The sequence below is a fragment of the Bufo bufo genome, chromosome 2, assembly GCF_905171765.1.
Source record: "Bufo bufo chromosome 2, aBufBuf1.1, whole genome shotgun sequence".
Classification (NCBI taxonomy): domain Eukaryota; kingdom Metazoa; phylum Chordata; class Amphibia; order Anura; family Bufonidae; genus Bufo; species Bufo bufo.
Window position 1 is genome coordinate 249,887,863 of NC_053390.1, and position 72,089 is coordinate 249,959,951.

Below are 72,089 nucleotides of genomic sequence, written 5' to 3' on the forward strand. Positions count from 1 at the left end.
CTTGGGAAGAAACCCCTGCTGCCACGCCCCCTTACTCTGCTGCGACCTCTGCCTGCGCCAGAATCATTTACGCCTCTGACACTCCCCTGTGCAGGGCCTGGCACTTCTCTGTCTGACATACTTTAAGCTGAACTAAATAAAAAGCTAATTAAAACACCCCTAAAAGCGCCAAATATATTTTTCTTTTTTTACTGAGATAGGCAACTAAAGGATTTGAAATTGGCAACGAAACGATTTCAGCGTAAATAACAGCAAAAGTGAACTGCGTATATATTTCTCGTATTGGACTAAAATAGGGCACTAAACGATTTCTAAGTAAATTACAGAAAAAGTGAACTGTGAATATTTTTCTCTTTTTCGCTGGAAATATGACAATAAACACTTTTAGCGCAAATAACACAAAATGTGAACTGCGTCTATTTTTCTCATATTGTAGTGAAAAATTACAATAAACGCTTTTAGGGCAAATAACAGCAAATATGAACTTAGTCTCTTTTTCTCTAGAAATATGGCAATAAACGCCTTTACCGCAAATAACACCAAATGTGAACTGCATCTATTTTTATTGTATTGTAGTGAAATATGACAATAAACTAGCATCTGCACACGTCTCTCCCTGCCTGTGAAATGATTCCTCTCACTATCCTTTCCCTGCACTAGTAAATCGCTTCTTTCCTTTTTTTTTTAACAATTCGTTTTTCTTTCACTCTCCCTAGCGCCTGCATACACATCTGTCCCTGAATAAAGTACGATAGTGAATGGCAGACTCTAAGATGGCTGCCGTATTTATAGGGCTGTGACATCACCGGGCTGGCTGGCTGCTGAATGGCTGCATGCATGGCATTATGGGTCATCCCTCCTTCCCAGAGTTCCTTGCCCCATGTCCTCACACGTGTAGCCGCCATTTCAGCCACCATTGTAGACAGCTAGCTGCCATGTTAGGAAAAAATTGAGATTCGTTACCATGAAGCGCGAGGAAATTTGCATTCGTTCAGAATCAAATTTTTCCTAAAATTCGGAATAAATTCGACTTCGTCAGCTCCGATTCGCTCATCTCTAGTCATAAGGCCTCTCTTTTAGCATGAGACCCATAATAGTCTATGGTATCGTTATAGTATACAATTAAGAACCTTTCAGATATAGTTGGCAAAAGTGGTGTAAATGTTGCAGAAATTGCTACAAATATCTCCCATGTCTGAAGATACTCTTAAAGGGTTTCTATCACTTTGTTTCACCTATTTAGCTTTCAGACACTAGCGATCCGCTAGTGTCTGCTTTATCTAACCATCCTAATATAAGAGCTTATTGTCCTGCCGTTTAGCTAAAAAAATAACTTATATAGATATGCAAATGAGCCTCTAGGTGCTATGGGGGCGTGATTAGCACCTAGAGGCTCCGTCTACCTTAACAAACTGCCGCCGCCCAGCGCGTCCCTCCAGCCCGCCCATCTCCAGCTGAAGCGATCCTCTCCGTGCGCGTCTCTGTTCTGCGCATGCGCAGTGAATGTCTGATCGCTTCCCTGCTCAGACATCTCCACTGCGCCTGTTCCTCGGAGCACTATGACGTCATCGGCGCAGGCGCAGTGGAGATGTCTGAGCAGGGAAGCGATCAGACATTCACTGCGCATGCGCCGAATACGAGGAGCATCGCATTCCGGAGGAGATGGGCGGGCTGGAGGGACGCGCTGGGCGGCGGCAGTTTGTTAAGGTAGACGGAGCCTCTAGGTGCTAATCACGCCCCCATAGCACCTAGAGGCTCATTTGCATATCTATATGTTATTTTTTTAGCTAAACGGCAGGACAATAAGCTCTTATATTAGGATGGTTAGATAAAGCAGACACTAGCGGATCGCTAGTGTCTGAAAGCTAAATAGGTGAAACGAAGTGATAGAAACCCTTTAATATATGTAGAGATTTCAGAATTATTGATTAATGGTAATCAGATGACAGCAATGAAAATGTTCAAGGCTTATGAATATTTCTGTGCCTGTAATGACACATGTTTGTGTGACACTAAATCTGAAAATGGAAAAATAAAGAAAAACATGAGTCTAATAAACTTTATTATAAAAAAAAAACATACGTATGAAAACAAAAAACACATAAAATCAATTGCCATATTGAGAGAGAAAAATAACTGTGTGATTTGTATATTATGTTAAAGTATCTTTAGCTCTGAATACATATATTTACAATCTGCTTATAGTAAGCATAATAAATTCACTTATTTATAAATGATAAATCTGGGACTCCGTCGCCATCGTTTTATAGCTGTTTATAAAAACGGTTTCAATTTGTTTTATACAAAAGTCTTTATGTGGTTATATGTAATCAACATCAGGAAACAATATACCTTTTGGATTGCATAACATAATACATTTGTGTTATAACATTACATTGCTGGTGTTCTGATAAAGGATAATGCAAGTTTAGATTTCAGCTCATTTTCTGTTAGCACAGTTGAAATAATTTATAATACAATAATAAAATGCTGGTTTATTTTAGATTACATTTTGTGGATGCAAATGTGAGAACATGAATATATATATATATATATATATATATATATATATACTGTATAAAAGACACCGGGTTTTACCTGCTTCCTAAGTCAACAGAATATGGAATCCATTTTGATATGTTTTTGCTGCTATGAATTAATAATAGTTGTAAAGTGTTATTGTAAGAAGTGTTCTATATTTCAAAGTACTGTAGTAGAAAAAGGATTGATATTAAATGTACATATACTTTGAATTTTATTCATATAGGTGATTAATGAATTCCTCTACTAGGTTGTTAAGATCTATCTAGAAAGTCTCTTGTTCTGTATGTACAGGTTCATTAAATGACAGCAGAAGACCACATGGTCCATCATGTCTGCCCTTATATTGCTTCCATTTAATTTTTTACTTAGGATAAATATATGTATATCCCAGGCATGTTTAATTTCACTTACCCTAGATTTTCTAACTACTTCTAGTACTTTTAGTAAAATAGATATTTCTCACAGTGCTTCTTATCTTCCACCCACCAACTGATTTCATATGGTGCTGCTTGCTTTCCTGTTTGGTTTATTATTGAAAACACTTTTCTGAACCGTATTGAAATTTTTTACATATTAAAATGTTTCAGTCATGGCCCTCCTTTCCAATTTTTCCTCCAGGATCCAGGCTTAAAGAACAAATGAAGCTCCTTAAAGGGAATGTGTCATTAGAAAATGACCTTTTGCTTAAATCATGTTTTTATATTAAACATATTTTTATTTTAAAAAAATTGTGGTTATTTTTTAATTTTTCATGTCAATATCTATATAAAAACAACTAAAATACTGCAGTTGTTGCACTGGCAACTAAGCCTAATAATAGGTGCCACTTCTTGATCTGTAAAGATCACTTAACTGCAGTTATCTGCTTATCACCGCAGGCAGTACTAGAATGACAGACACCACCTACATATAGATAACACCAGATCTACCATTAATAATAGGTGATTGCCAAAGCTTATCTATTCTTTCCTTGTAAAATGACCTCTGCCCAGGTGACAGAGTGTGCCTAAAAGACTCTCTTATGTAAGACAATGAGGTTCCCTCCTGTCCAATGTGTTTAGTGCCCATGTAGATGCTCTAAAGCAATTTTCTAAAAGCTTCCTAAATGCTGTTAAGAACAGCGCAGACAATAGGGCAGCCCCATAATCATGTTCGGGAAATAGGATTCAAAATATCTAGAAATAAAAGCAGATTAGAAAAAAAGTGTCGCTATCTGGTTTTAACTGGCAGAAAAAATTTCAGTCACACATTCCCTTTCTTGATAAGACCTCCTGCCATTTTTGTAGCATTTATCCCATTCTATTTAGTCAATATCTTTACGCAGATAAAGACTCAACACAGTAAAGCAGTCAAGATATGGTGGCACTAGAGCTCTGTAAACTAAATACTGAATGTCGGTGTGGCGCATAATGTAGAACACAGGATCTGCCCTACATTGCACCCCTGCAATACTAAACATGCGTGTAATAGTTATTGTACTGTTTTTCAGCCTGTGCTGCTTCACAGTATGCATGTTTGTGTTCTGACAACTGAATAAAGCGATTTTAAATCAATAAATTATACAATCTGATTTCTAGAAAAAAATTCTGCACTTCATAAGGCAAATTAGACAATACATCAATGCAAAGCATTCTACATGTTCCCATATTATTTTAAGGAATGTTCTACAGTTTCAAAAATACTCCATTGCACCATTTCTTTTACTAGTCTTGCACCAAGTATATTATTTTTTAGTCTAAAATAAAATGCAAACATAAGCAGCATTTAAAAATCCCTCAATGTAGGATTCCAATATCTAAACTATTGGATTAGTTCTGAGCTACACACCTTTCTTTCGTGTATCTCTGCGCAACAAAGTAACTTTTATGCTTTCTGTGGAACTGTACAGGTTTACACAAAATGATGTGACACATTAAATTGTAGTTAACACCATGTTTGCAGAAAAATACTTTTGACTACAATAAAAGGTTTTGGATGAAAGCTGTCCTTTCACCTATTGTCAACGGTGTCATCTTATGTCCTCTGCCTCCAGCTTTATAATAGAGGTATCATTATAATTCTGTCTGTGATAATAATGAGAGGACTGCTAAAAGAGTAATATTTACAGAACCTGAAGTGTCAGCCTGTTCTGAATGTTCAGTGGTCAGTGCTGAAACAACAGTTTTTAGGAGTTTTGACATGGAAAACATGGAAAGAATATTGTTTTACATACATTATCAACAATACAATATGCTTAAAGAAAAGCCAAACATATTCCAGTCAGAAGCAATTATCCGATATCCACTGGTTTCCTATTCTAGTGATTGATGGGGGTTCCAGCCAGAGAAGGAGGTGGGGGAAGGGGGGGGGGTCCATTGAATAGGTAATAATTGCTTCTAATCCAACTGACACTTTAATTATAAAGTAAACAGGTAAAATGTTCTCCTAAAGCCTCATTCACACGTCAATGTTTCACGGACGTGTGCTGTACGTGTTCTGCACGGACAGCACACGTCCCCATTCATTTTAATGTGTGTATTCACACATCAGTGTTTTAGCACGGTCCGGGGGTCACTGTTTTTAGCACGGATGCATGCCCTATTTTGTTCACGGATCCATCATGTCCATTATAGTCTATGGGTCTATGAAAACCACGGATGTCATTCGTGTTTCACGGATTATTAGGAAGAGAAGCTTTGAAAATTATTTTTCAGCTGTTCAGTGTCAGTGAAACACGGTTGCAACACGGACAGCAAAAAACGGACACACAGACCCAACACGGATGCATCACTGACAGCCTGCTCACAGATTTGAGCACAGACACGGATGTGTGAATAAGGCTTAAGGGCACATGCCCATGAACGTAAGGGCTCCGTGCCCATGCTGCGGACTGCAATTCACTTGAATGGGGTCCACGATCCGCATCCGAGGGTCAGCACTGCAAAAAAGTAGTGCATGCACTACTTTTTTGAGGTGCGGAGGCACAGCCAGAAACACCACAGAAGCACACCGTAGTGCTTCCGTGGGCTTCCGATCCGTGCTTCCGCACCGCATCTCCCGTAATTGCGGACCCATTGAAGTGAATAGGTCCGTAATCCGTGATGTGACTGCACAGGGTCGGTGCCCTGTGTTTTGAGGACCTGCCGTATGTGGGCCGCAATACGGCCACGGGCAGCACATGGTCGTGTGCATGAGCCCTAAAGCAGTCTTGTAGAAAACTTGCTGAGGGAAGAGCCTAGCCAAAGAAGTGCAGCTTAGAGTACTTGATCTCCTTTTGCAGACACGATTGTGAGAAGATGAAAGTAACGGGGAAAATGGCAGATCTCCTGGCACACATACCCCATATATTTTTTATGGAAAGAAGGATATTAAGGGAGGAGTTATTGGAAATTGTGGTAGTTCCCACATTTATTTTCAGCAATAAAAGTGATTATCAGTAATAATAAGTATCAGAACCATAGGAAGAGGGCAATCATTTAGCACTTAGGGCTAAGCATGTGGATGACTGCATCCAGTGCCAGGATGAAGAGTATTCAGTAAATGCTTTCACCTAAGCTGTCTAGTCCACAGACATTGGCAGGAGTGTTCACAAAGCACTCTCAAGTTTCTGATATCTAGAACCTGAATCGTTATAAAAACCTTTGGCTAAAGCAGACTGGGGACACTAATCCACCAGATACCAAAAAATAGGGTACTAAAGTACTTCATATTAGAGAGTGAGCCAATACCTCACTTGACCCGTAGGAATAAGCCACTAGATCCTAAACATTCCTACATGAATGACTAAGGCTCTGTTCACATCTCTGTTGTGCTTTCCATTTCTAAAGTAAGCCAAAATGATTGCTAGATCTGTCAAATATGAGGAAATCAGAGATGGAGGTTTCAAACAAGGAATTGAGAGAGGTTGTATGAGATCTGAAAAAAATTTGCTTTTTTTTTCTTTCAAAAAGAGTGCCGCTCTGTTGCAGCAGCTTAGCACCATTCATTGAAGTGGTTCTAAGCTCCAATATCAGATACAGCTCATGGACAACAGAGGTGATATGTCTGTAAAAATAAAAAAAATTGGCCATCTTTGTCCTAGCATTGGAAAAATGTTTGTGCCACCATTTAAAGCATAGTTTTGTCAGAAGGTTACCAACCTTGGTTATTTAAAGGGGTTCTCCAATAATGGGAACCCCTTTTCATATTGCCAGACAGGCTGCAGGGACTAAAAATAAAGTCACCTCATCTGTTTTAAGTCCCCGCTGGAACGAAAATGTGACAGTCTGTCTACACTCACATCAACTCTGCCAGCCAGTCATCGACCTCAGCAGTGGCAGTGGTCACTTGCTATGCCTGCACGTCTTAGATTGGACACCCCACCATGTTTGCATGTGATACTACATTTCCCCTGTAGCAGGGGAAATAAGCAGCTTACAGCACCTCCCACATGGCAAAATTCGCTCACCACTGACCCCTTTAACATGACAGCTGCTGTGTTAAAGGGTTTGTCTGTTGCTTTCCTCTATGCCAAGCATTTTCAGTCAGGATGGAATCAGTTTACCATCCGGAATATGTGACAGCTCTTGCTCACTAGGTTTCAAGGATTGAGGATCAAAAAGTACCATATAAATGTCAATTCTTCAATAGCATTTACAGAAAAATCACCGATCCTGCTATACTAATGGGTGATAGCTTTTATTTTACATATAATGTTCAGCATGATGAAACCTATACATGGCTGTGGTATCACTAATTAGTTTTTAGTGCTAGGAATTCTTTTTTTGTTAATACTCAAGAGTCTGGGCTGGCTATTTCATTAGGTAACACCACATGTTGTGTTTTCATGAGGTAAGTGGAGATTAAAGACTTTTATATAGAAACATAATGACGCAATCCAAGATTTATAACTCATTTTGCACTTGCATAAATTTGCACTTTCACTTTGTATTTAGAAAAAGCGCCCTGTCAATATCAGTGAGACAGTCGTTATGCTATATAAATGGATAGAAAGTTATGTAATGGTCATATGAATTTTGATTCCCACATATCAAACATCATTGGTAAACTGTGACATCATAAAGGTTATATACCCTAGTATCACAATATTCATATACACTATGGAGTGATAGGAGCAAACCCGGAGGCTATGTTCACATCTGCATCAGGGTCTCTGTTAGGGGTCTCCGTCAGAGATTCTGTTAAAGATTCCAGACAAAATAGCACATTGTGCTGCTCTTTTTTATCTAGTAAAAAGACGCCCCCCTGACAAACTCAAAGGATCCCATTATAGTCAATGTGGTCTGTCGGGTGCCATTAATTTTTATCAATTGACAATAAAAGTACTTCTGTTATTTTTGTTGCTCTGCTCCTGTAAGTGAATAGAACAATGGAAATAAAAAGCAAAAATTGGAACAAAGCATTAACCCCTTCCTGACATATGATGTAATAGTATGTCATAGCGGGAAGTGACTTTCCGCAATTTGACGTACTGCTACGTCATGCTGATCGGGCATTGGAGTGGTGTACACTCGATCAGTGCAGGGGCCCGGCAGTCACTGACAGCCGGGCCCCTGCTGTATCGGCCAGCATCGCTGTAAAAGTCAATGCCGGCAGATTAACCCTTTCTATTCCGCGGTCAGCGCTGACCGCGGCATAGAAAGTGCTTGCGGTCAGTCAGGGTTCCTATCGGGTTCCGACTCTGTGTTGACGGGTACGCGATAGGTGAGAAGACAGCCCCATGCCTTGCATCGGGACCTGCCTTCTACGGAAGCCTAGGAGATCCAGCCCCAGGCTGGGTCTCCTAGGCAACTGTTAGTGTATTACAGTGTGTAATACACTAACAGGCAATGCATTACAATACAGATGTATTGTAATGCAGTGCAGAGGGGATCAGACCCCCAAAAGTTGAAGTCCTAGAGTGGGACAAAAATAAAGTAAAAAAAAGTGTTTTTAATAATAAAAAAATAAAGTTTCAAGTAAAAAAAACAACAACGTGCCTTTCCCCTAAAAAAATAGAAAAAAAAGAAAAAACACACATATTAGGTATTGCCACATCCATAACGACCGGCTTTATAAAAAAAAATAAAAAAAAAGCGTGGCATCACAAAAAGTACAATACCAAGCGATCAAAAAGTTATATGTACCCCAAAATAGTGCCAATCAAGCCATCACCTCATCCCGCAAAAATTAGCCCATACATAAGACAATCGGCCCCAAAAAAATATGGCTCTCAGAAAGTGGAGACACTAAAACATGATTTTTTTGTTTCAAAAATGCTTTTATTGTGTTAAAGTGAAATAAATAAAAGAAAGTAGACATATTAGATTTTGCTGCCTCCATAACTACCTGCTCTATAAAAACATCACATGATCTACTTCGTCAGGTAAACGCTGTTAAAAATAAAAAATTTAAACCGTGCTAAAACAACCAATTTTCTGGTCACCTTGCCACATAAAGTGCAATATTGAATGATCAAAAAAATCATATGTACCCAAAAATGGTACCAATAAAAACTTCAACTCTTCTTGCAAAAAATGAGCCCCTGCACAAGACAATCGGCAGAAGAATAAAATAAAAATCTGGCTTTCAGAAAAAACAGACACAAAAATGCTTTATTATGTAAAACTGAAACAAACAACAAAAAAAGTAGACATATTTAATATTGTCGCGTCCATAACAACCTGCTCTATAAAAATAGCACATGATGTAACCTGTCAGCTGAACATTGTAAAAAATAAAAACTGTGCCAGAACAGCCATTTTCTGATTACTTTGCCTCATAAAAAGCATAAAATAGAGTGATCAAAAATCATATATACCCCAAAATAGTATCAATAAAACTGTCACCTTATCACATAGTTTACAAAATGGGGTCACTTTTTGCAAGTTTCTACTGTATGGTGCATGAGGGGGACTTTAAATGGCACATGATGCCTAAAAATCAATCCAGCAAAATCTGCCTTCCAAAAACCATATGGCGTTCCTTTCCTTCTACGCCCTGCCGTGTGCCCGTACAGCAGTTTACGACCACATATCAGGTTTTTGTGTAAACTGCAGAATCAGGGTAATAAATATTGAGTTTTGTTTGGCTGTTAACCCTTGATGTGTTACAGAAAAAATGTATTAAAATGGAAAATCTACAGAAAAAGTTAAATTTTTAAATTTCATCTCTATTTTCAGTTAATTCTTGTAGAACTCCTAAAGGGTTAACAAAGTTTGTAAAATCAGTTTTGAATAACTTGAGGGTTGTCATTTCTAAAATAGAGTCATTTATGGGTGGTTCCTATTATGTAAGCCCCACAAAGCAATTTCATAACTGAACTAGTTCTTAAAAAGTGGATTTTGGAAATTTTCTTAAAAGTTTTAAGAATTGCTTCTAAAATTCTAGTTCTTCTAACGTCCTAAAAAATAAAATGATATTTTCAAAATGATGCCAACATAAGACATATGGGGAATGTTAAGTATAACTTTCTGTTTTAAAAGCAGAGAAATTAAAATGTTGGAAATTGCTATTTTTTTTTAGAAATTAGGCCTCATGCACACGACCGTATGTATTTTGCAGGGCGCAAAAAATGGATCTACAGAAAATACAGATGACATCTGTATGCATTCTGTATTTTGAGGCATGGAACAGCTGGCCCCTAAAAGAACAGTACTATCCTTATCCGTAATACAATAATGGGGAATGAAGTGCGCAGGCACGGCGAATTAGTTGAACGGAGCTGGCGCTGGATTTCTCACTAAGAGGAGGACGTAATAAGAAGAACCTAGGGCGGTCCAGAGGGGTTTCGTTTGAAATGCGACGAGGAGCCTGGGCAACGGCCGCATGAACGCTGCCCCTGGGTACCTTCAGAAGCTAATTAACATATTGAATAAAAGTGTTTTTCTGAGAAAATTGGCGATGGACAGCAATATGGAAGGTAGCATTCTAATATGGGGAATGTAATGGAGATCCTGATGTTAGTATTCTATAATGGTGATTTTAGGTGAAAGACTCCATTTAGCCCTGCAAAATTAAGAAAGTAGATTATTTGGTGACCACTATATTCCCTCCATGTTATTGTGATGGTCAAACCTGTCTGTTTCCTGGTTCCCACTGTATATCATGAAAGGGGAAATAAAATAATTGACCAATGAAACTCACATTTTCAGATTTTCAGCAGAGAGCGGCTTTAACAATTGGTTTATTATCCTCAGTCAGTAATACTTATCTTTTATTACAATAGATCTAAATGTAACCCAGACACGTTTAACCACTGATGAGCATATCCATCATGAAGTAGTTGTGAGGCACAGCCAGACTACCTCTGCAACTGCCCTTAGATGCCACAGTCAATAGCCAATGAAAGACAACGGGACAGAATGCTCTGAGCATTGCTCCTGCACCATTATTTTTTTTCTCACAAAGGTTTAGGCAACTATTAATCTATGTATTTCTAAAAGTTTATGGACAACATTAGACCTCAGATGATAATTTTGGAAAGATGTTGGCTTATTTTAACTGTTTTGAGTTGAAAATAATGTTTCTCCTAACACAAACTGACTGAAAACTTTAGTCTGGACTATCCCTTTTGGTCTGCATTGACCTAAACATATATTGTTCGGCAATATGATGTTGCATATTTCTGGAAAGATCTTTAAAATGGTTCTATAATTGGAAATTTTCAGTGTTTTCCTGTGTGTGGCATATACCCCTAATTTAAGTAGATTATGGCCTCGAAAATTATATTAAAAAAAACAATTTTTTTTTTATTATCATGAACTAGATTGCAAGTGTATGTAATATTATTCAATTGTTTAGTAATTTGAATAAATAAAAAATAAAAACGAATTTTAACCACAAATGAAGATCTTAATTTTTGTCAGTGGTGAGCATTACACACAGACTGAACATATCTAACAAAGTTGACCATCAGTTAATAAAACATAACTGTTATTAACAATTTCATATCTTATGACAGAATAGATCTGGATACTTTTTCTCAGTAAAACATCACAGACGTATTGTTTCCTCACAGTCTATGGTAGTGTCCTATTTTTCAGAATCGCAAGGTTTACTGTGTAAACACAAAAAGGCGCAGCATGGGGTAAATACGTCCAGGTGGTGGCCAGGGTATAATGAACTCCAAAATAGAGACTCACCTTGTTTGGTTGTGCTATGATAAGCACAACACTATTGTTGATATTGTGGATATGTTGATCCAAATGTGTGAGGTCTGCAGCCAGCAGGTATGGTGCCTCCAAATGGAACGCCTGACCCCCAGGAGGATGACAATGATGGTTTTCCCTTTAGGCGCAAAGAACTTGAATAGGTAAGTGAATTCCTCTGGATTTTATTCAGCAAAAGACATACAACGCGTTTCGGGAAGCTAGGTCCCCTTCCTCAGGTAAAAACTTTGCATCTGTATAGGAACAAGCAAAGGCATTAATATAAGCCCTCTCTATACTGTGGAGGAGATTGCTTCATGTAAATACAGCGGTCTCCTTCACTGACAAGCAGGTGCTTACCAGGAAGGAAACCCTTCCTTCCTGACAATCGCTTGCTGTATCATCCCATCTAAAGGGACCTTAAGGAACATGATCCAAACAAACCAGTATTCTGCGCTGTACTGGTGAAACAGCTATCTACAGATGGGTCCCAGTTTTGGAGGAGTATCACTCTTCTTCCATTGAGTGTTGGCTGGCAATAAGTTTCCCATTTCCCGTTTGCCTGAAGACATCTGGCATCACAACTGATGTATCAGATACCAAAACTGCTCCCACTAGAATGCATGATCAGGTTTGGAATCAGTTTTCCTCCAGTGTTTCTATATAATGCAGAGAGAAATAAAGCTCTATTGCAGGACATATGCAAAGGGGCTTAACATACAAAAGATATTTGTTGGCAGATAGTGTCAGTTTGGGGGAGCTCTAGATAGATACCACCAATTGAAGCTAGTATTTTTATTAAACACTAAATTAAGATTAGGCTACTTTCACACTCGTGTTTGGTGCAGATCCGTTATGGATCTGCACAGACGGATCCGTTCAGATAATACAACCATCTGCATCTGTTATGAACGGATCCGTTTGTATTATCTTTAACATAGCCAAGACGGATCCGTCTTGAACACCATTGAAAGTCAATGGAGGACGGATCCATTTTCTATTGTGCCAGATTGTGTCATATGAAAAGGTCTCTACAATAATAATTGCAGGAAAAACGCAAGATTAACATTGATGTATTTTATAGTTTTAATTTTCATGGTTTTAATCTTTATGGTTCTAATTTTTAGAGCAAGTAAACACATATGTATAATCAAGTATGCGTACCTTTAGTAAAGGAAGTCTGTCCTATCTCATCCTTTATTGTATTTTCATTTCAAATAGAAAAAACAAAAAAACAAAAAAAAACTCTATCTTTGAGATGCAGGGGTGAAAAGCCTCCTGGTTATATGGGATGGTAGAACACACTTCCTTTGACTTGTAGACAAAAAAACGCACAAGTTTGTGAAAAACCACATGGATACCGCAAGTAAAACACATATGCGTTTTTTGTTTTATTTGTGTTATATTTTGGTCTTTCACCTTTCTAACCATTTTTGGACCACATGTGCAATGTGTATGTGATTTAATCAACCCAATTTGAAGGGAGCTATGATCCATGGAGTAAAATCCAAACCGGAGATTATTACAAATCCGAGAGGCAGAGTTTTTGGGATATATAAGAGGTATTTTTGGCAGTAACATCATACCACTGGTGAAGGAGCAAGTCTAATAAAGCCCCGAAACGCGTCTGGTTACCATTGGAAAATACTTCATCATCTATAAGAAGATTGACTACAATATGCCGGCATAGATAATCTTTTCCATCAATCTTTGAAGCGATTATAACAACAAACCAACAAGAGCCTTCCACTCTATAGCAAATAGTGGAGAAAACAGAGGAAATTCGATGCAATGACGCTGTGATTGTAAAACCTTCAACCGAGCCATACACCTGCGGTAATCTCACGAGACATACTGGGATCTCAGAGGTAAGCGTACACCGGCTGCTTTACATGTGGGACGCCACCCAGTACGGATAAACACCCGGAGAAACCCATCTACTAGTGAGTACCGCATATATATACGAAAGTTTAAAGTGGTAAAATCGAAATCCGCAGAGATCCTGAAAACACATGTTGGGATAATCCACGAAAATCTCACGAAAAATCGTAGATATAATAATGTTCAATTCGTGCGATTATTAATAGGACGAACATTGCAAATAATCGGATGTGACTTTTGTCGAGTAACCATCATTTAAGTCCAATACAGTATTCAAGTCCATCCTCAATACAGGAATAGGTTGCATCGATATAAATATGTATTGAGTAAAAATCGCAAACAATCACTGCAAAATAATCGCAACAAAATCTGATGAACAGCAATACCATCTTGGTGCGATTTTTACAGATTATCTGCACTGACATTCGAATAGTTTTATGCAGGACTCTGGTCTTTATACAAGCATAAACTAGGTCAACTCTACGTATTTTTTGGATTTTTGTGTATCTTGCTTTTAGAGTGTACAATTTTGTTTTTAGTGTGAACAATTGGCAATTGCATTTTTACTATTTTATTGTTTATTATTAAAATGCTATCAGCGTGGAGCAGATACTGAGTGCCGATCGATCTTTTTTAATATATAATTTTTACACGTGATTGGAGGTATCATACCAATCAGAGCACCTACCATTATTTTTGGGTTAGTTGTGCAACTCTTAATATATCCAGACTTACTTACTATATACCTCCATTTGGGAGTGTGCACACTTCCCAGACAGAATGGATATCTGGAGCCATGCTGAGAGTAAAAGGATGACATTAGAGACCTTTACATTTGATACATCCAGTGAAGATACAATGAAACAGGTAGAAACTATGACAGAGCCATTTAGAGAAATTGAAACTTTGCTGTTAAAACAATTAAGACAAAGATGGGTAGTTAAATCCCTTCAACAATATCTGACATATAATTAAATACCAAAGGGGCTATTATTATATAAAACTCCAGCACAGGATTTATGTAGTAAAGAGTTTGACATACAGTGGAACAAAACACTGCATGATCAATCAATAATCTTGATACAGTTGATAATAAAGCGGAGATCAGAAATCTTAGAGGAAGTCACTACAAGATTGGACCTCCTGAAGGCAAAATTTGATAAATTCCCAATTAATGAGGAATTTAACAACTGGCAATCAAGATTATGCAAAAGCCTAGATAAAACAGAATATGAATTGATGAATAAGAAGAAGAAAAAATTAAATAATGGGGGCAAACCCAGACAAGACGAGGAAAAGGTCGTGGAATCTAAAGGAAAGGGACAATTTAGAGAGGTAGATCCACACAATACCTATACTGTACCCGTTAATAATAGATTTGAAACCTTGTCAGAGGAACCTTTTTTAGACACAACTCTCCCTCATCACAAACCACGGACACGAGGACGGATACACAAGTCACCGATACATATAGATCAACCACAATCACCAGAGAGACACCAGTACAACCTCAGAGACAGGTATCCCAACCAAGAACACGAACACAGAACCAATTTATATTTTCAGACCCCTCAACCACAGAGAGCCCACAAGTACCAAACACAGAGAAAATATCACGAGTCAAACCAACACGAAAGAAGAAAACAACAAGAAGAGGAAAGAGATGTAAGACCAAGATACAACAAGTATTAGAAGAAACACAAAGCACTATAGTGAATTTAAGTAGTATTACACTAACTAATGCACAGATTTCTTTATTGAATAAAGGTTTGAAATTTGCCCCCACTAACAAACTTAACAAATTCGACACATATATAGTAGCTGAAAAGTTTATACGACAATTATGCCTTAAAAAATATTTTATTAAGAACCCCATCAAAGAAGAATTTAAAAAAGATACAGTAAATAAATATCAACACACGAGCCTAAAACCCAAATCAACTAAGTACCCTAGACAGGAACTAAGTCAGGAGATAACAACTTTTCACAAATGTATTGAATATGACATACGTAAATTAAAGATAGATACTACCAGAGGGAATAATTTAACAAGACAAGAAAGAGAAGCCATTAGACAATTGCAATCTCAAAATAATATTGTCATCCGTCCCGCTGACAAGGGAGGTGCATCTGTCATTTTAGATGTGGATAAGTATAATGGAGAGTGTAAAAAACAACTTGAAGACCCCAAGACATATATGAAATTGAGATCAGATCCCACACAGGTGTTTCAAGAGATATTAGTAGCAATATGCGAAGAAGGCCTGAAAAGTTATATTCTGTTAGAACAAGAATATTAATTCATCATCACAATTCAACAAAGAATTCCGGTCTTCTATTGCATACCGAAACTCCACAAAGATCCAAAAAAAAAAACGGGATGGCCAATTGTATGGGGAATTGGATCCCTGATGTCCAATTTATCCCAGTATATAGACACATTGTTACAACCGACAGTGAAAAAAATAAGATCCTATTTAAAAGATACCACTCAAATTATTGAAATTCTAGAATCATTAGAGGTTGATCCTGAATGGATAATAGGGACATTGGACGCCCAATCGTTATATACGATCATCAGCATTGATCATCAACAAGGCATAAAAGCAATGGAAGATCAATTGAAGAAGGAGGGTAGACTTACAAACCAACAGATAGGATTTATGGTAAATGGAGTTCATTTCATACTAAACCATAATTATTTCTGGTTTGAATCTCAATATTACCAACAAATACAAGGTACCGCCATGGGCACCAGGTTTGCCCCCAGTTACGCCAATTTATTCATGGCACAATGGGAGGACCACCACATTGCTCCCATACTGGGGACAAGCTTGGTGCTCTGGCAACGGTACATCGACGATGTCATATTCATTTGGAAAAAAGATAGAGAGGCCCTCAACCAATTTCTGGTAGATATAAATACTAATGAGGTCAATTTACACTTTACTTCTAATATTTGTGAAACTTCTATAGAATACCTGGACATACAAATAACCACACAGGACAATAGAGTTATATGCAATACTTATCACAAACCCACTGCTAAAAATAGTTTTATTTTGTTTACTAGCTGTCACCTGCCCAGGTGGCTATTGAATGTACCTTATGGTCAATTTCGCAGATTAAAAAGAAATTGCACTTCAGATGTGAAGTTTGAAGAAGAAGCATTAACTATGCAAAACCAATTCATTGAGAAACAATATCCTTTAAAATTGGTGGAGATCTCATTGAAGAGAGTTAGAGAGTTAGAAAGAACTAGTTTCTTCACTAAACAAAAAAAAAATTAAAGTCCCAAATATGGATATGGTTGAAAATATGCGAATTATAATACCGTTCAATAACCAATACAAGAAAATAAAGCATATTGTGCAAGAACATTGGCACTATTTACAAAAAGATAAGGTAATAGGTACACTTATTCCACCCATACCCCAGGTGACTTTTACCAAGGCCCCCAATTTTGGGTTGCAAGTAGCACCCACTGTAAAAAATGATATAAAAAAGGTGGGAACCATACAAAATTGGATACAATTGAAAGGGTTTTTTAGATGTGGGCCATGCAGAAATTGTACCAGTACCTCTTTTCCTAGGAAAAACCACTGAAATCATTGCCACAAGTAACCAGCATAAACATACAATCAAAGAGTTCCTCACATGTACCTCTACAGGTGTTATATATGTTATTACATGCCCATGTGCAAAACAGTACGTGGGCAGAACAAAAATAACTCTCAAAAAGCGTATCTCGGAACATATGTCTAATATCAAAAGTGGTTATATGAAACATCCATTATCTAATTATTTTAGGGATCATCATAACCAAGATCCGAGTGGTCTTACATTTGTGGCAATAGATAAGGTGGAACAACATTGGAGGGGAGGGGACTATATTAAACAAATGTCAAGAATGGAATCAAGAAGAATTTTTGAGTTTAATACATTGATGCCGGTGGGTCTCAATGCAGATATGGAGTTGTTCGGGTTTTTGAGAGTTTCAGGGCGGGGTCCCTTCACCGATGAAGAACCCTGGCAATTTTAAAACTGGGGTTCTGTCCTTAGTGAAGGGAACCCGCCCCATACCATCTTCTTCCATCCCTGACAATTTCCATATATTCAATTCTACTATCAATATGAAAAGGTCTCTACAATAATAATTGCAGGAAAAATGCAAGATTAACATCGATGTATTTTATAGTTTTAATTTTCATGGTTTTAATCTTTATGGTTCTAATTTTTAGAGCAAGTAAACACATATCTATAATCAAGTATGCGTACCTTTAGTAAAGGAAGTCTGTCCTATCTCATCCTTTATTGTATTTTCATTTCAAATAGAAAAAACAAAAAAAAAAAAAAACTCTATCTTTGAGATGCAGGGGTGAAAAGGCTCCTGGTTATATGGGATGGTAGAACACACTTCCTTTGACGTGTAGACAAAAAAACGCACAAGTTTGTGAAAAACCGCATGGATACGCAAGTAAAACGCATATGCGTTTTTTGTTTTATTTGTGTTATATTTTGGTCTTTCACCTTTCTAACCATTTTTGGACCACATATGCAATGTGTATGTGATTTTATGAACCCAATTTGAAGGGACCTATGATCCATGGAGTAAAATCCAAACCGGAGATTATTACAAATCCGAGAGGCAGAGTTTTTGGGATATATAAGAGGTATTTTTGGCAGTAACATCATACCACTGATGAAGGAGCAAGTCTAATAAAGCTCCGAAACGCGTCTGGTTACCATTGGAAAATACCTCATCATCTATAAGAAGATTGACTACAATATGCCGGCATAGATAATCTTTTCCATCAATCTTTGAAGCGATTATAACAACAAACCAACAAGAGCCTTCCACTCTATAGCAAATAGTGGAGAAAACAGAGGAAATTCGATGCGATGACGCTGTGATTGCAAAACCTTTAACCGAGCCATACACCTGCGGTAATCTCACGAGACATACTGCGATCTCAGAGGTAAGCGTACACCGGCTGCTTTACATGTGGGACGCCACACAGCACGGATAAACACCCGGAGAAACCCATCTACTAGTGAGTACCGCATATATATACGAAAGTTTAAAGTGGTAAAATCGAAATCCGCAGAGATCCTGAAAACACATGTTGGGATAATCCACGAAAAATCTCACGAAAAATCGTAGATATAATAATGTTCAATTCGTGCGATTATTAATAGGACGAACATTGCAAATAATCGGATGTGACTTTTGTCGAGTAACCATCATTTAAGTCCAATATAGGATTCAAGTCCATCCTCAATACAGGAATAGGTTGCATCGATATAAATATGTATTGAGTAAAAATCGCAAACAATAATTGCAAAATAATCGCAACAAAATCGGATGAACAGCAATACCATCTTGGTGCGATTTTTACAGATTATCTGCACTGACATTCGAATAGTTTTATGCAGGACTTTGGTGTTTATACAAGCATAAACTAGGTCAACTCTACGTATTTTGGGGATTTTTGTGTATCTTGCTTTTAGAGTGTACAATTTCGTTTTTAGTGTGAACAATTGGCAATTGCATTTTTACTATTTTATTGTTTATTATTAAAATGCTATCAGCGTGTAGCAGATATTGAGTGCCGATCGATCTTTTTTAATATATAATTTTTACACGTGATTGGAGGTATCATACCGATCAGAGCACCTACCATTATTTCTGGGTTAGTTGTGCAACTCTTAATATATCCAACATTATTCAATTGTTTAGCAATTTGAATAAATAAAAAATAAAAACGAATTTTAACCACAAATGAAGATCTTAATTTTTGTCAGTGGTGAGCATTACACAGACTGAACATATTTAACTAAGTTGACCATCAGTTAATAAAACATAACTGTTATTAACAATTTCATATCTTATGACAGAATAGATCTGGATACTTTTTCTCAGTAAAACATCACAGACGTATTGTTCCCTCACAGTCTTTGGTAGTGTCCTATTTTTCCGAATCGCAAGGTTTACTGTGTAAACACAAAAAGGCGCAGCATGGGGTAAATACGTCCAGGTGGTGGCCAGGGTATAATGAACTCCAAAATAGAGACTCACCTTGTTTGGTTGTGCTATGATAAGCACAACACTATTAAAAATAGAATATGTTGATCCAAATGTGTGAGGTCTGCAGCCAGCAGGTATGGTGCCTCCAAATGGAACGCCTGACCCCCAGGAGGATGACAATGATGGTTTTCCCTTTAGGCGCAAAGAACTTGAATAGGTAAGTGAATTCCTCTGGATTTTATTCAGCAAAAGACATACAACGCGTTTCGGGAAGCTAGGTCCCCTTCCTCAGGTAAAAACTTTGCATCTGTATAGGAACAAGCAAAGGCATTAATATAAGCCCTCTCTATACTGTGGAGGAGATTGCTTCATGTAAATACAGCGGTCTCCTTCACTGACAAGCAGGTGCTTACCAGGAAGAAACACTTCCTTCCTGACAATCACTTGCTGTATCATCCCATCTAAAGGGACCTTAAGGAACATGATCCAAACAAACCAGTATTCTACGCTGTACTGGTGAAACAGCTATCTACAGATGGGTCCCAGTTTTGGAGGAGTATCACTCTTCTTCCATTGAGTGTTGGCTGACAATAAGTTTCCCATTTCCCGTTTGCCTGAAGACATCTGGCATCACAACTGATGTATCAGATACCAAAACTGCTCCCACTAGAATGCATGATCAGGTTTGGAATCAGTTTTCCTCCAGTGTTTCTATATAATGAAGAGAGAAATAAAGCTCTATTGCAGGACATATGCAAAGGGGCTTAACATACAAAAGATATTTGTTGGCAGATAGTGTCAGTTTGGGGGAGCTCTAGATAGATACCACCAATTGAAGCTAGTATTTTTTTATTAAACACTAAATTAAGATTAGGCTACTTTTACACTCGTGTTTGGTGCAGATCCGTTATGGATCTGCACAGATGGATCCGTTCAGATAATACAACCATCTGCATCCGTTATGAACGGATCCGTTTGTATTATCTTTAACATAGCCAAGACGGATCCGTCTTAAACACCATTGAAAGTCAATGGAGGACGGATCCATTTTCTATTGTGCCAGATTGTGTCATAGAAAACGCATCCGTCCCCATTGACTAACATATAAACATTTAAACCTCTGCTCTTTGTGAACTTAAGACCATACCATGCCTAACCATCTGTGACTCACAGCTATCTATGTATACACACTTACACAGGGAATACTATCAATCACTGATAACACCTCTCCCATGTACAACTGAGGTCAGAAATAGTAGAGACTTAAATGCATAAATTATAAGGATTACTGAATCTTTACCCACAAAACTATTTGAAGATAAAAATTACAAGGAAGACGGAAAACACAGATGATGTAATTATAGCTTTTTACCATTTTTGACAGATCTATGCTGATTTTTATATAATTCCTTTAATAAAATATACTTCAACATACAAAGCAGTAAAAGACAAATTCATTTTCTCAGCTCATGTCCCAGTAGAAATTAAGAACAGAAATACTAATCCAAAAGTGCTGGACTCTAAAGCCAAGCTTTGATAAATAAAGTTTCTGTAATACAGTCAATGGTAGAAAATGTACATACAATATAGTAAAGTGACTAAACCTTACCATAATATGCTTCTAGTGTGTCATAAGCACTCTCATCCACATATATAAAAGACATTAGATATTTTAAAGTGAATAAAAAAAATATTGTCATAAATATAATGTGACTTTTGAGTTGTCCAATTTGTTAAAATAATTGGGGGAAAAAAATCATACAGTTTGGTTTCAGTGAAGTACTTCTAAAATTTCAGCTAAATTCAACCTATAAATCATGTTTTTTTGTTCCTGCTACTGGCACAATGACTCTGATAACTGGGGGTTTCTGTTACCTATTGACTTGTATACAAGTTAAGTTCAGAAAAAAGTTCATATAATTATTACTTGAAGTACAAGACATTCAATTAGCTGGTTGGCTCTTAAATCCAAATTGATATCAGCTATTTACATGAAAAAATGTTTACCCAGGAGTAATACATCTATAAAAGAACAAAGCCTTCTAATTGTGAAGTGTAGCAGCATCAGGCAACAGTTTCAATAAACTAGAGTAAAGCAAGTAAAACAAGAACATATTTATTACTTAATCTTTAAACATGAGGTGACACTTATAAAGCTTTTATATTTAGCATTTTATGACATTATTTTAGTTTTAGAATTTCAGAATTCTCAAGTCACAGTGTCAATTTAACTAAAAAAAGAAGGAAGAAGACATTATATTTTAGTAAAAGTTTCCCTTTAAGTTGGCATACTATTATTGTTGTTATTATTATCATTATTATTATTATTATTACTATTATTATGTGCTTGAGTTGTTCTCTTTTGTCAAATTGTTTAAAAGTCCTATTCGGCCATTATTTAGTTATATCTGTTTTTGGGAAACCTTGGCGACAACCAATATACCTGCAAATACAGCTCCCAAGGGAGTTGTCATCTGTGTAACTAGACGGATTGTTGCATAGAAGTTTATCTATATTTATTCTAGTAGTTGAATTAGGCTGTTTGATTGCATATCCCATTATTTTACAATATATTTTTTTATTTGTAATATGATTATGAAACATTTCTGGACATAAAAATAGAGTTATATGGATATACAGAGGGATGCGAAAGTTTGGGCAACCTTGTTTATCGTCATGATTTTCCTGTATAAATCGTTGGTTGTTATGATAAAAAATGTCAGTTAAATATATCATATAGGAGACACACACAGTGATATTTGAGAAGTGAAATGAAGTTTATTGGATTTACAGAAAGTGTGCTATAATTGTTTAAACAAGATTTGGCAGGTGCAAAAATTTGGGCACTGTTGTCATTTTATTGATTCCAAAACCTTTAGAACTAATTATTGGAACTCAAATTGGCTTGGTAAGCTCAGTGACCCCTGACCTACATACACAGGTGAATCCAATTATGAGAAAGAGTATTTAAGGGGGTCAATTGTAAGTTTCCCTCCTCTTTTCATTTTCTCTGAAGAGTAGCAACATGGGGGTCTCAAAACAACTCTCAAATGACCTGAAGACAAAGATTGTTCACCATCATGGTTTAGGGGAAGGATACAGAAAGCTGTCTCAGAGATTTCAGCTGTCTGTTTCCACAGTTAGGAACATATTGAGGAAATGGAAGACCATAGGCTCAATTCAAGTTAAGGCTCGAAGTGGCAGACCAAGAAAAATCTCGGATAGACAGAAGCGACGAATGGTGAGAACAGTCAGAGTCAACCCACAGACCAGCACCAAAGACCTACAACATCATCTTGCTGCAGATGGAGTCACTGTGCATCGTTCAACCATTCGGCGCACTTCACACAAGGAGATGCTGTATGCGAGAGTGATGCAGAGGAAGCCTTTTCTCCACCCCACAGCACAAAAAGTGCCGCTTGAGGTGGGCTAAAGCACATTTGGACAAGCCAGCTTCATTTTGGAATAAGGTGCTGTGGACTGATGAAACTAAAATTGAGTTATTTGGCCATAACAAGGGGGGTTATGCATGGAGGAAAAAGAACACAGCATTCCAAGAAAAACACCTGCTACCTACAGTAAAATATGGTGGTGGTTCCATCATGCTGTGGGGCTGTGTGGCCAGTGCAGGGACTGGGAATCTTGTCATAGTTGAGGGACGCATGGATTCCACTCAGTATCAGCAGATTCTGGAGACCAATGTCCAGGAATCAGTGACAAAGCTGAAGCTGCGCCGGGGCTGGATCTTTCAACAAGACAACAACCCTAAACACTGCTCAAAATCCACTAAGGCATTTATGCAGAGGAACAAGTACCACGTTCTGGAATGGCCATCTCAGTCCCCAGACCTGAATAGAATTGAAAATCTGTGGTGTGACTTAAAGAGAGCTGTCCATGCTCGGAAGCCATCAAACCTGAATGAACTAAAGATGTTTTGTAAAGAGGAATGGTCCAAAATACCTTCAACTAGAATCCAGACTCTCATTGGAACCTACAGGAAGCGTTTAGAGGCTGGAATTTCTGCAAATCTACTAAATATTGATTTCATTTCTTTTTTGTGGTGCCCAAATTTATGCACCTGCCTAATTTTGTTTAAACAATTATAGCACACTTTCTGTAAATCCAATAAACTTCATTTCACTTCTCAAATATCACTGTGTGTGTCTCCTATATGATACATTTAACTGACATTTTTTATCGTAACAACCAACAATTTATACAGGAAAATCATGACGATTAACAAGGTTGCCCAAACTTTCGCATCCCACTGTATTCCCTTAAAAGTTTCCTTTAGTTGTGCAATGGACATTAAACATATCATTTATACATTTATTTAGTAAAATGCATCCTTTTCTGTAAGCAGCCATTTCATATTTGGATGGGGCTAATTGTAGTGTTTTTTTTTTATATGGAATTACTGACAAGTCCAGGAAATATCAGATCCCATGATTACTACTTTATCCCACATATCACTAGTTCTGTGACCTCTAAAAAGTTTTAATTTCCTCTCACTATAAAAGAGTGGCCCCTCATAAAACTGCGCTTCTCTGGTTAAGATTTGGAGGATTATAAAGCAGAAAATATTCTGAGCATGGTTTTGGAACCACCTTAAAATTGCAGATTAAATGGTAGATTGTTTTGGTAGCTGTAAGAAATCCAGTAATGGCGGATATAGACAAGTAGATAATCATTTAGGTGATTAACGACATGATCGCATTTAGCAATTCAAAGCCGATGACAAACCTGCATTTTTATGTAAATATTATTGTGCACAAATTCATTCGCATGCGATTGTATACTCACATAATCGAGGAATGTTCACTGTATTTAGACAGCAATGATATACTTAAAGGGCTTCTGTCACCCCACTAAAGTCATTTTTATTTTTTTTGGCTACTTAAATTCCTTATACTGCGATATATCAATATATAATGCTCTTACTGATTTTGGTTCTGTAGTTTCTTCAAAAAACAGACTTTTATAATATGTAAATTACCTCTCTATCAGCAAGTAGGGCGGCTACTTGCTGGTAGCAGCTGCATCCTCCTTTCATAATGACGCCCCCTCCTCATGTTGATTGACAGGGCCAGCGAACGCACTCGTCCTCGTTTTAAATCTCGTGCCTTCGCCGTACCGGTCAGGCGCACTGATAGGAGGACGCTCGCTTGGCCGCTCCTTCCTCAGTGCGCCTGCGCCGGATGTAGATGTGATGTCATCGGCGCAGGCGCATTGAGGATGGAGCGGCCGAGCGAGCGTCCTCCTCTCAGTGCGCCTGCGCCGACTGAAGACCGGTACGGTGCAGGCGCGAAATTTTGAACGCAGACAGGGCCAGTCAGAGGACGAGCGCGTTCGCTGGCCCTGTCAATTAGCATGAGGAGGGGGCGTCATTATGAAAGGAGGATGCGGCTGCTACCAGCAAGTAGCCGCCCTACTTGCTGGTAGAGAGGTAATTTACATATTATAAAAGTCAGTTTTTTGAAGAAACTACAGAACGAAAATCAGTAAGAGCATTATATATTGATATATCGCAGTATAAGGAATTTAAGTAGCCCAAAAAAAAAATAATGACTTTAGTGGGGTGACAGAAGCCCTTTAAAACATGCCTATTTTTACATTGTTCACATCGCTAAAAGATCACACAATGTCCCTTTATATTACCATAATTCAGTAACGATAAATGATAATTCATTCGTTCGCATGAACAATTTTACAAGCGTTGAATGAGCATTTTAAGTTCAATCATTAAGTTACTACATAAACTTACACTACACGATTATCGTTTAACACAGGCATGGCCAACCTACGGCTCTCCAGCTGTTGCAAAACTAAAACTCCCAGCATGCCCAGTCTGCCTACAGCTATCAGCCTACAGCAGGGCATGGTGGGAGTTGTAGCTTTATAACAGCTCGAGAGCCGCAGGTTGGCCATCCCTGGTCTAACATGAAATGTTGGGGTTCAAATTATTTGCTTAACGATTATCTGCTCACCTAAATCCACCATTAGGCAGATTTTACATTGCATTTGTAAGCATTTGTCATCATAGGACTCCACTGACCTGCCATATGCCAAAAGAGTGTCTTTTTGTGGGTATTAAGGAAGTATTCTTCGTTAAAAAAAACTATATTGTAAAACATGGTCAACTATGTTATTTAAATCAGAGGCAACCTGCAAAAAATTGTACTATAAGGTATACACAGGGGTGCACCACCAATGAGGCCAAGTGGGGCAGCACCAGGTAGGGGCAAGAGGGGGGCAGCAGAAGGGACATGGGCAATGAGCGCTTTCATTGTGGCAAAGGGGTTAGGTTAAGAAATTGGCATTGGGGAAGTTTTTTTCCTCAGGCAGCAGAAAGGCTAGGTGCACCCCTGGGTATACAGTTTTTTTTATAATGGGAATATATGGATAAAATATGCCACTGAATGCTTATACTGTATATAGATCAATATCAGAGGCTGGTGTGGAGGTATGCCTTGGGAATATTTCCTGAAGTATACCTCCAGCATACACCGCACCATGAGCACAGCTTGAATAGTGCTTGCACTATCATAGAACTCTGTTATTTTATAGAGACAAGTCAGAAATTTTGATTGGTAGAGCTCCAGGTGTTGGGATCCCTACCGATTGCTGAAATAAGGGACAGAAATACTCAGTTTATGGGATGTGATTGACTCTTATTAGCTGGAGATGGGCTCATATATTACAGGTTTGGTTTAAGGCAAAAGTGGGTCAAACATAGTGTTTTATTTAATGAACTCGTTTCTAGAACTGTTTCAGTAGAGAACTGCATTTGTAGTACTGCATGTAAAGTATTTGTGAATGGGTTTTTAATATTACAGAGGAATGCCTGTGGTTTAAGAACAATGTAGCATTCCCAAATCAATGCATAACAGCAGGTAAATAAATGAAAAGTATTATATATCTTCATTCACTGATGTTGTACATATATACCACAGCCCAAAAAGCATGCCTTTCTTAAACCTAGAATTAGTATACTTGAGTAATCTGCATACGTTGCTTTTTTTAGCTTCACAGAAATAGTCTGAACCATTTTTAAATGATTTAATAATGATGATCTATCTGAAAATAAAAGTTGACGAGCTATTCAATATGTTATCCAAATATACTCACCATATACCATTAAATGGGTTATCCCATGAATAATGTAAAAAATTAAAAACAGACATCATATAGTACATGACAATCTCTTTCTAACACAGCTAGAACCAGCCCTGTACCTCACATGGATCCAGAGATCTCCCCATTCATTGCTCCGCTAGATTTATATCAAGCTGAAAGCTCAGGAGGAGTGTCTTTTCTACTGCAGGTCAGGGGGCGTGTCCATGCTCTCCCAATCACAACTCAGGAGGCAGTTGAAAGATGAAACTGAGCATGTGCGGCCATCTGAGTGATCAGGACAAAGAAATGATAAAAAGAAAAAACAGCAGGCGGCACTGTACATATACATTGTATTGAATAACTCAGTGGCTATACAAAAAATTTAATTACATGCAATTACAAAAGTATTCAGATCCAGGAGCTGGTTTGAAAACTGTATTATATTTTTCGTGGGACAACCACTTAAGTAAAGATTTCCAGCTACCTATATTCACATTTTTTAATTACTGCGCAGTGTTTCATTGAATCCTATTCTTCAATCTACTGTACACTGACAATAGTATCTTAATGTCAAAATAGCTGCAAGGTGCGTATGATTGTCTTTCCGTCTATATCAGTAATTCAATTTCTGGTGATCCTTGTTTTGTGAGGTGGCCCAGGCCATTCTTTATCTTCGTCAACCACGCATTGAGGGCAGGAAACTTGGATGGTTTAATCTTGGCAGTAGGAATGCCCCTTCATTTTACTATGCTAAGGAAGAGTGAAACCTCATTTAGACACGTCCTTTTATAGAATTATATTTGTGGTCTTGTAAAGACAGAAAAAAACGCCTTTTATGATCTATATCTTTAAAGGGAACCTGTCACCATGAAAATAAAATGTAAGCTAGGGGCACCATGTTATAGAGCAGGAAGAGTTGAGCAGATTGGTATATAGTTTTGTAGTTAAAGATTCTGTAAAATTTGTATTTCATTCATTTAAATTCCTGATCATTCTAGGCTTTGAAGTCAAGGAGACAATGCTATCTGTGATTGACATCTATCTGTGTATACACAGTCATAGAGGGAAGGTTGTCAATCACTGATAGGACCGCCTTCTTGACTTCAAAGCCCAGAATGAGTATAGATATAAATGAGTAAATTCCAAGTTATACTGAATCATTTCCTCTAAAACTATATATTAATCTGCTCATTTCCTTTTGCTCTATACCATGCTGCCTTTATCTCAGATACCATGTTGAACGTGACAGGTTCCTTTCACTATCAAATGGAATGCAATCTGAAAGCACCATGTTGTAGAGCAGGAGAAGTTGAGCTGAGTAATATATATATATATATATATATATATATATATATATATATATTTTTTTTTTTTTTTTTGGGGGTGTTTTTTTACCCCTCCTCTGAATACCTATTGGTACAGGAGGGAGGTGGTATCAGTGATTGATAGCATCGCGTGTAGAAGTGTGCATAAGAGAGAACTCTGTCATGGATAACACCTCCCTCTTGTACCGATAGGTATTCATAGGAGGTGAAAATAAGCAAAGATAGAAATGTATAAATTACATGTTTTACAGCCTTTTCCCTGCATAAAATATATATGAATCTGCTCAGCTCCTCCTGCTCTATAACATAGTGCTTTCAGATTGCATTGCATTTTGTGGTAACGGTCCTCTTTAAGTCTTTTACTGGAAAAGAAGTTGTGAATGGATGCAGAGCATCCACTGTCAATTTTTAAAAAAACTTTTGTATGCCTTCTATAGACTATAGTGGAGGTGACTGTCCACACAGATATTGATTTTTAATTATTAAACAGATAATAAACAATGCAAAATGAATTCTACCAAAATATCTGTGTTTTTGGTGTATCTATCCAGTTATTAGGTGCTGATATATACTGTGCTGTCTGCCCTCTTTTGGAGTCCTTACAACCGCTGACCCCATGTATGTTTCACTGTTCCCTGGATCAGATTAGAATTCTCTGAATTCTAGTGTCTGTCCTATAAAGTGTTTGCATGTGCTTGGCAGTATATAAATACAAATGTACATTACCTAAAAAGGACACTGCTATAAATCACTGTAAGCAGACTGAATGTGAACATACATTTCCAATACAATGTTAACTCTATTAAAAACCATTTAATATTTTTGCTTTTCACCATACGCGGTGACTAAGGCTTTGTCTCCTGATCATCACAAGAGGATTCGTCACTTTAAAAATATATATATTTGGAAAATATGGAGCCAATGTGAGAAAAAATTGTAAATAGAAATAAATCTGTTTTTATTCTCAGTAACTGGAGTTACATCTTCTCTTTACTAATTTCATGATCATATGTGGACCTACTACTACTGTATATGATTATAGACTGTTGTTTGATTTATCCATAATATATATGAATGTAGTGAACAGTTTCTCTACACAAAGTGTTATATAATATATTCCATAATAATCCTGCATTTTCTCAGCTGTTAATCTGAAAGCATGGTGGTGGCTCAGTGATTAGCACTGGTGATTTACAACACGGGGGTCCTAGGTTCCAATCCAAGGACGATGTTTGTATGATTCTCCCCATGTTTGTGTGGGTTTGCTCCGGGTACACTGGTTTCTGCCCACATTCCAAAAACAAACTGATAGGGAACTTAGATTGTGAGCCCTGCTGGGTACAGCAAGTGATGGCAACGTCTGTAAAGCGCTGAGGAATATGTCAGCGCTATATAAGTCAGTAAAATCAATAAAGCAATTGATAAACTAATATGAATTTAATGATGAAGTTGTATGTGATTTTTATGTTGTCTACTGGCAGTAGACAAAAAATATAGTCCTATCCTCTTTAGATATTTATGGATATTATGTCATCTATTGCTTCAGCCATATTAAACTTCTGTACAAGTGTTCTCTAGCTGGAAAAAATATATACTGCCCGCAAGTATTTGTTGCAGAAACTTCTGCATCTGTCCCATACATCCAAATGGGGCCTGCACAAATCCATGCAAAGGTAGCAGAAACAGCTCCCATTCAGATGTAGGGAATAGAGTTTTCATTTGCAGAAATGTCTGCAACAAATCTGCTGTGTCTGAATATACCCTTCAGCTGCTCAGGAAAAGACAGAGAATGACAGCGCATTCTCTGTACAGCATTGTATGATATGGCAATGCTATATAAATAATGAGATCTATCTAGATGGATCTATCTGTAGAAAATTAAAATATTTGTTTTGCATTGTATAAAAATCCCAGAACGTGAACAGAACTGTTTCTTAAATGTAGCTCTACAGTACTGATGTCAGGGACTATTACTGCAGAGGGGTGTGTATGTGCAGGGTGTTTACAAGGTGAGCTGCATTTCTATATAAGATGCTTAATCAATAAACCCATCCATAAAAGCTGCCTTCATGGGAAAGGCATACGCAAAGACAGACACAAGTCCTATGCAATGGCAATAACCAAAGTCAGCGTATTAGGAAGGGAGAACACTATGCAACATGAGTCAAGCCTTGAATACAAAAAGGTAAAGCACCGAGGCTATCCCCTTAAAAAGCATTGCTCTGAGGCTTTTATTGCACTGAGGGAGCTCTGTAATTTCTCATTATTGCTACATTTTACACGTTAGAATACATAGATGTGAACACAAAAGACAATGAATGTCCTTAGCAAAACAGGATTAAGAGGTTGGGAAATATTGAGTTAAAACTATTATCCAGAAAGTCTTGAGCAGTATATATTTAGATATATACTCTATATACAAATATGTATATCTCTATACCTATATATCTATATAGCTAGGTCATGCAGTGAATGTGTGTGAATCTAAGTTACCCTGGGTGTGTGGCAGACAACTAATTAGAGATCCTAATGTTCCCTGGCCAGGCAGGCAGGTCCCCTTTTCTTGTGCTGGAACAAAGCTTGTGTGGGGCAGGAGTAATGTGCTGCTCAGAGCATCCTCTGCCTGGGAGGAGGGGGAGGAGTGATGGGAAGGGAGGGGGGGCCGAGGGGGGGTAGACTGGTCCTGCAGGAGGAATTCCTTTCCCAGGAGCTTTATGTTGGGGGAAGGGGTCCCTGAGCAGGGAACTCTGGGAAATCCCACTCTCCAGTCATATGATATGTGATGGACGGACTGCACAGCCAATGTATATGTTAACATTCCACATGCAATACATAACTGCTTGTTATGTTCCCTCTAGTGTTTGCATCGCTTGTTTCATGGTAAAGACACGCAGATAGAATTTAATCGTGAGCCCAAAGGCACATGCTGCATCAATAATTATTACACAAGGTGCTCATTGCTACAAAGTCCATAGCAGGATAGCATAGCAACGACAGAACAAGTGGTCCATGCAGTACGCCCTTTTTGTTGTTTTAGATATTAAATGTACATCATTTTTATTTGTAAGATTTATAACACTGCGGTTTGTGAGGCTTCATGTTGACAAAATACTAAATGTTTTATTTTAGTATATTTATCTTACTGTGAAAGTTCACTGAAGAAAAATTGTTCAGTTTACGGGACGATATCCCAGAAGGGGTGTAACATGTGACAGTATTTGTAGCAGTCATATGCTGAAAATAAAATATAAAATATGCATAAAAAATAAAAAAAAAGATAGAGAAAATGGAATCCTGGGAGAATTGCGAAATATTGGAAACACAGCTACAACCTGAAATCAAGGTATGTATGAGAAGCAGATACAGTCTCCTGTAGTATCATTGAGTATCTGCATGTGTTCTTTAAAATGTAGAGTCAGAGGTATAGAGATATGGAAACAAAATATTCAAATAAAAAGCCATATGAATAAGAAACAGCAAACGCTCCAATTACTTAGGTCTCTTCAAAAAGGCATTGTTTAACACAGTATCTGATGATTTGCACACTAAGGGGTCATGCATACAACCGTTGTTGTTTTGCGGTCCGCAAATTGCAGATAAGCAAAACACGGATACCTGCCGTGTACATTCCACATTTTGCGGGACGGAAGGGCCAGCCCGTAATGTTCTATTTTTTTGAGGAACAGACATATGGATACGGAATGCACACAGAGTCCTTTCCCCATTGAAGTGGACATTGATGGGCAAGGACAAAAAATACGTTTGTATGCATGAGCCCTGAGGATATGTCCCCATGGTTAGGTTTTTTCTGATGCAGGTTTGGAAGCCAAAATCAAGAGTGGATCATAAAATGAGAGACAGATACGACTTCTCCTCTTTTTATGAATTCATTCCCGGTTTTGGCTTCCAAAGCTGCATCAGGAAAAATGACCGCGTGGCCGTGCCCAAATGACAAATTGGTTGTTGTGACACCACAAGTTCCAGAACGTCCTCTCAGTTTCTACCGATTTGGGTACAGCTAAAGAGATGAAGAGGTACAGTCTGGTCTTGCGTTTGACACAAGCACTCTACAGCCAGCGTGCTCCCCAGACAGGACGGGAACTTTTCAGGACACGCAGGTGTGACAGACATACTATGCGGTGACTATTTACAATCATATAGCACCGGCTAGTGGAGAAGAATGGTACTATAGCAGTATGCTTGACAGCAGCACAGAAATTGCTGCAAAAGGGAGAGCACCAGAGAGCTTTTCAGTGGATTACTAGTATCTTGGGCCGGGTTCACATCTGTGTTCAGCTTTCCGAAAGAGGAAATAAAAAAACATTAATTATTTTGAGTATCAGTTGTGCTCAGTTAGCATCAGTCTACACTAAAATAGCTGACTCGTCTTGTTTTGTGCATCAGAGATCAGTTATTTTTGATGTAAGAAAAAGTCTTTCATGCAAGACTTGTTCTCCTATCAAAAATAACTGATCTATGACGGAATAAATTGATCATAATTAATGTTCAAAGTAACAGATCCGTTATTTTGTGTGTTTTTTTTTACTATTCATCTGATGGATCAGAAAAATGGAAATCTAAATACAGATATGAACCTGGCCTTATTTGTTATGATGCTATTAGAAATGAGCTGAGTTAGACTTTTTTAAACAGCCTATAGTAAAGGTTTGATGAAGTGGAAGATACAGATATGAAAATTGGGTTACAGTCAACTGCATATAAATGTATTTCCCTGCAATCAGTGTGATTTCCTCTTGTAAAAATCTAATTTATTTTTTATTGATGTTTTGTAATTTTTACATGCTGTATAATGTTATCTTTTCCAAGCTAATGATCTGTTTCCCTGGGGTATAAACACCTGGGGGAATTTATCAAGCCCTGCACACCAGAAATCTGGCTTTAAAAAGTCTCTAGTACGGACTTTACAACTTTTTGGGGTCACTTGTGCAAACATTTTACGACTTTTCTGAGCACTGCACCTTCCAGCCCCACCTAAAAATTTGGTATGAATATTTGATCAGAATTTTTAGAGTAGATGCTGAACTCCACAGAAGGTATGCCCTCAGGTGAACCCAGGTATGCATAACAACTCCAATCTGACAACAAATCTCAAAAACACCTACAACGATACATTCCCCACATACTGTATGAGGATATGAACATGTGAAATCCCTTTGTTACCCATCCAACAGAAGTTTGTACACCTGTACCGATTAGCAAACCATTGTGAAAAAAAACCCCAGTAGAATTTGAAATTACCATTAACCACAATTAGGGCAATTAAAAGAGAAGAAAGAGTAGACAATGTGTTAAGAGGAAGCAAGAGCGTACTGCCAGAAGTACAACAATGAGAATGTGAAGAATGCCAAAGACAAACCCAAAGCATATAGGCCCTGATTCATCGAGACCCGCGTCTGCTGAGCTGGTCATGATAGGACCTGTGCTGTCAAGGAGGCCTTGTCATAAATTACATGCAAGCTACAGAATAAGACATCTGAACCCTACAAAAACGTTATTGCAGCCAGTGGAATTTAGTGAAATGGTCAGATAAAACAAAATGTGACAGTCATGTAAATCATTGTCATAGTGTAAAATGAGTCTACATACAAAGAAGCCCCAGATACCCAAATGTTTACTATGCTGGAGGTTCAGTTACACTTTAGAGCCATTTTGCTGCCAGTGGTCTAAGGGTTTTTGTAAAAAAAAATCAATGGTGTAATCCGCAGGGATGCCCAACCTGTGGCCCTCCAGCTGTTGCAAAACTACAACTCCCAGAATGCCAGGACAGCCTACAGCTATCAGCGTACAGCAGTCAGCAGGGAATGCTAGGAGTTGTAGTTTTACAACAGCTGGAGAGCCGCAGGTTGGGCATCCCTAGTGTAATGCATTTTACTAAATACCAGCAGACTTTGACCCAAAATTTGTCTGGCACTGACATCTGAAATTTTAGGCGTGGTTAGACTATTCGAGATTATCTGCCACCTCTCCTGGCATGTTTATATCAGAAAACAATTGTGCAGTGCGGACTGAATATTGCGGATCACGGACCCATTCAAGTGAAAGGGTACACATCTGCAAACGGCGGGCACGCGGCCGGTGTCCATGCATTGCGGAACCGCTATGTCCGGTCCGCAGCACAGGCACAGGGCGCAGACGTGTGCATGAGCCCTAAATATGTGTCTATGCAGAATGTACCACAGTTCAGTGCTGACAGTGTCAGACTGAAGCTACCTTGACGACCGGTAGATGGGCCCGAAATATTTTTGATCAATTATATTCGCAAAGAGCTTCTAGCTGCATTTGCAGTAAGTATGACCACCAAGCATTTATTCTTTCAGTGTTTGCTTATATCTTTGTGCAATTGACTAGCAGAGTGCTGTTACCTGTAGTTCTACTAATCCAAGTGTGTAAGGAGCATATTCAGTGTGAGAAATACACTCCTTGTATCAGAGGTATTTCACATCCTGAATGCTGCTCCTATGACTTCGACCTGTGGCATTATAATGATTTATAATGCTGTGCGTTCCTACCCGAACTCAACTCTAATGACTTGTATGCATGACATTATGTGAGTACAGGCGACAGGTATTCTCTAAAGACCATCCATGTGTAAATGATGTGCAAATGCTCTAAACAAGAAAACCTGAAAGATCTCACCGGAATTCCTGTGCATTCACCAAAAGGCATGGTAGGAAACACTCCAGGGTTGTTCTTTACATATAGGTAATCTGTGTTGGGAGAGTGCTCATTTTGATAACCTAATAGTTCCCACCCTTTCAAGGGCAGTGACAAGCTGCCTTATGTATGGTTCCCTACAATCGCCTTGATTTGCTTTCAACGCTTTTATCCTCTGGAGGATTCATTAGGGGTTATGCAAATCATACTACAATAAGGAGTACTGAGAAACTGGTCAACACTCAAGTTCTTCTTCTTATATGTAGGAACCCTTTTGTATGTTAACTTAAGGTTCCTCAATAACCAGAGGATGAAATGCATTAGAACAAGTAAATATGATTGTAGGGTAAACGTGTGCTCCCTCTGCCAACACGCATCACCTATGTGTAAACCTTTTAGTGTCTCCGACTATGTCTTCTAGTCAGGGCCAGGACAAGGCATTTTGGTGCCGTAGGTAGTTAAGGCAAATTGCACACATACGGATGCAGCAGGGTTAACAGTCACGCTTGGTGAGTTATCACATCTAGTTAACGTGTTATGACTGTGACTGTTAACTCTGCTGCATCTGCAGGCCCTGATTTATTCCTGCTGTGACACCCGTTTTTGGCATAGGACAGTCACAAATCCACTGGATTTGCGACTTTTCAATGCATTTGCAACTTTTGTAGTAATATGCATTTTACACCATCCTCACCAAGTCTACGAAAAGTGGGTGTGACGATGGCAGAGTGAGGTTGTGACAAGGGCAGTTCCATCAGTCTGGGCATATTCATCACCATTTACCCCAGAAACTGGCGTAAATAATGACTGAAATCTACAGCAGCTGCGCTGGCGTAGATTTCATTCTGCAGCACAGAGAGCCGGAGGAGGCAGGTAATTCTTAGTCACAAATGACCCTTCCTCCTCCAGCGCAGGTCCTATCAGGGCCATAGAATTAATTCACTAATACTGACTGCTATATCTGTGACACAAAAGCACTAAAAGCAGTAACTTTCATGGCGCAACTCAGCAGACACTGCCGCATAATAACCTTCTTCTCACTGATGGCACATTCATTCAATCTTCCCCCCAAAAAATAACAGTAAAGCCTTTGAGTGCATATCCCCTGGACCGCATCGGGGAACATTGAGGGAAGCTTCCCTCTCCTGTTAAAGGTCCCTTTGCCCCAGTGGTGTGGGTCCTGCCCCAGGGCTTCTGGTCCCAATTGGTCCAGAAGTGATGATGGGACAGCCATCGTTCAAGTGAGCTCTATGCCAATCACTGGTCTCAATGGTCACATACCATTCTCATGTTACCATAGAGGCCAGTTATTGGCTGAGCTGTCACATAAATGACAGATGTGACGTCATCACTTCCGGATTCACAACACTGGACTGGTGGGATCTTTATCAGGTGAATCAAGCTTTTATATTTGTTTATAAGCCTGTCTGCTCCCCATTTATTAGGGTTGTCTCAGACAAGCCTATTAAATGGGTTGTCCAGGAATTCATTTTTAATGTCCCGTCCCTGCACGTTGGTCCCTACAACAACGAGGTCACATGCGCCGTTGTAGCCAATCACTGCCCTCAGACGTGACTTGTTCCCAAGCAGTACATGATCCAGCAGTGACATGCCGCTCAAGGACATGTCACCAAGGAGGCCAGACACTGTCTCAGCATCTAAAGTTTTTAAATGATCTGATACCTACTACATTAATACAGTAACACCACCAAGCCTACATCTACCTATGTCTGAAGAAAAGTATCCCTCACCATACTTTTGTTAAAAACAAAAAGTACAAAAATCCATCAAAAACATCTGAATATGTTTTTACACACATGTACACCTTGTCACTTACATGCACAAGCAATATGCTTTTACATACACACAGTGGCACCATTAGGAGCCCATCTTACACTCACAGGCACATTTTTACATATACACTGCCTAGCCCAAAAAAAGGTCACCACCTGGATTTAAATAAGCAAATAGGTAAGAGCCCCCCAGTTGGTCAGGTCTAGGTTCAGCACTGAATATACTGAATGACCAGGTTATTCCATCAATGGATTTGTTCTTCCCTGATGGCACGGGCATATTCCAAGATGACAATGCCAGGATTCATCGGGCTCAAATTGTGAAAGAGTTGTTCAGGGAGCATGAGACATCATTTTCACACGTGGATTGGCCACCACAGAGTCCAGACCTTAACCCTATTGAGAATCTTTGGGATGTGCAAATTAAGACTTCGCGCAGTGGCCCAAATCTACCATTACAAGATCTTGGGGAAACAAATCAATGCAACGATGACAGAAATAAATGTTGTGACATTGTAGAAGCTTGTGGAAACGATGCCACAGCGAATGTGTCCCGTAATCAAAGCTAAAGGCGGCACAACAAAATATTAGAGTGTGTGACCTTTTTTTTGGCAAGGGCAACTCCCTACCAGTGGAGTATGCACCATTAGTGGAGGCCCATAGCGGGTAGTCTGCTGCAGCCATCGTAGGTGTGGGGAGGCAACTTAGGCACAGCTGCTTGGTTATAAAGCCACTGCCTGGAACACTTCCTGCCCCCCATATCTGTTAGTGTATGTGCCACTGGCAGCAAATACTGTGAGGTAACTGGGGCTGTTTGTGTGTGGAGGGTCACACAGTGAGGCACCTGGGGCAGGGGAGGATAAGGGACAGTGAAGCATCTGCTGCGAGGGGAGCAGTGAGGCAGCTGAGACAAAGAGGACATTAGGCACCTGTGGGGCAGGGCAGAGAAGGAACAGCGAAGCAACTAGTGCAGGGGGAGCAGAAGGGACAGTGAGGCACTTGGGGTGGGGAAGCAGAGAGGGTAGTGAAGCACTTGGGGCAGGGGGAGCAGGAGGATCAGTGAGGCACGGGGCAGGGGGAGCAGAGAGGGTAGTGAGGCACCTGGGGAAGGGAGAGCAGAGGTGACAGAGGCACTTGGGGCAGGGGGAAGTGAGATACTTGTGGTAGTGGTGGGGGGGACAGTGATCCACATGGGGCAGGGGGACCAGATGGGGCAGTGAGGCACTTGGAGAAAGGAGGGAGCATAGGGGGCAGTGGGACACTTGGGGCAGCAGAGGGGGCAGTGAGGCACTTGCGGTTGGGGGGGTGGGGACAGAGAGGACAGTGAGACACTTGTGGTAGGGGGAGCAGAGGGGGAAATGAGGCATATGGGGGCAAGAGGGGGCAGTGGGACATAGGGGAGGAGGAGAGCAGAGGGGGAAGTGAGGCACTTGGGGCAGGAGGGCAGCAGAGGGGGCAGGGGGAGCAGAAGGGGCAGTGAGGCACTTGGGGTAGGGGGAGCAGATGGGGTAATGAGGCACTTGGGGCAGAGGGCTAGTAGAGGGGGCAGTGACAGTGAGACAACTGGGGCAAGGAGGGGGCCGTGAGGCACTTGGGACAGGGGGAGCAGGAGGATCAGTGAGGCACTGGGGGCAGGGGCAGCAGAAGGTGCAGTGAGACAACAGGGACAAGGGTTCCGCTCTGTCAAATATTAAACTGCTGCGCAGCACACTTTATCCCTCTCATCAATGTCGATTAAATCAGCCAAAAGCACTGCTGGGGCTGAGATCACTCCACACAGACCAGGGAGAGGAGGCTGCCTTGAAAATTAAATTAAACTTACAAGTGCAACGCTGTAACACATAATTTTTTCTAATTGTACCTCTCTCATCTGGCACCCTAGACGCTGCGCATCCCCACCTACCCCTTGTCCCGGCCCTGCTTCTAGTGAATAGTCAGGAATCCTGGTGAGACCTTTCAATTTTCTTATTTAGAGCTTTTGAATATGGGCTATGTCACTGAAAAGTCGTGCAAGATTATTTTCTAATGATAGTCAATGGTGTCACACTGCCACATGTGACATGCTGTGACTGTGACACGAAAGTCGCAAAAAAATCCATCCTAGTTGGATTTTTGTGCGACTGTCGGGTCGCAGTCTCAGTCGTGGCACCATTGACTATCATTACAAAAAATTCTGCACGACTTTCCTGCGACGTAAATGTCACACGACACGTGTTGCAGTGTAGTTGCACCTTTTTTGTTGTGTAGTCGTGTAGCCCTAGCCTACAGGGGTTGTCTCATCTCACCTTAGCAATGTAGCACAGCAAGCTATACTGTTTCTGAGTTAGGGAAACATCATAGTTTGCTGTGCTACACTGTTTCCGTAGCTCCCATGCTGGCAAGCAATGTTGTTTCCTCACCGGCTGGTGGCCAGAACTGGTCTTGTATCGCCTTAGTAACGGATAACAGCTAACTCAATCTTCAGAACCTGTGCCAAGCTAAAAACCGGCATTGCCCTGGACTCGTGACTGTTGTGGCCAATCACTGGCCTTAGAGGTCACATGTACTAGAAGGCAGGGGCGGACATACCATATGTGCAGCCAATTCAGCACTTTAATACTAGTGAGCGCATCCATTATGGAAGCGCTCACTAGTCTGCAGGAGGTGGGGGAGTGAAGAGCTGTACTCACCCCTCCTCCCTGGTCTCCTCTGGGCTGGGCTGCGCTGCACTGTACTGACTGCGTACAGCATCAGGACGTACAACACGCACTATGACCTGGCGCTGCACGCAGTTCAGTGACAGTGCAGCATGGGGCGGAGGAGAGCAGTGAGTGGGGACTGCAGGAGAGGACACCGGAAATGGAGAGCAGCGGCGGATAATGAGAGGTAAGTTTATTTTGAGTCTGATCTGAGGTCTGAGCATCTGATATGGGGGTCTGAGCATGAATATGGGAGCCTCAGCATCTGATATGGGGGTCTTAGCATCGATATGGGGGCCTGAGCATATGATATGGGGGCCTGAGCATCTGATATGTGGGTCTGAGCGTCTGATATGGGGGCCCGAGTGTCTGATATGGGGGCCTGAGCGTCTGATATGGGGGCCTGAGCATTTGATATGTGGATCTGAGCGTCTGATATGGGGGTCTGAGCATCTGATATGGGGGCCTAGTCTGAGCATTGATATGGGGGCCTGGCCATCTGATATGGGGGTCTGAGCATATGATATGGGGGCCTGAGCATCTGATATGGGGGTCTGAGCATCTGATATGGGGGTCTGAGCATCTGATATGAGGTTCTGAGGATGTGATAAGGGAGTCTGAAGATCTGATATGGGGGTCTGAGGATTTGATAAGGGGGTCTGATCTGATATGGGGGTCTGAGGATCTGATATGGCAGTTTGATTTGAGGATCTGATTTGAGGTCTGATATGGTAGTCTGATCTGGAAGGAAATGTGTATTTTTTGTATTGTCACACATTATAGGGGGGTATTTTTGTACTGGTGCACATTATAAGGGGGCATTTTTCTACTGGCACATATTGTAAGGAGAAGTATTACTACTGGGGGACTACGAGAAACATGATTACTAGTATGGGCACTATGGGGGCATTATTACTTTTGGGGCACAATAGGGACAGTATTACTATTGGGGGTGCTGTTAACACTAAGTGCAATCTGGCAGATAATTATTTATATTGGTGGGACTTTGGGGAGCACTAGCGCAATTATTTTTGGGGGACATTATGGATACACTTTTATTTTTATTTTGTTAGTTTGCTATTTTATTTATTCTTTTTGTTAAACTCTGCAGAGACAAGAGATGGCTGAAAGAAGTCATCATGGCAGATTGTAAGCCCTCACGGGCAGGGCCCTCTCTCCTCCTGTACCAGTCTGTAACTCGTTTTGTTCATGATTAGTGCAATTGTCTGTATTATGCATGTATACCCCTTATCATATGTACTGCACTATGGAATGAATGGCACTTTAATAATAATAATAATAATAATAATAATAATAATAATGGCAGTCTGGTCTGACTGGAGAAAATGAGGAAAGAGAATGTCTATATCAGAGAAGACATCACTGGATGTAAGAGGTATGTGTGCCGTATTCTCCTGTATGTTTGTAGCGCTGTATGTAATGGTTTCCAAGTATGTCTTTAACAGTAGGGCTGGAGGAAAGGGGTTAGGTTGAGAATTTGGCATGGGGGGGGATTTAAATTTTTGCCTTTGGCAGTAGAAAGGCTAGGTGCACTAAAGCACTAAGGGAAGAGGGGGGGCAGGCACATTCTTTGCACAGGGGCACTCTGCTCTCCATTTCCGCCCCTGCTAGAAGGGCACATGGTCAGGTCAAAAACATAGAAGAGGAGGAAATCTTTTCATTATACCTTATACTTGTGCCGTGTAGGCTCCATGCTTGGTTTGGCTCACAATCACTGACCAAACAAGTACTATTTGAATAAGGCCTGTTAATAATAACCTGTTAGTGACCACCCATATAACTTTTTATGGTGGTCACTAACATGCCTTAGACTAGGCCACCACCTTTTTACGTGCTGTGGAGAGGGAGAGAGCTCCTTCTGCCTCTCATCGCACCCCACGAATGAGACTGCGGTGTGCCGATGTCTTCGCACGGCAGCCTGGGGCCTAATGAAGGCCCCAGGCTGTCTGAAGTATATTTCCCATAAGGCTGTACCTCTCTGGCGCAGCCTGCTGGTGACTGTCAGTATAGCACTGACAGTATCATACTCTGCACTGCATAAGCAGTACAGGGTATTATAGAAGCAATCTTAAAGTCCTCTTGTGGGACAAGGAAATGGTCAAAAAAAAGGTTTAAAAAAATGTAAATAAATAGTTAAATAAAAAAAAATTCACACACCTTTTTCCCCATTGGAATTTCCCCATTGGAATAAAAGCTTTTAAATGGAAAAATTGCAAAAATAAAATCCCCTGGTAATTTGGTATAACTGCGTCTGTAATGACTTACACTACACAATTATCATGTAATTTATCCTGTACAATGAATGCAGTAAAAAATGGTTTATTGGTCTTGCGATGCAACGATGCAAAAACTGCTCATGTGCACAGCCCCATAGAAATTAATGGGTCCGGATTCAGTGCGGGTGCAATGCATTCACCTCACGCATTGCACCCGCGCGGAATTCACACCCGTGTGAAAGGGGCCTTACAGTGGCTTATCCTGGAAGAACAAAAAGATCAGGCAAATATAATTATCTGTCACTGATGATGCTCTCCACACACATTAGGTCGTTGGCCAACGTGTCATTCACAGTGGCTTTGGTCATCAATACACTAACGCCCCATGCACACGAGGAATTTTTGGTTCACATCCAATCCACATTTGTTTGATCAGCAAGCTTTTGAACCGCCCGCCTGTACCTCGCTAATCAACACCAGAATCATGCCGTTTTTTATTTACATATACAAAGTGGGTCACCCTTATGAGCACCTGTGCCTGGTACTGCAGCCCATCCCATTCAAGTGGCCGGACAAACTGCAATTTGTACTGGAGATCAGTGTTAAAATCCCAGACTTGTGTACATTTCTACCTTACGGGCTCATGCACACAAACATATTTTCTTTCCGTGTCCGTTCCGTTTTTTTGCAGACCGTATGCAGAACCATTCATTTCAATGTGTCCGCCAAAAAAACGGAAGTTACTCCGTGTGCATTCTGTTTCCATATTTCTGTTCTGCAAAAAGATAGACCATGTCCTATTATTGTCCGCATCATGGACAAGGATAGGACTGTTCTATTAGGGGCCAGCTGTTCCGTTCCGCAAAATACGGAATGCACACGGACGTCATCTGTATTTTTTGCTGATCCGTTTTTTGCGGACCGCTAAATACATACGGTCGTGTGAATAAGCCCTTCCAAGGATTTTTTTCGCTATCTGTTTAGCGCCTCCTTATCATTTGTTATGGAGGAAAATCATTGTTTGCATTTGCAGTTTCTATTGTGTGTACTTCTAACTTCAGAGGTATATTGTGGAGCTGGAACTGTGGCAGAGTAGGATCCATGCTCACCTAAAATATCAAGGATACCTTTGGTGAATTTTTGTAAAGTTACAATGATGGTTTCAAGCAGTTTGGAAAGTATAGGGAGGATGAAGTGAGCAGAGGCATACACAGATCTCATAGGTCCCCATAGATAAACTTAGTATGTGCCCCCCTGCCTACCCAAGTACACATGCGTGAATCTCCCCCAGGCAACACAGAATACAAAGCACAAAGCCCCATATTTCTGATGAATTTTTATTTTGGAGTGAATTTTTATTTTAAAAAAAAAAAGTTAAAAAAAGTCGTACTTGGCTTCATCCACTTTATCTTACTGCAACTGTATTTCTTAATATATTTACACCTGACAACTGGCTTAAATACATTGAAAAATCTACCCTATACAGCTCAAAATCACTGCTTCCCTTCAGTTAATATTTTACAAAGCTGGCTGCCTGCAGGCACCACTAGGGGGAGCTCAGTGCATAGAAATTTATAGTTATCACTGACTGTAATGGAAGCTGTACTAATCGCTTTGCACTGAGTTCCCCCGGTGGAGGATGCAGTGTTTTCATGTTGGGAAGAGAAGAAGGAGTTCAGTGTTGGGCCCCATAGCAGTTGGGTGGTCTGCTGCTTTGAAGGTAGGCCACTGGAGGCGATTGGTACTGCAACTACTACTGCAGGTGCCTGCCAGCCATAAGCATTAATAATGTCAGACAAGCAGAGTTTGAAGCCAAAATCAGAAGTGGATAAAAAAAAAAAGAAAGAGGTGAGGCGGTATCTTTCCTTTATACTTCCTCTTCCTTTATGATCCACACCTGATTTTGGCTTCAAAAACCATATGAAATGAACTTGGAAACCCAGCCTGCAGATCAAGGGGTGGACTAAGGCTACATGCACAGCACAGTGCAAACAAACAGCTGTTAAAAACTTACTCACTCTTAGATTTTCGTGGCAATTTTCAACCATTTGGGCAGTCATTTTCTGTCCGTTTCTAACTGCCGTTGCATCTAAACGGCCATTAAAGGGAATCAGTCACCAGTTTTCTGCTGCCTTCACAAGGGGTTGTGCAGCAATTTAGGCCCCATTCACACGTCCGCAATTCTGTTCCGCATTTTGCTGAACGGAATTGCAGACCCATTCATTTCTATGGGGCCGCACTATGTGCTGCCCGGATACGGAATTGCGGATCCGCACTTCTGGGTCCGCAATTCCGTTCCCGAAAAAAATAGAACATGTCCTATTCTTGTCCGCAAATGCGTACAAGATTAAGCATTTTCTATTAAGTGCCGGCGATGTGCGGTCCGCAAAATGCAGAACGCACATTGCCGGTGTCCGTGTTTTGCGGATCCACAAAACACACATGGATGTGTGAATGGACCCTTAAATTGATGACCTATCCTCGGCAAGGGTCCGACGCCCAGAGGATAGGTCATGAATAAAAATCGCTGCACAACCCCTTTAAATCCTAACAGCTCCAGCACATGCCAATGAGTCCCCATAGTCATGAGCTCACGGCTCTCCCTGCCCACCTAACTCTGACGTCTATTTCCAAGTGAATCAGTAGCAGGTAGGCGGGGAGAGCCAGGAGCTCGTGAATATGGGGACTCGTTCAGCATGCACTGGAGCTGTTCAATACAAGATTTTGGCAAAACAGCCGAGTCAATTAAAGAAAGTGACCTAGCATTTTGGTAAGGACCTGTCACTAGTTTATGTTGCCCTTGGGACACCATAAAACTGGTGACAGACTAGTGCCTTCAGTATAGATAATGCCCCTCTTAGTGCCACCCAGTAGTTAGAATAGCCCCCAGTTGTGCCCCCATATATAATGCCCTCGCCTTCCCCGCTAATATGAACATAAAAAGAAATAATAAATTACTTATCTCATCCACTTGCATGCGACAGACCACATTTTTGACGGGAGAAAAAGTAATACAAGCAGGACTTTTTCTCCCGTCAAAAATAACTGATCTCTGACGGAACTGACACAAACTGATGCTCAAAATAATGGATCTGTTTTTTACTGCTTTGCACACTGTTGGCATTCTCTTGATGAGCTTCAAGAGGTAGTCCCCTGAAATGGTTTTCACTTCACAGGTGTGCCCTGTCAGGTTTAATAAGTGGGATTTCTTGCCTTATAAATGGGGTTGGGACCATCAGTTGCGTTGAGGAGAAGTCAGGTGGATACACAGCTGATAGTCCTACTGAATAGACTGTTAGAATTTGTATTATGGCAAGAAAAAAGCAGCTAAGTAAAGAAAAACGAGTGGCCATCATTACTTTAAGAAATGAAGGTCAGTCAGTCAGCCGAAAAATTGGGAAAACTTTGAAAGTAAGGGCTATTTGACCATGAAGGAGAGTGATGGGGTGCTGCGCCAGATGACCTGGCCTCCACAGTCACCGGACCTGAACCCAATCGAGATGGTTTGGGGTGAGCTGGACCGCAGAGTGAAGGCAAAAGGGCCAACAAGTGCTAAGCATCTCTGGGAACTCCTTCAAGACTGTTGGAAGACCATTTCAGGGGACTACCTCTTGAAGCTCATCAAGAGAATGCCAAGAGTGTGCAAAGCAGTAATCAAAGCAAAAGGTGGCTACTTTGAAGAACCTAGAATATGACATATTTTCAGTTGTTTCACACTTGTTTATAATGTATATAATTCCAAATGTGTTAATTCATAGTTTTGATGCCTTCATAGTTATGAAAATAAAGAAAAATCTTTGAATGAGAAGGTGTGTCCAAACTTTTGGTCTGTACTGTATATGAAAATTGAAATTGGGGTCTAAATGTGACAGTTATCCTTTAAGGGCGCATGCACATGACCGTGTGCTAACCAGGCCCGTGCTGCGGACCGCAATGCATGGGCACCAACCGTGGGGCAGCCACATGCGGATCGCGGACCCATTCACTTGAATGAGGTCCGCGATCCACACCGCATCTCCGGGTTTGCGGACCCATTCAAGTGAATGGGTCCACATCCGTGATGTGGAGTGCACACGGCCGGTGCCCGTGTATTTCGGACCCGCCGTATGCGCACCGCAATACAGCCCTAAGTCTCATTCACACATCAGTGTTCGGTCAGTGATTTCCATCAGTGATTGTGAGCCAAAACTGTTCCGGCGCTGCCAGACGTACACAGTATGTCCACCGGCCCAAATAAGTATAATGGGGTCCAGCGGATATTCGGCAACATTCCGGCAGACAATGCAGAGAATCTGTGAGACACAAACTGCTGCATGCTGCAGTTTGTGTCCAGCCGATTCCCAACATTGTCTGCCGGAACTCACACCGGAAGTGTGAAACTAGATTTGGGTGGAAAAACAGACAAGGCTGAAGTGCTGTACAGAACCTGGGATATGATCCTAGGGATGAAAACAAGTTGTAAGAAAGCAAAAGAAATGAGAATGGTGAATGATGACTGGGATGCAGGAAGTTGAGTTGATGAGACCCCTACACCTCATCATGGTGATACTGTCAGTCACTCACTGTAATCATATGGGGCACAGTAACCACAAATTAGTAATCTGCTTCCAACAGCAAGTTACTTGCTGGCTTTCTCCTACTAAGGCCTCATGCACACGGCCGTTGCCCAGCCATGGCCGTATTGCGGCCCACAAACAGCAGGTCCGCAATATGCGGGCACTGGCCGTGTTCTCCCCGCATCACGGATGCGGACCCATTCACTCGAATGGTTCCGCAATCCAGAGCTGCAGTGCGGGACGGAACTCCACAGAAGCACTACAGAGTGCTTCCGTGGTGTTTCTGTACTTGCCTCTGCACCGCAAACAAATAGAACATGTTCTATTTTTTTGCGGTGCGGACGGATCACGGACCCATTCAATTTGAATAGGTCTCGATCCGTCCCGGACGCCGCACGGATGTTCCCCGTGCATTGGGGACCTCAAATTGCGGTCCCGAATGCACGGAATGGCCGCACAACGGCCGTGTGCATGAGGCCCTACCAACATGATCAGCAACAATGAAAAAAATACACTAAACAAATTTGAATGGATAGGTAAGCACTCCACCACCGTAGAGCAGGCACAATATTTAATATAGGGTATAGGTACAATAAAATGGAATAAAATACACTATAAAATATACTAAAATATACTAAAACTCGAACACACTGTAAAACTAGCTGGGAATAAGGTGCAAATTCACGTTACAACAGATAATGTCCTTTTCAACTGATATCAGCATTGAATGGCCGGCATCTGCATCCTTTGATGTAACGTTACATCCAAAAAATCGTAAGTTGCAATAGTCCTATATTCAATTGGTTTATAACAAGTCAGTGGTTGCTACTAGACCCCCGCCTAACCTGTTGGTAAGGGATCTTCACACTAACTAGTGTGCATTCCAATGTATTTTCGGGTGGGTAGTTACTTATATTGGTGGCAACCTTTACGTTTGGATCCACCAAAATCGCATCCGAAGGGGGCACAAATGATTATATTGCCGCACTATGATGGTGTTATGCGGATAATCGATTGCTCACTGAGCACTCACCCCACCTGTTGATGTGTAGTCTTGCTGACCTCTTCCTCAGTGGTTATCATAACACAGGTACAAATCCACCCTGAGAAGATACACAATGAAGCGCACACCAACCAGTGCGAAGACTACACATCAACAGGTAGGGTGAGTGCTCAGTGATATTTTCAGATGACCCACTAACTCAGGAAGTTAATTCAATTATTCCAATAGTCTACTGACTATAATTTCCCGTTTTTGGTCCTATAATTAAAATATTACTTTTATTTTCCTTTTGTTAAACTCTATATTCCACACAGAAAAAAAAAACTTATTAAAAGGTATATGGAGGACTTGGACCTGTGGGCACAGTGTCTGTATTATTCTAGATAGTCAGGAGGACTTGTTATTTCACACAAAAATCATATACAGGCTACTTGTGTCTAGCATGTGTAATTACACTTTAATGTCTGTAGGTGTCGCCCGACACCACATATATGATCAGTCGCGCCGCACTTTGTTACTAATTGTTGCGTCTTAGGCTCTACCTTGATTGTGTGTCCTCCACTGACTATTTTCAGGTACTTATGCCGTTCATGTATTCCTACTCTGGCCCTCAGGGGGGTTCGGCGTCTGCAGATCGACTTTCCCTAAGTCATTCTCAGCCCTACCATCGTTGTTAAAATGTTAAAGACAAAGCTCCCCCAACATGTTTCACCGCACCAGCGGCATCTTCAGGGGAATGGAGCTACTATCAACACGAGTGTTTCCTAACTCCACGTCTTTATATCAGTGGGGTGGGTTTCATTTAGAAGTCGCCTATCACATTGCTATCTCGTGTTGATTGATGTCTGCTACGGCCAATCACATATTACTTTCGGGTAAACTCTGCGCTTGCGTCTAATGTCTTTTGATTTTTCAGGGTATATTCTGCGCATGCGTCAAGTGTTTGAAACTTTCTCCCACTGATAAGATTTATGCGCATGCGTGAAAAGATAGACGCATTGTCAGCTAGATCCCCACCTCATGTGCGCATGCTCTGGGACTTCGATTTCCTTGTTTCTCACCTACCACCTACCTCCCCCTATCTTCTGCGCCTGCGTCCGGTGTTTGTAGATTTTTCACTCAGCAACTTAATGCGCATGCGTCAGGAATTAGATTTAGAGCTGCATACTCAGGGACTTTGATTTTCTTCTCTCCATGTCCTCTGCGCTTGCGTCTGGTGTTAGAGAACTTTTTCACCGGTAAGTTTGTACGCATGCGTTGGGAGATAGATTTATTACCAGTTCTTATTTCACCAGGCTAGAGGTACATACTCAGGGACTTTGATTATCTCCTCATTTCTCCGATTCTTCCCTGTGTCCTCCATGCTTTGCATTTAGAGAGTTTTTGGAAGAGGGGGGGGGGGGGGGGTATAGAATCAAAGGATTCCATCCTTCTCATCGATTAAGGGGTGTCCGGACTTGGAATTATTGTCCTCTTTTCCATGTAATGCGCATGTATGAGTGCTGATATTCCGATATCTCTGCATATCACTTGTAAAACGCCTATATTGGCACTTTTTATCTTTACATAGCTCCATTAGAATCTATATCGCCTCATTTATGTATCTGCTGTTCTGCATCGCATGCAATGATATTAGTATTTTCTCTTCCCTGTGGTCCAGTATATATGTTAGGACTCCAAATCAGAAAACCCAAGATCGACAATCCAGAAGCACTCCATGGTGATGGTCCATATCTTACAGGGTGGATCTTTGGAATCACAAGGTATTCTTATATGGATAAATATCTCAGTCTCTGGAGTCAGTTGTCATATGTCCATAATTATTATGATTTTTTCACATATACCGAAACTGAGAGATTTTATTGTTGTACGGTTTTATATAGATGTTCAAAGTCAATTCCTATTACTTTTTTACATACATTTTTCCAGACTTTTAAAGATGTCTATATTATCCATAATCCATTGTTTATTATTTTTTATTAATTTTTTATTTCAGAATGCACCTCTTGAATTTCCCTTTAATATGCGATGGCCTATATTTTTTTCTGATCGAATCTTAATTTAGTTAATTTTTATATATTTTTTGTAGTCATTTGCTACAACATATCATAGAGAGAAGAATACGTAGAAAATATATTTTCCATATAGGTCTCTGACCTCTCTAACATTTGTTTATGGTATTTTATTTTATTCTCAAAACAAGGTATCATATAAATGCTGTGTATGTGAAGCCCTCATTCAAGCCAACCAGACTCTATGTATTGAGTCGTTGGATCCATCTTGCTTCATTCTGTAAAAGTTTTTTGTCAAGATTGCCTCCCTTGGGGCCCATGGTTAGTTTCTCTATGCCCCAGAAACGTAATACTGATTTTTTTATTCCCATGTATATATTTTATATGTCTTGCAATGGGTGTATCTTTCTCCGATTCTATTGAGCTTAGATGGCCTGATATCCGACGCCTCAATTCCTGAGTGGTTTTACCCACATACAACCTAGGGCAGGGGCATGATGCTATATATACACCACTCCTTGGGTTTTGCATGTGATCAGTTGTCTGAACATACACCCTCATGTCGGCAGGATTGATAAATTTTTTAATTCGTGGGACGCAAGCGCAGAGTTTACCCGAAAGTAATATGTGATTGGCCGTAGCAGACATCAATCAACACGAGATCGCAAATTGATAGGCGACTTCTAAATGAAACCCACCCCACTGATATAAAGACGTGGAGTTAGGAAACACTCGTGTTGATAGTAGCTCCATTCCCCTGAAGATGCCGCTGGTGCGGTGAAACATGTTGGGGGAGCTTTGTCTTTAACATTTTAACAACGATGGTAGGGCTGAGAATGACTTAGGGAAAGTCGATCTGCAGACGCCGAACCCCCCTGAGGGCCAGAGTAGGAATACATGAACGGCATAAGTACCTCAAAATAGTCAGTGGAGGACACACAATCAAGGTAGAGCCTAAGACGCAACAATTAGTAACAAAGTGCGGCGCGACTGATCATATATGTGGTGTCGGGCGACACCTACAGACATTAAAGTGTAATTACACATGCTAGACACAAGTAGCCTGTATATGATTTTTGTGTGAAATAACAAGTCCTCCTGACTATCTAGAATAATACAGACACTGTGCCCACAGGTCCAAGTCCTCCATATACCTTTTAATAAGTTTTTTTTTTCTGTGTGGAATATAGAGTTTAACAAAAGGAAAATAAAAGTTATATTTTAATTAGAGTGCTCAGTGAGCAATCGATTATCCGCATAACACCATCATAGTGCGGCAATATAATCATTTGTGCCCCCTTCGGATGCGATTTTGGTGGATGCAACGTTATATCCAAATGTAAAGGTTGCCACCAATATAAGTAACTACCAACCCGAAAATACATTGGAATGCACACTAGTTAGTGTGAAGATCCCTTACCAACAGGTTAGGCGGGGGTCTAGTAGCAACCACTGACTTGTTATACACTGCTCAAAAAAATAAAGGGAACACAAAAATAACACATCCTACATCTGAATTAATTAAATATTCTTCTGAAATACTTTGTTCTTTACATAGTTGAATGTGCTCACAACAAAATCACACAAAAAAAAAAAATGGAAATCAAATTTTTCAACCCATAGAGGTCTGGATTTGGAGTCACCCTCAAAATTAAAGTGGAAAAACACACTACAGGCTAATCCAACTTTGATGTAATGTCCTTAAAACAAGTCAAAATGAGGCTCAGTAGTGTGTGTGGCTTCCACGTGCCTGTATGACCTCCCTACAACGCCTGTGCATGCTCCTGATGAGGTGGCGGACGGTCTCCTGAGGGATCTCCTCCCAGACCTGGACTAAAGCATCTGCCAACTCCTGGACAGTCTGTGGTGCAACGTGACGTTGGTGGATAGAGTGAGACATGATGTCCCAGATGTGCTCAATTGGATTCAGGTCTGGGGAACGGGCGGGCCAGTCCATAGCATCAATGCCTTCGTCTTGCAGGAACTGCTGACACACTCCAGCCACATGAGGTCTAGCATTGTCTTGCATTAGGAGGAACCCAGGGCCAACCGCACCAGCATATGGTCTCACAAGGGGTCTGAGGATCTCATCTCGGTACCTAATGGCAGTCAGGCTACCTCTGGCAAGCACATGGAGGGCTGTGCAGCCCTCCAAAGAAATGCCACCCCACACCATTACTGACCCAATGCCAAACCGGTCATGCTGGAGGATGTTGCAGGCAGCAGAACGTTCTCCACGGCATCTCAAGACTCTGTCACGTCTGTCACATGTGCTCAGTGTGAACCTGCTTTCATCTGTGAAGAGCACAGGGCGCCAGTGGTGAATTTGCCAATCTTGGTGTTCTCTGGCAAATGCCAAACGTCCTGCACGGTGTTGGGCTGTAAGCACAACCCCCACCTGTGGACGTCGGGCCCTCATATCACCCTCATGGAGTCTGTTTCTGACCGTTTGAGCAGACACATGCACATTTGTGGCCTGCTGGAGGTCATTTTGCAGGGCTCTGGCAGTGCTCCTCCTGTTCCTCCTTGCACAAAGGCGGAGGTAGCGGTCCTGCTGCTGGGTTGTTGCCCTCCTATGGCCTCCTCCACGTCTCCCGATGTACTGGCCTGTCTCCTGGTAGCGCCTCCATGCTCTGGACACTACGCTGACAGACACAGCAAACCTTCTTGCCACAGCTCGCATTGATGTGCCATCCTGGATAAGCTGCACTACCTGAGCCACTTGTGTGGGTTGTAGACTCCGTCTCATGCTACCACTAGAGTGAAAGCACCGCCAGCATTCAAAAGTGACCAAAACATCAGCCAGGAAGCATAGGAACTGAGAAGTGGTCTGTGATCACCACCTGCAGAACCACTCCTTTATTGGGGGTGTCTTGCTAATTGCCTATAATTTCCACCTGTTGTCTATCCCATTTTCACAACAGCATGTGAAATTGATTGTCACTCAGTGTTGCTTCCTAAGTGGACAGTTTGATTTCACAGAAGTGTGATTGACTTGGAGTTACATTGTGGTGTTTAAGTGTTCCCTTTATTTTTTTTGAGCAGTGTATATCAATTGAATATAGGACTATTGCAACTTGCGATTTTCTTCGCGATTTTTCGGATGTAACGTTACATCAAAGGATGCAGATGCCGGCCATTCAACGCTGATATCAGTTGAAAAGGACATTATCTGTTGTAACGTGAATTTGCACCTTATTCCCAACTAGTTTTACAGTGTGAGTTTTATTCCATTTTATTGTACCTATACCCTATATTAAATATTGTGCCTTCTCCACAGTGGTTGAGTGCTTACCTATCCATTCAAATTTGTTTAGTGTTTATGTATTGAATAGGGTGATTCAATCTTAGGTTTAAGCACCTATCCATAGCTATAGGGGGGTGAGCCACTCTATCGACTTCCTTTCGAAAAAAAATACACTGCCACTGCGCTGCCTGTGAGAAAACAGAGACCTGCTCTTTGTTTACCTGTACTTGCCAGAGAGCATGCCTCCATTAACAGATGCCATTTTGGTAAAAATGGCTGCATTGTGAAAATGGGAAGGTTTAAAGGGGCAGTAATGTATTAGAGAAAAAAAAAAAATAGAGCTTTAATAATGTGCTCTGTACCAGGGCCATGGCTCTGGAGGGTTCCCAGTGGACTGGAAGGGATGGGAACCTGTTCTCTGTCACTAGACCGCTGCAGCCACTCACTGGCCTCAACAATCATGTGCAAGAACAGCATGTCACAAGCACATGGCATTGCGACATCACGCCAATGGGGTTGCAATACAGTAGCCATATGCAGTGATATGGCACAATCTGCCTGTAGTTTGTATACCAGCTGCTGGTTTATATAACTATGTTTGTGAGAGAGATTGAGCCTGAGGGTCAGTGATTGAGAGAGACAGGGGCGGATTGGCCATAGACCTTACAGGGAAATTTCCCGGTGGGTCAATGCCCAGGGGGCAGCCTGGGCCCTCCTGTGGAAGTTTTTGGGGATGTATTTTGTGATGGATTGTGGTATTTGGCTCTGTTGATGGTGGTATAATGTGCCACAATATGGTATTGCTGGCCTCGCCTACTTTTGTTGGCCCTGCCTTCTATCAAGTTTGGACCAGACTACAAAACAGGGCCACTTTTAGTAATTTTTTTTCCAGGGCCACTTTGACGGATCTCAATACCGGAAAACTAAAACGCTAGTGTGAAAGTAGCCTAAGCAAATTTCATGGTGCGATAAAGGAATCATGCACTACTTGTGATGGGAGAGAAGCAAAGCCTATGTAAATGGCAGGCATTTGCTAACTAATTTTGGTGGTATCACATATCTTCTTGGAATCTCAGAATCTGATGTTACCACTCAAAATTGGCATCAAAATGCCTTATCCTGGCCCTGTTGTGTTCTACATACAATCATATGTGTGTTGTAGTGCCAGCTCCTGACATTGTGAGCAATGTTTTATAAAAATATCACAATCATGTGTACAGAATGATTTGATCTAACCGTTTTTATTGCCATCTAAGTGACAGTCAAGCCCAAGCCAATCATCATCAGAAGCAGAAATGGCATGTCCGTGTAGTCGGACATGTGTGGTTCATGGCACAGTTGCTCATTTCCCATTACGTACAGCAGTATAAACCAGAGGAAGATGAAGGCGATGCACAAATATTTCCTGTTCTAGACAGCTAACAATTGCCACAACAGACTATAGATCATCAACGCCAAAGAAGTGAACCCCCTGCACCTGCTTGTTGACAAGTAGGGATGAGCGAACTTATGTTTCAAGTTCGGCGTACAAGGTTCGGGTTCTCTAAGAATTCTGTTAAGGATTCCGCTACCACGGACTATAACTTATGGTTTGCGGTAGCGGAATCCATAATGGCATTCTTAGATAACACGAACCTTGTACGCCGAACTTGAAAAACAAAGTTCGCTCAACACTATTGCTAAGCCTTCATACTTGTAGACATAGGGTGTCCTTTAGGCGCCTGCAGATGTCAAGTGCAATCAATGGCGTCAATCCCCGCAAGTCAAAAACTTTCTTATGCTGACACCATAGAGAACTTCTAGCAAGTATTCTGATTTTATACAAAGACCAAGTACAGAAAGTGGTTTAATGTGGCCAGACGGATCCGATCGATATGATAATGAAGAGAAGACTGATCCCATGGAACTATAAAACCCAAAGCTCTTGCTTTTTTTTATTCTTAACCTGTTAAACAGGTTCCACTTATTCTTAAGTTCCTCTGTTGAACACAATTCTTGTTTGACCTCATTCCACATTCTCTCACAGTTCATCATGTCTGCCTGCACCAGGAGGAAGGCTTGGTTTGAGGAACACTCCTTCCATTGCTTTCCAGTAGTTATGGGCATTGGCACTTGTCATAGCATGCACTTCTCTTTGCCCTCTGATGGGGTGGCTGTACTGCTCCCCAGTAACAGTCAGGTAAGCACTGGTCCCAACATGCTTGAAACGCACAGTGTCTTCACGCTCCCATAACGTGTCACTGCACTGCACAGTCCATGTGTCCAGGTCATCTCCTTCCCCATTATCGCCAAATGCACTAACTTCCTGTATAATAACAAAAAAGAATTATTAAGTTACACTGGGAGGTTCTGCCCCATAAATAACTCACTCAAGAGCAAGAACACCCCCATATGGAACATTACCGAGAAGTATTGAGCAGTGCTGATGTGAAGAGAAACTGAGGCAGAGACACACAGGCTGAAGCTGCTGCGGCTTAGGGTCCATTCACACATCCGCATCCATTCCGCAATTTTGCGGAACAGGTGCGGACCCATTCATTTTCAATGGGGCCGGAATGTGCTGTCCGCATCCGCCAAAAAAATAGAACATGTCCTATTCTTGTCCGTTGACAAGAAAAGGCATTTTCTATGAGAGTGCAGGTGATGTGCGGTCGGCAAAATGCGGAACGCGCATTGCCGGTGTCTGTGTTTTGCAGATCCAAAAAACACATACGGACGTGTGAATGGACCCTAATAGTGAGTTATCTATCTCCCCCTTATGTGCTTTAGGACTTGGGGTGTGATAGACAACTAACTATTGGCTGCAGCAGCCTTTGTGCGTTTCTCTCTGCTTCCACCAATTCCTGATGAAAGTGTTAAAAGCAATAAATTACATAAATAACACTTAAGAGCCGTCAAAAACCAATGAGTTCCTTGACCGGCTGGATGTGAGGATCATACAGATGAAAACGTCCATCAAATCCTCAGCCATGAATCATTTGTGGCTTGAAAAATCGTGGCGTGTAAACTAGGAAGGTTTCATTTTTTACTACGACCATAAAAGCTGTGAACGTCGAGAACCAGTTCTATCCAAACAAAATGGGTGTCATTTATCAAGACCAGCATTTCTATGCCGGAGATGGGGTTTAAAAAGTTGCAAACTGCTTTTTATGCCAGAAAACTAGCAGAGGGCCATTTCAACCCCCAATGTGTGTAACCGGTAAGCTCAGTCCAATATTACAGACGCATCCTTTTCCCTAATCCTGCACAGAAACCCATGGTTTCATTATCGGAGTTTTCTAGCACACAGCCATTCTGCAAACTGGAACATCAAATTATATTTTTCACCGCTTTCAGGGCTCATGAACGTAAAATGTGTGCCGGCCGGGTCTGCAATATATGGCCCCCGGCCCTTTTTTGCACCGCATCCCAGATGACTTGAATGGGTCTGCAATGTGGAAGGTCTGGTGCGGAATGGAGGCACAGAACCTCGTGGAAGAACTACGGAGTGCTTCCATGGGGTTTCTCTCCGTGCCTCTGGTGCGGACGGCTCACAGATACATTTAAGTTGAACGGGACTGGATCAGTCTGCAGACTCCGCACGGATCTTGCCCATGCACTGGGGACGGCAAATGGCGGTCCCCAATGCACAGAACGGCCATGTGCATGAGACCTTGCTCGGTGGATTTACAGCAGCTCAGAAATACAAGCAGCACACGGATACCTGGTTGTTGGATAGAGGGGAAGAGAAGTAATGTGAATGGAGGTTCTTCCCTGTGTTCACGTGGGTAAGGCGAATAGTTTGGCCACACTTTACAGGTTCCCCACGGGGGCACTCTCCATCTTTTTTGCCCCTTATCCTCCAGTAGCTGTTTGCATCATCAGAAGACTCCACACCAGTGACAGACTGCTGGCCGCTCCCTAGAAGATAAAAATGGCAGTGTCGTAAATGTCCCCAAATCACACACTGAACACCCTTCATTGCATTATTTTAAAGGGTGTGAACGCTTTTGCAACCAAGCCTGTGTAGTCCGATCCCACAGCTGTGAGGTAACCTATGACTATAGGAAGGATCAGACTATGCATAGGGTCACTTTAAAGGGTTTCTGTCACCACGCAAAACTCTTTTTTTTTTTTTGGATAGTTAGATTCCTCATAGTGCGATATTGGAGAATATAATGCTCTTACTTACTTTCATGCGGCCGATTCTTTATAAAACCCATTTTTTAAATATGTAAATGAGGGCTCTACCAGCAAGTAGGGCGTCTACTTGCTGGTAGCTGCTGCAGAAATCCGCCCCCTCGCCGTGTTGATTGACAGGGCCAGCCGTGATCTCCTCCGGCTGGCCCTGTCAGTAATTCAAAAATCGCGCGCCTCGCGTCATTCGGCGCAGGCGCTCTGAGATGAGGAGGCTCGTATCCTCAGCACTCCCTCAGTGCGCCTGCGCCAATGACATCACCGAAAGAGAAGACGTCATCGGCGCAGGCGCACTGAGGGAGTGCTGAGGAGACGAGCCTCCTCATCTCAGAGCGCCTGCGCCGAATGACGCGAGGCGCGCGATTTTTGAATTACTGACAGGGCCGGCCGGAGGAGGAGATCACGGCTGGCCCTGTCAATCAACACGGCGAGGGGGCGGTTTTCTGCAGCAGCTACCAGCAAGTAGACGCCCTACTTGCTGGTAGAGCCCTCATTTACATATTATAAAAGTTTGTTTTATAAAGAATCGGCCGCATGAAAGTAAGTAAGAGCATTATATTCTCCTATATCGCACTATGAGGAATCTAAGGCTAGTTTCATACTTGCGGCAGGACGGATCCGACATGCTGTTTACCATGTCGGATCCGTCCTGTGGCTGTTCGCCGTGCCCCCGCTCCGTCCCCATTGACTATAATGGGGATGGGGGCGGAGCTCCGGCGCAGCACGGCGGTGCACGGAGAAAGCCGCCGGACTAAAAAACCTGACATGCAGTAATTTTAGTCCGGCGGCCTTAAGCCGTGCACCGCCGTGCTGCGCCGGAGCTCCGCCCCCATCCCCATTATAGTCAATGGGGACGGAGCGGCGGCCCGGGGGCACGGCGAAACAGCCGCAGGACGGATCCGACATGGTGAACAGCCTGTCGGATCCGTCCTGCCGCAAGTGTGAAAATACCCTAACTATCCAAAAAAAAAAAAAAAAAGAGTTTTGCAGGGTGACAGAAACCCTTTAATCAAGTTATATGTAAAGTAGCTTCAAATTTATTATTTTATTTAGACTAATTTCAGCAATAGAACAGTACTCTGCAAAGACTACACTACCTTTAAAGAAATTGGTCCGGCTTTTTAAGAGTTTGTTTTTTTAAGTATGAGGGACATTTATCAAACTGGTGTAAAGTAGAACTGGCTTAGTTGCCCATAGCAACCAATCAGATTCCACCTTTCATTTTTCAAAGGAGCTGTGATAAATGAAAGGTGGATTCTGATTGGTTACTATGGGCAACTAAGCCAGTTGTTTGATAAATCTCCCTCTATTTTCCCACTTCCCACACAGGATTTTGGCTCCTTTGGTGCACTGCTGCGTTTTCTGTGCTCTGGTACCTGCAAGTCTACTTCCGCAATGGACAGGGATCACATGTGCCGATGTAGCAGTGACGTGTCCTCCAAGTGGTACATGGCCCAGAAGTGAGAGGTGTCAGCGCTAAGGCCTTGTCCTCAGGATATGCCATCAGTATCTGATTAGCAGGGTCTGACACCCTGCTGATCCGATGTTCTGCAGCAGCTCTGGCACCACACAGCTCTGTCCATTGTGTAGTGGATGGAGCTGGTCACTGCAACACTGAAGTGCAGGAGAGCAGCGCTGCAGTTAAAAGCTATGTCCACTACATAATGGATGTGCAGTTCTGGCACTGGAGCTATTGCAGAACAGCTGATCAAAAGGGGTGCAGGGTGTCAGACCCCCCCAATCCCAACCAGATATTGATGGCTTAGGGGCTGGTTCACTGGCAGACCTGTTCCATGTGCGCTTGGCAGCTGAAGGTATCCGTGTTGGCCCATGTTCATATGTGCCTACAATGCTGAGAAAAATTGTGTTTATTATATGCAAATGAGCTTCTAGGAGCAACGGGGGAGTTGCCATTACACCTAGAGGCTCTGCTCTCTCTGCATTTTCATTGACAGGACCAGGCAGTGAAAACATCACCACACCTGGCCCAGTCAATAAAGTGCAGAGGGTGCGGCAGTTGCAGAGAGAGCAGAGCCTCTAGGACTAATGGTAACGCCCCCGTTGCTCCTAGGGGCACATTTGCATATATTAAAACATAATTTTTATCAGCAATGAAGACACATATGAACCTGGGACCAACACAGATGTCTTCACCGGCCAAGTGCACATGTAACAGGTCAGCCAGTGTCATAGGTACAAATCAGCTGACATATGCCCTTTAAAGCCAAGGCTGTGGCTAAACCGCGAACAGGTCGGCAGCATTCAGAGTGAAAAACCATAGCAAAAACTGCCGTGGAACATACGGCGGTGTGAACGGAAAAGCCATCGATATGAAAAGCATATGGTATACCGCTTCAAACCGAACCTCAGGTGACAGCGGATCAGGCGATTTGGGGAAATGTCTGCTTCTAATCTGCCGCGTGTGAACGGACCTGTGTATGGGCTCAGTAGCAGGTGACAGAACACGGACAAGCGTCAGTCCACAGACCAGGGATCGCCTCCTTGTGACAGGTGCAAGCACTTCCTCTTATAGTCGACATGATGGGGGTAGTAGTCGCTGGCACGTAGTCAGCACACCATACTCCCTGCACATGACGTCTCCTCACAGCCGGGCAGGGAGCACTTACCTGAGCCGTACTTCACATCGTGGGAGTGGAGTCGCACGTTATGCCGCGTATTCAGCAGCTTCAGCACGGAGCCGCACGTTACATGCTCGGCGTCCTCACTCCCCTGCCCCGAACACCAGGTGCAGCAAAGACCGAGCACAAGCAGCCCGAATCCCGCCCGCAGCATTGCTTCCCCGGCACCTCAGCCCGGCTTCCCTATAATTTCCATCAACATATCACACGAGCCAATCAACAAACGCCAGCAGAAAGGGGCGTAACCCATTGGCATCATGCAGCCAATCATAGATGCGACGGAAATGTGTGGGTGGAGACTAAAGAAACCTCCAGATTGGTAGCTGTGTAGTAGTCCTGAAGGAGTTGTAGACACGAGGGAGAAGAGGATTGGTCCACGCTCTGGCCCATTCAGTGTCAGCCAGCCAATCAGGAAGCAGCGGGTTAGCAGCGCTCTGCTCGCTTCCTTCCTACAGCCCTCGGGAAGCTTCAGTTCGTCCCATAGGTACCGGCGCTTCTGATGGTGCGCCACCTCGTGTCCGCAGTCAGTTCTTGCTGTTTCACGTTCAGATATTACTACCATGTGGCGTTCTCTTCTCAAGGCTTGTGATATGCAAAAGGATGAAACTAAATCTAAAGGCAGAAGACAACTGACCATAGCAACCAATCAGATTCCACCTTTCATTTTCAAAGCTGCTTTGGAAAATGAAAGCTGAAAGCTGATTGGTTGCTGTGGGCAAATAAGCCAGTTTTCCTTTGCACAATTTTGGATAAATCTCCAACCTCTACATTTTGATTACAAGGGTATCCCATGATTAACCCCTTAAGTATTGGGCCCATTTTAGATTTTTGTTTTTCCCCACGTTCAAATAGCCATAACTTTTTACATTTTACATTCATATAGCCATATGAGGGCTTATTTTTTTGCTGAATAAATTGTATTTTTTGATGGCACCATTTAATTTACCATGAGGGCTTGTATGAGGGCTTGTTTTTTTTTGCGGGACAAACTGTAGTTTTTATTAGTAGAAACTTTCTGATCACTGTTGCTCAATGTTTTTTGGGGGAAAAGGTGGCTAAAAATTGCGAATTGTGTGTTTTTATTTTTTTTTCCCGTTATGGCATTCACTGCACACAAAATGTTAAAGGAAACCTGTCACTGGGATTTTGTGTATAGAGCTGAGGACATGGGTTGCTAGATGGCCGCTAGCACATCCGCAATACCCAGTCCCCATAGCTCTGTGTGCTTTTATTGTGTGAAAAAAACTATTTGATAGATATGCAAATTACCCTGAGATGAGTCCTGTCCCTGAGATGAGTCCAGCGTGAAGGAGCCCAGCACCGCCCTGCATCCTCAGAATCTCCTCCTTGCTCCCCGATGTCCGAAAGTTAGAGCACCATAATCTCACGATGCGTGAGCTAGCGCATGCGCAGTTCCTTCTTTGAGGCTGATGCCAGCACAGGGAAGGAGCACAATGACGACACTGTACATGCCCTAGCTCGCGCATCGCGAGATTACAGCGCTATAGCTTTCTGACGTCAGGGAGCAAGGAGGAGATTCTGAGGATGCAGGGCGGTGCTGGGCTCCTTCACGCTGGACTCATCTCAGGGACAGGACTCCTCTCAGGGTAATTTGCATATGTATCAAATCGTTTTTTTTACACAATAAATGCACACAAAGCTTAAGGGTTCCCTTTAAGGAATTGAGGAAGTGAGTGCTTGTATCACAGTTGTTTCACATGGACTATAATGCCCTAGATTAAAAAACCTGCCTATAAAATCAGGTAGGGACTAGTAGTCCCTGCCTAACAATATACAGAGCACCCGCCCCGATAGGGGGTGACCCGGTCAGGAACCTGTCCCTGGCTGGGGCCTAAAACCCTGTCTCTCTCCCTCATGCCATGTTTCATCCCTAAGCGGGACTCCTCGGGGATATACAAGCGGAGAATGTGCTTTTAAAAAAACAAAACTTTTTTTTATTAACATAGAAAATTTAACATCAACATCATACAGTCCTGTTACATGTCATAATACAGACATAGATAAATAATCTTTACTATCAATTTCTTCAGTTACCCATTGCGCTATTACCAACCTCATATGACAGTAAATGAATTTACTGTCATAACACATTAGAATGATCCCACTAAGCCGATTAAGCCAAAGTTCCTTGAGCCGCCGTCAGAGCTTGCCGCAGTCTCGAGGTTGAATACAAAGTGTGAGGTGACCCACACCACAGGCCCCAGACCTTGTCGAATTTTTGAGGTTTGTTGCAGTGTTTAAACACTAACACTATATACGGTAGTATCTGGTTTATTTGCAATTTCCACATGGACAGGTTCGGCGTACTGGGGTCATACCATCTCAGAGCAATACTTTCACAACATCGTGATTCTTGACGTATTGGTGCAGCTTTATACCTTTTTCCAATACATTTACGTGCCGTGAAAAGTGATTCTCTCAGAATTGTTGTTGTGTAATGATCCCATATATCCTCATTCACTATTCCCAGCAGGCAAACCTCAGGGGTGCAATCCACCTGAACCGATAATAGATTGGAGAGAAATGCTGTCACTTCCTTCCATAATATGGCAATCGGGTTGCATCTCCATATCATGTGCCAGAAGTCCGCTTCCAGTTCCCTGCATCTTGGGCATGCCGTGGATGATGCCCTGCCCATTCTATATAATCTAATTGGCGTGCGATAACGCCCCCAGGAAGAAGCTTAGGCGAAACGTGCGTTGGGGTTGGTGCGTCCCACGGTAATCCTGGTCTGTATGATATCACAGCTATTGCTCATATAGATGTGTTTATATGGTTGTCCTATTAGTTAGGTTTACATTTTGATTATTGTATGTTCAGGATGTAAGTTCCTCGGTATACCTGTATCCACGACATTAACCTTTTAGGCATTATATATATATATATATATGTGTGTCTTGGTTTTGGTATTTATTAACGTTGTGTCGTACACACAGGGCCGGGCCGACACAGATGCTGGGGAGGCTCCAGCCTCAGGGCGCAGCCTTGGGTGGGCGGAAAAACAAACCTCTTTTTTTTTTATCACTTACTTGCTGCCGGGCGCCCTCCCCTCCCCTCCCCAGCCAGTGTTCACTCTAAGCTGCGCTTGTAGATAGGAGCAGGAGGCTGCTGATTGGCCAGTATCAGCTAGCTGCCCTGCCATTGGTCCATCCTTTCACACCCCCTTCTCTCTGGAACTGAACACAGCAGGAGGTTGTGAAGCCTGCGTTCTCACAGTGGATCATGTGACCATGTAGGAGCATGTGACCAGTGACGTCACAGACCTCCTTCTAACAAATCCATTCTAGCATCTACCCAGCATGTATGGCAGGACTCTGCTGAGCAAAGACCATGTGCCCAGGTGAGGTGACCACAGAAGTGCCCTGGCATCTGTCTGCTGCTGGAAGCTCAATGTGGAGCTTTATGAATGTAAAAACTAATACCCAAGAGGCTAAACAAAACCCTGCTTGTCCTCTTCTGACCCTAATCTTAACACATAACGTTCATTTGATTGCAATCTACCCTAACACCTAAAGGGATTTTTTTTTAAAGCCTGCTGTTTCTCTAGATGACCTTATGTTGATAGTAGTGTTAATAGAGTCTCAAAGGTCTGTAAAAATAGGGTAACTGCTTTTATAGACCCTTGAGACTCTATTAACACTACTATAAGCATAAGGTCACCTAGAGAAAGAGCAAGTTTTTTAAATTATCTTTTTCCTTTAGGTGTTAAAACATAACTTATTTGATTGCTTGAACACCTAAAGGAAAACAAATTAAAAACCTGCTGTTTCTCAAGATGACCTTATGTTGATAGCAGTGGTAATAGAGTCTGAAAGGTCTATAGAAGCAGTTACCCTATTTTTACAGATCTTTGAGGCTCTATTAACACTACTATCAACATAAGGTCATCTAGAGACACAGCAGGTTTTTAAAAAGATTTTTCCTTTAGGTGTTAAAACATAACTTTCATTTGATTGCTGTAACACCTAAAGGAAAAACATAATTAAAAAAACATGCTGTTTCTCTAAATGACCTGATGTTGATAGTAGTGTTAATAGAGTCTCAAAGGTTTGTAAAAATAGTGTACCTGCTTCTATAGACCTTTGAGACTCTATTACCATGACTTTTAGCATAAGATCATCTGGAGAAACATCAGGTTTGAAAAAATAAAATAAAAATTCTTTAGGTGTTAGAGCAATCAAATGGAGGGGGAGAAATGTGACATGGGTGAGGATGGGGTTACATGATGGGCCGGAGACAATGACTGTAGTCTGTCTGTGCCATGGACGGGGAGAAATATGACATGGAGGGCTGATGGCTGACATGGGGGTCTGATCTGAGGCATTGGGGCTGTGCTTGTGAGCTGGGGTCTGATGGCTGGTCTGACCTGAGGTGGAATGAAAAATATTGTTTCCTATTATCCTCCTTTAAAACCTAGGTGCGTCTTATGGGACGAACCTACATTTTGGCGCACCCCCCCCCTTCCCCCAGGTGAGCTGGAGGGGGGGTCGGGGGCGCCAAAATGTAGGTTCGCTTGTGTTGGTAAAAAACCTTGCACCGGCCCTGGGCGCAGGCAAGGGGGGGGGGGGGGGGCGGGGGCGCACTTGGGCAGCTCAGCCTCTGTTGGTGGTGGACCTTGTCCCAGCCCTGCGTACACATTCAATTTTGATAGGTTGTCTAATTGTATTGGTTTCGCTTGCCTCACAGATGCCACAATTGCTGTTGATTGTGGCATCTGAGGGGTTAAATGACAGGGTTCGGCGTGATCGTATTATACAGCCGTCACCCGCCATGTATGGAGCGGGCTCACTGCAGCAGCTGCTCCATACAAGCCCTCAGCCACTTTGACATACCGATATGTCACAGTGGCTGAAGGGGTTAATGTAATGAAAATCTCTATCTAACAAAGCTAGAACTAGCCCTGTACTTTACATTGTTCCAGAGATCTCTACATCCATTGCTCCAATTGCTATGCTATTATATCAAGATGGCAGTTTAAGGGGAGTGTCCTTTCTCAGGGGGTGTGTCTTTCTTCTGTAGCTTTCTCCCTATCACAAATCAGGAGGCAGTTGTAGGATGAAACTGAGCATGTGCAGCCTTCTCAGTAAGAGAAACGACAGGATACATTTTTGTAGTCCACATTTTAGAAGGATGACATTGTGCTGTAGCCCTAGTGTTAAAGGGGTTGTGCATGAATGTGACGGAACCCTGATAGGCTCCATTTTATTGAATGGAATCTCACCATTACACATGCAAACAATAGAACTAAGGATTAGGGATTATTCTGTCTTAAAGTGGTACAATACCTACTATACATAAAAAATTGAAGCTCTTTGCGCGCATTTTTGATCAAACGTGTGTCGGGCATCCAGGTGGGTACCTAACACTAACAGAACTGCCTCTCCTGGACCTGACCTAAGCCTACAATGTTCAGGGCGGTGTTTGCAGGTGTAATGGTGTGCTGCCATACGTTTTTGTTTGCTGTCTGCATGCTAGCTTTATGGATGTGCACTTGTGACTATGGATGTGCTAATCTAAATTTTATTGCAGCATTGAATGGAATCTGGCGGACCGGTGGTGTTTGGCTATGCCGGATATGGCAATTTCAGTATTCTTTTCCTCTGCTGTCTGTGTCACGGCGCGGTGTGGGTAGCAAACTCCACACTGAACACAAGAGGGAAGGGAAAAGGTACTAGACCTGGAAACTAGGGAAAGGGGAAAGGTTACCACCTAGTGAATCCCTAAACCGAGCCCTGACTACTATCAGTATGAACAGACCTCAATGTTAGGAATACGCAGGAACCTAGAGCCCTATCAAACCCTAAAGGGCCCTGGAAATAGTGTCAGGACAAAAGATTACCTGTTCCTTCCCAGCTTAAGGAACAGGAGACTCCCTCAGGCCTAATACCAAAAGATAGGGGAATAGAACAAACAAGAAATAGGGAAAAGACACTTAACTCCAAAGTACGAGGACAAACAGGAACGCAGAGGAGAACCAAAACACCAGAACTTCCACAACCAGAAAGGAGCTATCAACCGCATAGCATGATGGGTGAGACCAGACTAAATAGAGGAGCTGGAATGACCACTTAAGCTACACCTGAGACAAGAGGTGTGGTCATACCCAGCAACAACACAGAAACAGGTGAAACCAAAGAGGCTGTCAGATCACATCATGTGCAGCCATTCTGTTAGATCTTCTGACCCCTGTCACGGGAGAGACCGTGACAGTAACCCCCCTGATACGGGTGGCCTCCGGACACCCAGGACCGACTTTATTCGGATGAGCTCTGTGAAAGGCTTTCACCAGACTACTTTGGCTGCTGGAACCCACATGCTCTCTTCTGGTCCGTAACCCCTCCAGTGAACGAGATACTGGAGGGATCTACGGAAAATTTGGGAGTAAACTATCCTAGCGATCTGAAATTTCTGATTAACGTCCACCATGACAGGAGCGGGAGGCAAGGACGGTTCAACAGGTTCAAAGAAAATCCCAGCAGCCGTGTTGCGTATATCCAATTCTCTATTTTATTTTCCGTTCACAGTAAAGGTTATACCAGGACGCGTTTCGGCTATACAGCCTTCATCCTATATTGCCGAAACGCGTCCTGGTATAACCTTTACTGTGAACGGAAAATAAAATAGAGACTTGGATATACGCAACACGGCTGCTGGGATTTTCTTTGAATTACAAGTGGAGTGAGCTCCTTCCCGCTGCAGCGTGGTTCAGTTTAAGTACCGACCAGATTGCTACATAGGTTCAACAGGTTCGACATATCTCTTCAACAATGACTTATGAAACACATTATGAATCTTCAAAGCCTGAGGAAGTTTAAGATGAAAGGCTACTGGGTTAATAATGGCAGCGATCTTATATGGACCAATAAACCTTGGACCCAACTTCCAATGTTTCTTGTGGACAGCCACACCGAATCACCCACTCTCAGGTCCGGACCATTCATATGTCTCTTGTCAGCCATACGTTTATAGTTGTTGCCCATTTTCTTCAGATTATTTAGAATTTTCCGCCAAATAGATGGCAAAGAAGAGAAAAATCGTTCCTCTTCAGGTATACCAAAAGTCTCCGTACCAGAAAATGTGCCAAATTGCAGGTGGAACCCATATGCCCCAAAAAACGTCGACTTATCAGTGGACTCCTGTCCACGGTTATTTATAGCAAGCTCGGCTAAAGACAAAAATTAAGACCACTCCTCCTGGTTTTCCGAGACAAAACATCTCAAATAAGTCTCCAGATTCTGATTAGTGCGTTCAGTCTGTCCGTTCGACTGAGGATGAAAGGACAAAGAGAAGGACAATTGTACCCCCAGACGAGTACAGAACGCCTTCCAGAATTTGGAAACAAACTGAGTCCCCCATCAGAAGGAATACCATGTAATTTCACGATGTTATCAACAAACACTTGTGCAAGAGTTTTAGCATTATGTAGACCTGGCCAATGCTATAAAGTGCGCCATCTTACTAAAGCGATCAACAACCACCAAAATCACAGTTTTTCCTGAAGAATTATGTAAATCTGTGATAAAATCAATGGATAAATGAGTCCAAGGTCGGGACGGGATGGGCAACGGAAGTAAAGATCCGGAAGGCCGAGTATGTGTCACCTTAGCACGTGCACAAGTACTGCAAGCAGACACATAGTCCTCACTTACGCAACCCCGGCCACCAGAATCTACGAGAGATGAGATCGACAGTGGATCTGCTCCCAAGATGTCCTGTGAGAACCGTACCGCGATGTTCCTCGAACACCTTGTGACGTAATTCAGAAGGAACAAACAACTTCCCCGGAGGACAAGAAATTGGTGCATCTCCCTGGGCCTCCAACACCTCTGCCTCAAGGTCGGGATATAGGGCGGATATAACTACCCTTTCACACAATATCGGACCAGGATCTTCCGAGTCACCTTCATCCCAGGAAAGCTACGCGACAAAGCATCAGCCTTGACGTTCTTAACCCCAGGGCGATAGGTGACGATTAAATTAAATCTGGTAAAAAAAACGACCATCTGGCCTGGCTTGGGTTCAGTCGTTTAGCCAACTTCAGGTAAGCCAGATTTTTGTGATCAGTAAGCACAGTAATAAGATGAATTGCTCCTTCCAACCAATGATGCCACTCCTCAAAAGCCAACTTAATGGGCAGCAACTCTCTACTACCCACGTCATAATTCCTTTCTGCAGCCGAGTGTTTCTTAGAGAGGAATGCACATGGGCGCCATTTACTAGGTGAAGGACTCTGCAACAAGACTGCTACCCCTACCTCAGATGCATCAACATTCACAATGAATGGCAGTGACATATCCGGTTGCACCAGTATAGGAGCAGAAGCAAAACATTCCTTCACCGCAGAAAAAGCTTGTAATGCCGCATCAGACCAGACTGAAACATCCGAACCTTTCCTAGTCATGCACATTAAAAGTTTAACCACAGTCGAGTAGTTTAAAATGAGTTTACGGTAGTAGTTGAACCCCAAAAACCGCATAAGTGCTTTCAGATTTTTGGGTCGATCCCAGTCCAACACAGCACGGACCTTCTCTGGATCCATACGAAAACCCGAAGATGAGTAGGTAACCCAGGAATTGCACTTCCTGAACTGCAAATACACACTTCTCCATCTTAGCACACAATTTATTCTCTCCTAGGATCTGTAACACCTGTCTCACGTGATCCTGATGAGTCTCCATATCCGGAGAATAAATTAGTATTTCATCCAGATACACAACAACAAACCTCCCCACCAGATGATAAAAGATATCATTAACAAAATGCTGGAAAACCCCAGGAGCATTAGTTAACCCAAAAGGCATGACCAGACCCTCAAAATGACCCTCTGGGGTATTAAACGCCGTCTTCCATTTATCCCCTTCCTTGATCCTGACCAGATTATATGCCCCCCTTAGGTACAACTTGGAGAACCACTTGGCACCAACAATCTGGTTAAACAAGTCAGGAATCAAAGGAAAGGGGTACTGATCATGGACCGTAATCCGATTGAGCAGACATGGCCTAAGAGTTCCGTCTTTCTTCTTTACAAAGAAAAACCCTGCTGCCACTGGGGACTTGGACGGTCTAATATGCCCCTTAGCCAAACTTTTGGCAATATACTCTTGCATGGCCGCTCTTTCGGGTTCAGGAAGATTATATAACCTAGATTTGGGCAACTTCGCTCCAAGAATAAGATTGATAGGACAATCATATTCCCAGTGTGGGGGTAAACCCTGGCAACCACTCTCAGAAAATACATCAGAAAAATCAGAAATGAAAGAGGGAACAGCTTTAGTGGTCAAGACAGAAAGAGATGTACTAAGACTGTTGTCTGTGCAATAATCACTCAAATCGAGAATCTGTCTTGCTTGCCAGTCAATGGTAGGATTATGTTTGCTAAACCATGGTAAACCCAGAACCAACAGAGCAGGCAGACCCTCCAGCACAAAACACAAAATGGATTCCTGATCAAAATCACCCACTCTTAAACGGATGTCCTGCACCATCTGTGACAAGCATTTCTGAGTGAGTGGTGTGGAGTCTATTGCAAACACCGAAATATTTTTCTCTAATGCACTTGTTGTCAACCCATGCAAATGGACGAACTGACCATCAAGTAGGTTAACCCCTGCCCCACTGTCAAGAAACACCTTAATTCCCACAGTTTTGGACTCTAGCGCCACCTCGGCAGACAGGAGAAATCGGGTACTACCAGTAAATGACAAAAGTAAGTTCTCTGCCTCCCCACCCACACCACCAAGAGATGGGAATTAAACGTTTTTTTTTTGTTTTCACCTTGACGCTGAACGTAAGGACAAACATTAACAAAATATCCCCTTTTTCCACAGAAAAAAAAAAACATACTCCCTTCTTATGACTAAAACTCTTGCAAGCAGGCCCAGGAGTAGCTCCCCCTAACTGCATAGGTTAGTCACAAGGCAAAAAATCAGGAGTCTCTCCACCCAAGGTGTCAGAGGAAGCCGCCATGTTATATGATAGTTCGTCCTGAGAGTGAGGGACCTTAGATCTCTCTCTCAGGCGTCTATCCATACGTACAGCAAGAGACATAGCCACTTCCAATGACTCAGGATTTGCATGAAAGGCCAACGCTTCCTTTAGCCTCTCGGATAATCCCTGACAGAATTCGCTACAGAGAGCTGGATCATTCCACTCTGTATCCGTAGCCCATCTCCTAAATTTAGAGCAATAGATCCCCGCAGAACGCTCTCCCTGCCGTAAACCACATAACTTGGTCTCGGCCAGGAAGATCCGATCCGGGTCATCATAGATAAGACCTAGCGCTCTGAAAAATTAATCTACTCACTGGAGGGACTATGATCCGGTCGGTAGAGAAAAAGCCCAAACTGAGCATCTCCTTTAAGCAACGACATGATAATACCCACTCTTTGACTCTCATCTCCAGATGAGAGCGGATGTAACTTAAAATACAATTTACACGACTCTCTGAACCGAATGAAATTATCGCTTTCCCCCGAAAATCTGTCCGGAAGTGCAACCTTAGGTTCAGGACAGGCCCGGTAACTACTACTGGCACCAGCAGCCTGTCATCCCTGGATCTGCGTGCGGCGGTCGGCTACCTCTATAGACAGACCCTGCAATTGTCTAGCCAGTGCAGCGATTGGATACATAGCCTCACTGACACAAACAAAAAATGATGGTTTGTGGCAGTTGATAATGTCACGGCGCGGTGTGGATAGTAAACTCCACACAGAACACAAGAGGGAATGGAAAAGGTACTAGGCCTGAAAACTAGGGAAAGTGGAAAGGTCACCACTTAGTGAATCCCTAAACCGAGCCCTGACTACTATCAGTATGAACAGACCTCAATGTTAGGAATACGCAGGAACCTAGAGCCCTATCAAACCCTAAAGGGCCCTGGAAATAGTGTCAGGACAAAAGATTACCTGTTCCTTCCCAGCTTAAGGAACAGGAGACTCCCTCAGGCCTAATACCAAAAGATAGGGGAATAGAACAAACAAGAAATAGGGAAAAGACACTTAAATCCGAAGTACGCGGACGAGCAGGAACGCAGAGGAGAACCAAAACACCAGCACTTCCATAACCAGAAAGGAGCTATCAACCGCATAGCATGATGGGTGAGACCAGACTAAATAGAGGAGTTGGAATGACCACTTAAGCTACACCTGAGACAAGAGGTGTGGTCATACCCAGCAACAACACAAAAACAAGTCAAACCAAAGAGGCTGTCAGATCATATCACATGCAGCCAGTGTCTTAGATCTTCTGACCTCTGTCACGGGAGAGACCATGACAGTCTGCCACAGGTGTGGACTTACCCTTAGGCCTCATGCACCCGAAAATAGCAGGTCCGAGCCCGTATTGAGGCCCGCAAACAACAATATGTCTAAAAATGGTTCTTCTTGGTTTATATAGATTACTTTACTGTTGTGACTCATTAACCCCTTCAGGACCCTGCCATTTTTCACCTTAAGGACTAGGCCATTTTTTGCAAATCTGACATGTGTCACTTTATGTGGTGATAACTTTAAAACGCTTTTACTTATCCAAGCCATTCTGAGATTGTTTTCTCATCACATTATTGTATTTCATGACAGTGGTAAATTTTTGTCAAAATATAACATTTTTATTTATAAAAAAAAATACCAAATTTATCAAAAATGTAAAAAATTTGGCAATTTTCAAAATTTTAATTTCTCTGCTTTTAAGGCCTCTTGCCCACGAACGTAAGGGCTCCGTACACGTGCTGCGGACCGCAAATTGCGATCCGCAAATTGCGATCCTCTGCGGCTGTGAGGAGGGCTCAGGCGGCCCCTTGGGCATTGGCCCACTGGGAGATTTCCCTGTAAGGTCTATTGCCAATCCGCTCCTGGCTCCATTCAAATGAATGAATCCGTACCCGTTCCATAAAATTGTGGAAGGGATGCGGACCCAGAAATACAGTCATGTGAATGGACCCTAAAGATGGAAGACAGATGCTTGGTCAAAAGGCATGTGTGAGATCATTAGCGAGTGGCAAGGAGACGACAGATCTATTAACGAGAAGCGATAATTTTTTAGCATGCTGAATGATCACGATGGATGAGAAAAAAAGCGATTTGCCACTCGTCTTTGAATCTTTCATAATTATTACATCACACGATTCTCGTTCATTTTTTGCTCGCATATATGAGAATGTGTACAATATTCACTCCGTGTAATAGGACCTTAATCCTGCCTGTAATGATATCACCTCTGTGTATGGATAAGACAGGATCCTCCATTCACAATAGCTGATTGTCAGAGCTTATCTATTCCTTCCTTGTACAATGACCTCTGCACAGGGCCCAGAGCATGCCTAGAGAACTCTCCCACAGAAGTAACTGAGTTCCCCTCCTGTCCCTCGTGTCTATGGCCCATGGGGCTGCCGTAAAGCAATTTTCTTAATGCTTTCTAAATGCTGTTAAGAACAGCTCAGGCAAGATGGCCATCCCTATAATCAGGAAATAGAATAAAAAAATCTACAATCAGAAAATAAAAACAGATTATAATAAATAGATAAGTGCTACTTTCTGATTTTAACTGGCAGATATAATTTTTGGTGACACATTTCCTTGTATTATATTTTTTATTAGCCTTCCCTAGAGGGAGCTCAGTGCTAAAAGATTATATATAGCTTCTAATTTAATGGTAATTGTATAAATTCCTATGCATTGAACTCTCCCTAGTGGCGGCTTCATGCAGACAGTTTTATAATATACTGTGTGAGGGAAAGCAGGAGATTGATCTGTGTATTTATGCCAGTTTTGTAGAGAAAACATATAAAGAAATATGGTGTTCAGAATGAGTTCCTAATTTATGAGTTCCTGATTTCTGTTCCACAAAAATGTCAGATAAAGTGAGTGAGATGAAGGGCAACTTTTTTTTATTACAAATTCTTTTTTATTAAACATTTCTTCTACGTAATAAAAAAAATCATAAATTCATCAGAAATGTAGGAAGTCTTCGTTTGTTTTCTGCGTTGCCTGGGAATGTTTTTGAATATATATACTGGAGACACTTCAGAGGGGAACATTATACTTACTGGGGGTGC

General features: G+C 41.8%; 1 protein-coding gene across 1 annotated transcript; it reads right to left on the bottom strand.

The window, feature by feature from the left end:
• Window positions 1-53,417: 53,417 nt before the first annotated feature.
• SDF2L1 (stromal cell derived factor 2 like 1) lies at window positions 53,418-59,223 on the bottom strand. The gene is made up of 3 exons (XM_040416356.1): window positions 59,006-59,223; window positions 55,906-56,102; window positions 53,418-54,507 (listed from the first exon to the last, which is right to left on the bottom strand). Exons 1-3 carry the CDS (start codon window positions 59,169-59,171, stop codon window positions 54,223-54,225), a joined length of 648 nt encoding a protein of 215 aa, XP_040272290.1. The 5' UTR covers window positions 59,172-59,223; the 3' UTR covers window positions 53,418-54,222.
• Between the last annotated feature and the right edge of the window lie 12,866 nt (window positions 59,224-72,089).

What these genes read in the sequence shown, in the direction of transcription:
- SDF2L1 (XM_040416356.1), bottom strand. Translation starts at nt 59,171, where the DNA reads ATGCTGCGGGCGGGATTCGGGCTGCTTGTGCTCGGTCTTTGCTGCACC. An exon ending in CGATGTGAAGTACGGCTCAG is followed by an intron (nt 56,103 to 59,005) that starts GTAAGTGCTCCC and finishes TTTATCTTCTAG; the next exon opens with GGAGCGGCCAGCAGTCTGTC. An exon ending in CCCCTCTATCCAACAACCAG is followed by an intron (nt 54,508 to 55,905) that starts GTATCCGTGTGC and finishes GTTATTATACAG; the next exon opens with GAAGTTAGTGCATTTGGCGA.